The 72089-nt window shown below is 33.7% G+C and overlaps 3 protein-coding genes and 1 long non-coding RNA gene across 5 annotated transcripts in view; 3 read left to right on the top strand and 1 right to left on the bottom strand.

Moving 5' to 3' along the window:
* Positions 1–12398: 12398 nt before the first annotated feature.
* Positions 12399–13136, top strand: LOC116131577. Its single transcript, XR_004128262.1, has 3 exons — positions 12399–12438; positions 12643–12703; positions 12934–13136. It is a non-coding gene; the product is annotated as an uncharacterized LOC116131577 (long non-coding RNA).
* Positions 13137–40729: 27593 nt separating this feature from the next.
* Positions 40730–41259, bottom strand: LOC116131249. The gene has a single exon (XM_031416912.1). It carries the CDS (start codon positions 41197–41199, stop codon positions 40861–40863), a length of 339 nt encoding a protein of 112 aa, XP_031272772.1. The 5' UTR covers positions 41200–41259; the 3' UTR covers positions 40730–40860.
* Positions 41260–58590: 17331 nt separating this feature from the next.
* LOC116131818 lies at positions 58591–62754 on the top strand. 2 transcript variants are annotated; one of them, XM_031417494.1, is made up of 2 exons: positions 58591–59606; positions 62257–62754. In XM_031417494.1, the coding sequence occupies exons 1-2, from the start codon at positions 59288–59290 to the stop codon at positions 62259–62261; spliced, it is 324 nt and encodes a 107-aa protein (XP_031273354.1). In that variant the 5' UTR covers positions 58591–59287; the 3' UTR covers positions 62262–62754. The 2 variants fall into 2 exon arrangements, 1 of the variants encoding a protein (XP_031273354.1); XR_004128310.1 differs by lacking the exon at positions 58591–59606 and adding an exon at positions 61857–61891.
* An 8737-nt stretch (positions 62755–71491) lies between these two features.
* Positions 71492–72089, top strand: part of LOC116131417 — a 17788-nt gene continuing 17190 nt past the window's right edge. The window contains exon 1 of the mRNA XM_031417065.1: positions 71492–71721. Within this exon, the coding sequence (XP_031272925.1) occupies positions 71492–71721 (230 nt within the window). The remainder of the gene's footprint in view (positions 71722–72089) is intronic.

The following is a 72089-nucleotide window of genomic DNA, read 5'->3' as shown; positions in this document are numbered from 1 at the left end:
TGATTGTCTTATGTTTTATTTTTTAACTTTGTTTTAATTAGTTACTTAGGGGGAGTGTACTAATTAAGGAGGAGTATTTATGTTCTTGTTCATATCTCAGTTTTAGTACTCCATATTTTTTAATGAGATATTGATGTTTTACTGCTCTTTGGATGATTGATGACTTTTTAAGACAGGTTCATGTTAGATTTGTTTGTGCTATGTTCATAAGTTTGACAAAGGGGGAGATTGTAAGTCATTTGTCAACTTATGAACCTAGAGCGGTCACTCTCAATCCTCATATGATTATCTTACTTTGTTCTAGCATAATAAATTTTATATAAACTTCCAGTTTGATCACCTTGTGCTTAAGGTGACCACCTTCTCTTATGTTGATTATTTGCAGTTTCAGATGATCACCTCATATCTGACAGTTTTATTTGAGTTACACGTATTATGCTTCTAGAATGCATGAGCTATAATATTCTCTTTTGAGATATTAGTGTGTTCCATAACACTTGTCAAAATTATATTCAATACGCTGAAAGGTTGATATTCTCTTTGATAGGTGGCATCTTGATATTGGATTGAACTTTTATAAAGGTAAATTCAATAAAGGGATGCTTGCCACATGTCCTTGCAATGGCCAGCTGTTTTCCTATATAAACTCTTCTCCATTGTACTTTTTCCTAAGCTTCATATCTCTCTGAAAAGTTCACTGAATTTTCTCTGATTATTTTACTTTCTTTTTGTTAGGTTTCTATGCTTAGGTAAAACTTTAAAATACCTCTCTCAAAGTTCCCAAAACACGTCCATACTCATCTTGAGATGCTGAAGCATGTTGAGCTTCCTCCACTGAAATGCGTCTTCATTTCTAATCCTTGAGATTAGCTCAAGGGTAACCATGTTGGTTGTTTATTCTTGTAAGCTCACTATGGTTGTACATTGTTTAACCAAAGAGTAGAGATTGAAGCATTGCAAAACAGGGGCATTTTGGCAACTGAGGCTTATTCTCTGACTTTGTAATTGAACTATAAAGTAAACCTAGTGGATTAGTTTCATTCTAGACTTGGTCTCATGGATGTAGGCATTTTGCTGAACCATGTAAAAATCTTGCGTGTTTTACCTTATGTTCTTGTTATTGCTTTATGTTTATGTTTAATGAGCTCTTAAAATCAACAAGACAACAATTTCCACTTAAGTTTTAAATCACTTGGTAAATTTAAAACTTTCATTTAATATATATATATATCGATATATCGATATAGAGAGAGAGAGAGAGAGAGAGAGAGAGAGAGAGAGAGTTTTGGATTATTTTCAAATGCTAAATTAAATGGGTATGATAAAATATGAGGTGCGCTTGACTCCTTACCCAATAAGGCCTTGTTGAATGGAAGGATTTCCCTTTCTTATAAACCAGTAGGCTTAAGCGTGACTAGTCGGTGTGGGACTCCAACACTCCCCCTCACGGTCAAGCTCATATGTTGGGTCATGTCTATTGATAAAGGTAGTTGCTGGCTCAAACTCCTCACCCGCTGGTCAAGCACTCAACTTAACTGAACCTGGCTCTGATACTAAGATAGAATTTGAGGTGGGCATGACTCCTCACCCAATAAGGCCTTGTTGAATGGAAGGATTACCCCCTCTTATAAATTAGTAGGCTTGAGTGTGTCTAGTTGGTGTGGGACTCCAACCTGGCTCTGATACCATGATAGAATTTGAGGTAGGCCTAACTCCTCACCCAAAAAGGCCTTATTAGATGAGGAGTCAAACCCACCTCAAATTCTATCAGATATGAATTAGAAATTGTTTTATATTTGTTTTTTGGAGCATGAATTGGAAAGTTGGTGTATATTTTTTATTCGAACAAGTATTCAAAAGTTATTCGAATGCTTAATCGAACAATTTCAAATGGTGATTTTGTGTTCGTTCGAGTTTGAACATAATTTCAAACAACCCATTATGCTTATCGAACAATTTTCGAATGGGGGTGTTCATTCGTGTTCGGTTCGTTAATTTGCAGCCCTACCTATTTGAAGAAGCCATTACTGAACTTTAACTACTACGAGGAGATTGCAATAACACAATTTGAGAAAACAACCACAATTTAGGCTAGATCGCGGTAACAGTCAAAATTTTCAACTGGCCAAGTTTGGGATTTTTTTTTTTTTTTTTTTAAATACATATATTGTTTTGATTTTTAATTTAGTTGATTTTTTTTTTCAAAAATCTTGTGAAAATAAGTTGTACCTAATTGTAGGTTATTACGGTTCAAGTTAATAGTTAAAAATAAGTAGAGGGGATCTTTATTATAGTTTCTAAAGTTCTTGGGGTCAAGTAGCTTCCTAAGCTTTCGGGGAGTGTATACTGTATAGTAATTACCCTTCATGTTATATGATTTTATTAACATTGTCTTCTTGTCTCTTGTAATATGTATAGTCATTTGGCTTTCCTTATTTTACTTATCTGGTGTTCTTATTTTATTTTATTTATTTATTTGTTTTTTAAATATGCATTGTTTTAAGATTAACATTGATTATTGCATGACAAATGAGACCTTATATTTTTTTACAAAAAACGAGACTTTATATAATAATATAAATTTTTGATGCCGGTTTATAACACACTCTTGGTCAATGGTCCAATGCTATTCAATGACTTAGAATTTGTTACTTACCCGAAAAAAGACTTAGAATTTGTTATCTTGCCAGCAATGTTCTGAAAACCGGATCGGGAATCGACTCGGTCAGAGTTTCGGTTTCCGGTTTTCACGGTTAGACCGGTCCGACCGGTCGGTCCGACCGCTGACATCAGCGAAACACGATAAAAATTAAAAAAAAAATTAAAAATCCAGATTTTTATGTAACGAAAATCTAAAACCCGTCCAACCAACTCTACAATAATAATAATAAAACCATCCAAGTTTGATAGTTAATGACTTAATGTTTACAAATTCAATCCTCAAAGTCTAAAGTTTCAAACATCATCAAAGGCATTACAAAATAATATCACGACTGTAGTGTAGTAGACCAGCCACGGCAAGGAAGAAGCAGAGTAGCAGACGAGCGATGATTGAAGAGGTTGAAGACTTGAAGGCTGAAGCTGAAAATTGAAGGAGATTGCGAATGGAGGAGGACTGGACTGGAGCCTGAAGAGGTTATTGAAGAGGAGGAGATCGCGATGATTGAAGAGGTTGAAGACTTGAAGAGTGAAGACTTGAAGGCTGAAGCTGAAGCTTGAAGGAGATCCGAGATCGTGAATGGAGGAGGAGGACGGGACTGGAGAGTAGAGATCACGAATGGCAAAGGCAAACCAAAAAGAAAACTGAAAAAGCAAACCAAAAAGCAAACGCAAATTTCAATTTAGTAAAGTGGCAGACACTAATGCAAAAGAAATACAAAATGGATTAAAAAAATGGGGGTTTGACCGTTTGACTTTAACTTTTTAAATTTTTTTCACATTTTTAAATTTTACTTAGTGGACCGGATTTTGTTTCTAACCGGTTGCCCGTCGGTTTACTACAGTAAAACGGTCCAACCGCGGTTTAAAACGATCTAACTTAAAAATCCGGGTTTTTAATTTTTTTAAACAAAAAATCTTAGCGAAACCCGGTCGGACCGGTTCGCCCGCCCGGTCCGGTCCGGTTTTTCAGAACATTGCTTGCCAGTACAAATAGAGCTAATCACACATATTTTCCATGAGGTTTTAACATTTACAGGTTAATACAAACACCACGCTCCTTTAACTTCTATTAAGGTTTTTTCATCTAACCCCCTACAACATTAAGAATAAACATTTTGCCCCCTAATTAGCCACTCCGCCTTCAGTTTTTGGTGATAGTTAACTAAGAGCATGGCAAAAATAGACATTTTATGTTAAAGTACATCAAAGGTCTATTTAAAAAATAAAACAATTTATTAAAAACACGTGTTTACTTTAGCCATATTATTTTTTTATCCATGTAATTTAATTAAAAAAATTAATATGTTTTTTTTTTAAAAAGGCATACAATTTATTAAAACATGTACTGATATTTCTTTTTAACATTTATTTGTAAACTAAAAAAAAATTAAATTTTAAAGATTGATATATTTTTAAACTTTTTTGTAAACTAATAAATGCAAGATTATATATATATACTTTTTAAAAGACTTTTTTTTTTTTTTCAACTTGAAATATATAAATACACTCTTTAAAAGACTTTTTCCAAACACCACAACCAACACCCCCCCCCCCCCCAAAAAAAAAAAAAAAAAAATTGTTGTCAAAAACTTTTTATTTTTTATTTTTTATTTTTATTGTATCTTTTGCTATATATCAGTTCAAAAAATTTCTGCAAGTGTTTGAATAAATTATGTTATGTCTTGTTGGAAAATATAATAATAAAAGTTTAATCTTTTCTCATAAACTAATATATGAGAATTTTTAAAGTTTTTGAAATGTATGAAAATTTCTACTTCACTTTTCTTGTACAAATAATAAAACCTTTTTTCTTTTTATAAATTTATTAATAAAGCATATCTTTACGTTTACGTTTACATATCCTTATTAAACTCTATTCGAAGAAACGATACCAAATTAAACTTCGAAGTTGGTATGTAAAATTGCACAAATTTGTTTATCTGTTACCAATATCCTTAATTAATTGTTACTTAATTTGTCTTCCTAATCAATTTAATAATTATAATTTATCTATCATAATAGTATTACTTATACTACGTACGTACTATAATAAAAAATTAAAATACCACTATAGTATAATTATTTATACTGACATAAGAAAAATTGAAGTAAAAAATTTATTATACTAAAAGCAATTATGAAGTTTTCGGTGAACGACGTTTGAGTAAAGTTAAACCAACATGAAGTTTGCATAGATTCCTCCCTTCAATCTTCGGACTTGGATTAAACGCTAATATGAGTTATTCTTTACCATTATTCTGAAGTATGAATCCATTCTCACTCATTCCACAAGTCACACATGTTATTTATGAATTAAATTCCATCCCCGTCGAACAAGTTATTCTTTAGACATTTTACATTATATATTCAACTTACTTCTCTGAAGCCAGCATTGTCTCCTGCTTCTCTTCTATAAAAAAATAAATCTCCAAAGTCAATTCCTAAAAAATTGCATCCAAGATCAAGCGAAATAGAAATCCAAGTTCTTAACTGTGAAACTGAAAAACTAAAAGAGAGAAAATTGAAAAATGCGTGAATCTTTTCTTATTATTCTCAGAGAAATACATTTGTTTATATACAGAGGAAGAGAGAAGAAACTGATGTTAAGAGTAAAACTCAGCTAGACGATAAGCTAAAGAGTAAAGTTTTCTTCTTTTCTCAAAACGACGCCGTTCTCTCTTTTGTAGATTTGCAGTTTTACGAAACTGCCCTCTTTTCAGTCTGGCTAACATTAACAAGGTGCAACTTTTCTCACACTTTATTATTATTATTATTATTTTATATCTCTCTGTAAAGTGAGTTTGTACATTCGTAATTTTTATTATCATCTTGTATTGTGGAATTATTGGATCTCTTTTATTTGCACTTCTCTTTTTATTTCTAGTCCTCTTTATAGTAGTCTTTAATTAACTTTGGAATTATCAATTTATCCCTATCTACCAAACACATTTTTATAAAAAATTTGCATTCCTTGTTTAATATATATATGCCTCCCTGTTATATTGTTCATGTATATGCTTCAGATCTTTATTGATTTTAGTTATTTTGTTAAAGAGCTTCGACAATGAATCTTTTTTTGTTATTTGGCTGCAACTTATCCTCTTATTCATTAATATTTATTATCATCTTGTATCTTGGAATTATCAATTGGATCTATTTTATTTGCACTAGTACTTGTTTCTACTGTGCTAAGGTGGTTAACAATGCACTCCCTAAAATTCATAAAACTAACACTTGACACCCCACAAACTTTAAAAACTACAATGGAGACACCCTCCTGTTAGTTTTAGTCATGAACAAAATCAAAATTCGATTTAACCTAAAACAAAGAACTTAGCTGCAGAGTAGTTTTCTAGAGAAATGATTTTCATTACTTAAGAATAGTAAAACAGTACTACACTTATATACAAGATTATTAAGCTTAATCAACTTACTTACTAATTATCTTTTTAACTAACTTTTAGTAACTAATAACACCTTTGACTTTACAAAGCTGACTCAACAACATATTTGGCTTGACACTTGCTCATGTTGACTCCAAATTAGCCTTAGGAGCAAGATCATCTTTATACTCAACAGGCCCCTTTATGCTTAAGATTGATGAAGTTACGCCTAGCCTGTTCCTCAACTTACAAAAGCGATTAGCAAATAGTGGTTTTGTTAAACAATCTACAGTTTGAAATTCAGAAGACACAAATTGGACTTTTAGCTTATTGAATGCCATCGTCCCTCTAACATAGTGGACATCTATTTCAATATGTTTTGTCTTGCTGTCAAACACAGGATTAGAAGCTAATGCACATGTTCCCAAGTTATCACACCACACCACTGTTATTCTTGCTATTTTAATATGAAGTTCTTTAAATAGGTTATGTATCCAAGCTACCTCAGTTGAAACCTAAGCTAGAGCTCTATACTCAACTTTCGTAGATGACAAAGCTACCATCTTTTGCTTCTTTGAACTCTTGGATACGATTTCCAGCAAAATATACATAATAGCCAAAAGTTGATTTTTTGTCAAAGATATTTCCTGCCCAATATACACTTGCATAGCTCTCTACTACAAGAAGTTTAGTGCTTAATGAAAAATGTAAACCATGATTTAAAGTTAATCTATCTTAGCACTCTCTTAACAACTTGCCATTGATTTTTTGTGGGAGCTTGTAGGAATTGACTTAATTTGTTTACAACATATGACAAATCTGGCCTGGTCATTATCAAATATTGTAGAGCTCTTATTATGCTTCTGTACAACATAGGTTGCTAAAAAGTTTCACTGTCATGAGGAGCAAGTTTTTTTCCTACCACCATTGGTGTTGCAGAAGATTTGGAGTCAACCATTTGAGTCTTTTAGCAAATCAAATGTATACTTAGATTGTGTAAGAATTATCCCACTACTGTTCCCAATAGCTTCAAAGCCAATGAAATAATGTAGATATCCCAACTCTTTCAAAGCAAATTTAGTATTTAAGTCTAACACAATCTGACTTATTAGCTAAGTAACACTTCCCGTCAGTTTTATGTCATCAACATATACTAACACATATACTACTATTGTAGCTTCCTTATAGTAGAATAGACTAATGTCAAAAGTAGAGTTAAGAATCATCTTAAAAGGTGACATATCATTCAAAACATTAGTAGGCAATTTGAGATCTTCTCAAACCCATCATCATCAAGGGCTTTATAGATGGTAAAGAAAGCTTTCTTGTCTCTCTTTCTTGAATCCTTCAAAGTGTACTTTTGTGCTTGGGATATGAAAACCTCATCTTTAGGCTCCTTATAACCTTTCTTCATAATCTTCCACGTGTCTTGCAACCTGAGCAGCGCCTTCATCTTGATGCTCCACTTGTCATAGTTGCTTTGGTTGAGAACTGGAACTTGGACGGGAAATATCCCACTTGCCATCTTCAAGATCTTTATGGCTTTAATACCACTTTGTTGGAAAAGAAGCTTTTAGCTCAAGGCTAATTAGTAGGAATTTGGGAAGAGTAAGTGTTGTGGAAGAGGGGATTACTATTACTTCTCAAATTTGGCTAGTATGAAATGGCTAGGCGTCACTCCCTTTTATAGTTCTTAAAGGAGTCTTCTACACTGCAACTTCTAACGACCATCTAGTCTAATTAATAAATATCAGCTACTAGGGGTGTTCAAAAGCGGTTAACCGAACCGGTTAACCGCTTTTCTAAATCGAACCGGATTTTTGGTTTGGGAAAATTTCCAAACCGAAACCGAACTGATTTTAGGGAAAATCGGTTTTTTGGTTAACCGAAAAAACGGTTAACCGTTTTAAAAAAAGCGGTTAACCGGTTTTCCCTTTTTTTTTTTTTTAATTTTGTCCTAAATTAAATTGTAAATATAGACAATACATTGGGAACTAAGAAAAAAAAATTGGGTTGGGACTTTAGATGGAGTGAATTAGGGATTTATTTTAGTTTAGGTTATTATTTATTTATTTAATATATATATTTGAAAAACCGGTTTAGAAAATCGGTTTTCGGTTAACCGTTTCTAATTTCTCCCGAACCGAAAATTCGGTTTTTTGAAATTTTCAAACCGTAACCGAACCGTTTTTTCGGTTAGGTTTTTGCATTTTTTTGAACACCCCTATCAGCTACTACTTTCCACAATTAATAGTTACCTAACAACTTTCAAATAAATGAGATATTTTTACGAGATCTTTCTAATTACAAGACCTATTATTTGAGCTAAATACTTGGGCCAAATATGGGTTTTACATTAGGCTTAGGAAGAAATATTAAACTAGAAATCTATATGGGTTTAACCAATCAAGTTTAATATTCAACAGGAAACTGTAATCCAAAGCTGCCAAATTGAGACAAATTTTGTGATACATAGGCCAGTGGGAACTAATTTTGAGCACCACAAGTTTGAGAAGAATTTTGAGAGCCATGCTGAGAAGTATTATTCGTGGATATTTGATATGACATATCAAATCGATGACAGCATTGCAATGCTATATGTCCACTCTTGCCACAAACTTGACACATAACCTTGTTCTTTGTATAACCTTTGCCACGACCTTGTCCTCTACCAACACCAATATTGAAGTTTTGATTGAAACTAGGATTAAAACCAGAAAAATTACCAGATGGAAACTATTGTGACTGAAATTGAGGTTAGGAACCCTTATAAAACTCTTGAGGACCAACTATTGAAGAAGCATTAGGAGTATTAGAAGCTTACCTTCCTTGAAAATTCTTAGCTGAAGCCAAAAATGCAATGACCTCGTGTAACCTTGCATACACTGTAAGTTACTTCTCCAATCGCATCTCATGTTTGTGAAAGAAAAATTGAGCCAAGTAAACAAGAAATGATCCGCCTTTTTCCAGCTGAAATGGTTAGAATTAGGTTTCTTTATCACCTCTGGAGATTCCTCTGTCTTGATAGCTGAGAAAAGTAACGGACATGGCTTCGTTCTTGTAACAATTCCATCCAATACATAAGCTTATAGTGTTGGTAGAATCTGAGATCGCTTGTAATTGTAATTTTTATTAGTCAGTTTGACAGAGATTGTTAGGCTAGAGATGATAAAATTGAAGTCACTGTTGAAGAAGAATTAGGTTTAGCAGAAATTGAGAAACTTGGAGAATTGAAAGTTCGATTTTCCATTGACGCAAGTCTAAAGCTTTGATACCATGAACGAAATCAGAATTCGATTCAACCTAGAATAGATAACTTAGCTGAAGAAGAAAGGAAAATAGAGGAAGAAATCGGGAGAAAAATTAGATGCAGAGTAGTTTTCACACACACACATATAACAAATATGTATAAATAAACTGAAAAATATAAACAAAATAATTTTTTTTTTAAATTTTGAAAATGTATCTAATAAAATTGTTCTTATCTATTATTTTGATACAAAAAGAAATTTGGTTTTAACAATTTCTTTTGATTAAATAAAATTTCTGTTGAGGTTCCTTCCAAAAAAAAAAAAATTAGTTTTAATTTTACTCCACTTGCTTGAATACTTATCCGGGGGCAACTCCCTCTCTCTCTTTATTTATTCATTTTTTATGTTATTGAGTTAATTTAGAGCGCTTATACTATCTTTAATATTCAGTTCTCTATTATTTTTACTATCATCTTATAGTATAGCTGATACATAATCTTGTATAGTATAATGGAAGAATTCAGATTAATACAGTTCACTTTAATATCAACTAGATTTTTTCTCATGTTATTAAAGATATAATATCTTAGTTTTTATATTTTCTAAGATTGTAACAGAGCCCTGTTGCTTTTTTGTCTAGAATAGAATTCTTGAATCCTCTCAATTTTTATTCCCTGATCCTCAATCTCTTATGTGAAACTTTGTTTTCATCAGCCAAATTTTCATTCTTAGTTTAGAATTCTATTAATTGACACATTGTCTTGTTTATAGAAGTTGTGTTGTGTACATCATCTTCTCTAATCAAAGCATATTTTCTTTTGTTTTTTGGTTATGATTTTATCCTGAGTTCAACTTTGAAAGATGTAATTTTTATTCTATTTTCTATTCAATCAAACATCACTTTAAACTTAATTATTCACATACATATAACAACTGATCTAATCATTACATTTAATTATAACCAATTTTTTTTAAATATAGTTTTTCATCTGCATGCAGTTCCATTTCTATCTAGAAGATGATAGCCATGAAACCTTTTTCACAAGAAGTAATGGAACTTTGGAACGAATGGGAAATTCGGGTGATGGTTGTATTGAGCCTCTTCTTACAAGTCATCCTTGTCATATTTGGTTCCAGACGAAAATATACCAGAAATATTCAGATATTTCTACTTGTTTGGTCAGCATACTTGACAGCAGACTGGGTGGCAACATTTGCTCTGGGAAACCTTGCTCGCAACCAAGTGGATCATGATAGTATGTCTTTCCAATCAAACAATATGCTACAGGCATTGTGGGCGCCAATTCTTCTCTTGCACCTTGGTGGCCCAGACTATCACGGCGTACTCTTTAGAAGACAATGAGTTGTGGTTAAGGCACTTACTTGGACTTGTCATCCAAGTTCTACTAGCAATTTATGTCATGATACGGTCTTGGAACAACAATGCCGCCCTCAGATTTATAGCTATTCCAATGTTTATCACTGGAATTGTAAAGTATGGAGAGAGGAGTTTGGTGCTTTGGTTTTCAAGCGCTCAGAAACATAAAAATTCTTTGCGCTCATCTCTTGATCATGGACAGGACAACTCAAAGCAAAAGAACAATCGTCTTGTTGTGGCTGATATATTGTTCAAAAGATTTAGGTGTCTATTCACAGACCTAATTCTTGATCATCATGAACGAAAAAAGAGCTACTCCCTCATTCACGAAAAGTCAGCAGAAGATGTCTTCATATTGGTAGCGGTTGAGCTTGGATTCATGTATGATGTGCTCTACACCAAGGCAAGCATAATCTATTCCGGATTCGGCATCTTTCTTCGATGCTTCTGCTTCTTCTCCCATGTTTCTGTATCGGTTCTCTTCTTAATCATCATCTTCGTTATGGAAAAGCATGCCTATTCGCTGATCGACATCACCGTAACTTGTGTACTCCCAGCTGGGGCAATTTTTCTGGAGATTTATGCGTTCATCATACTTCTTTTTTCCGACCGGACGAAGCTTTGGCTGTGCAGAAATAATTTTATTTCCAAGGATACACCTGATGATTTACATGACAGCAACAAAAGGTGGTCTGGATCTGTGGGTCAATATAACCTATTCAGTTTTTGTCTCCAAGACATATCAACCAAAACTGCTGGAGTTCAGAAATTTTTCGGAGTTAAAGAAATGATAGATAAGTACCAATATTTGTCTTGGAATGATATCAAAATTGACTTGAAGGAATCGATCTTCAGCCAACTCGTAGAGAAAGCCAAAAGAATTGAAGGTGATCGTTTCGATATCAAGTTATGCAAAGAATTGTTGTCTCAGAGAGGTGATAATGTGCTTCAGAAAATGTACAGTCTTGGTGTATTGAATTGGAGCACAACTGAGGTAGAATTTGATCATAGCCTCCTTCTTTAGCACATTGCTACGAATCTTTGTGATTATGATGATAACATTGCTACGAATCATGATTCTATTATTGAAAAAGTTTCTCAACGCAATATTAGCAAATGCGTTTCAGATTACATGTTTTATCTTTCGGTTGTATGTCCAATCATGTTGCCCAAAGGGATTGGGGAGATCAGGTATAGAGAAACTTGTGCGGAGGCTATGGACTTATTTAAAGCAAAAAAGGTCAAAAACTTTGATCACATAAGTAAAGCTTGTGAGTCATTTCTTCAAAAGGAAACCGATGATTCAAGGGAAAAAACTAAGGGAATTAGAAGCCTATCATTGTTATTTCATGGATGTAAACTTGCTAAGCAATTGCAAGAATTGGAAGTCAAGCTTGGTTGGACCAAAGAAAAAAAATGGAAAATAATAAGTGAGGTATGGATAGAAATGTTGACTTATGCTGCAAGTCATTGTGGATGGAGACTGCATGGTCAACAACTTATGAATGGTGGAGAGTTACTCACTCACATATGTCTTCTTATGGCACATCTCGGTTTAAGTGAACAATATCAAATTCAAAAGCAAGAGATTCGATACTTTGAACCCTTCAACATATATCGTGAAAAGAGTTTTCTAGAAAGACTACTATAGCGGATTCGTAGCGAGGTTGAGATGTGGTGCAATCGCCATTTTCGCCATGGCCTTGTTTTAAGGCCGGGCTATAATGACTTTATACAAATGCGGTGGCTGAAACCTAGAAACTCGGTAACTCTACAGAATTATTATGATATGGTTTACTTTTTAAAAACATTTGTAATATCATAATTATTTTGTATTACGAATCAATTTAATTTCATTCTCTTGTACATATATTTCTAAATGTTACTATGGACTAAATGGAAACATATATTTTCCTGATGAATTAATTTGATTTGGTCATTTTTTAAGACGCTTTTGCTGTTTATGTAGGAACTAAATGTTGGCGTCTAATGAATGAGGAACCAACAGAAGATGAGGAGTCAAGTAAGTAGTAAGTAATCAGATGATCTAAAAACTTATACTAATTATTATTTGATAATAACTCAATATTGATATTTGGATCTAACACAAGTGATTGATGAAATGTGACTAGAATAACCAAATTATAGATGAGACTGGATGTGGTGAATGATTTGTTTCGCTTTTACGTATTTTTATTTATTTTAGCAATTACGTTTATTAGTTAGTAATATTTTGTATAAACTATCCTGTAAATTGCAGCCTGGAGATTTCAAGCTGGTGTTTCATGCATTGGGTGGATCTACATTTGTTCATATTATTCAAACTTGGACTGGATTTATAATTTAAGTCATATTTACACGTACATAAGAAGAAACTAAAGTTCAGATGAAATTAGCAAATTCATATATGAATTAAGATGACTGTAATAACCTTTTCAAGATGTTTGGAGAGGTACAATATATTATTATGTATATATTATCATTTTAATGTGAGTGCTTTGCAATGCAGTTTAAACAAAGAATTTTAACTACAGGAGAAAAAGAAATCATACAAAAGTAAAATCGAATATATACCATGCCATTCTAAAGCATCTTTAAAGAAGATAATCCCTTTAAATTAACTTTAGATTATGAATTAATAATATTTTATAATGACCATTCTGTTTGTTGAAGGATTTTTTTTTTTTTCTTAATATATGTTGTTATGTCATCTTCAATTACATGATTGGTGAGTTATTAGTGATATTATCTGTTTTGGGCCCACAAACTAGGTTACTAATTAACTTGTACGGTTTTGTCTTGAAAAAACATTTTTGGGTTTTTGAGGGTGTTTTTGTGCTATATAAGCGACCAAAGTCTTTATCTCTTAACCAATGTAAGAGTTTGACATCAACAACATAAATTAATAAAACAGAGGAAAAAAACAGTTCCATTTTTTTTTTTTTTTTAACAGAAGAGATTATTATAATATAAAACTTTTCAATCAGGATATATTTATGGCTTTGTTCTTCTAATTACATTTCGATTTCATTGTTTAACATAAGTTTATTATCAAGTTGATATAATTTAATATTTTCATTAAATATAATAGAAATTTAGTGGTCTATGCATGGTAATCAGCAAGTAATAATTTAGAACAACAACATTTATTAAGACATTAATATCTCCTCAAAATGAAACACCTCAATGCATAATACGTACAACGGCTATTAAATTTGAAATATCAAAAGGGAGAACGACACTTTCCCACCCAAGGTTTGGCGAAACGACCTTTTTCCATCCGATAAGTTTCAAAATGATACTTTCCCACCCTTCGTCAAGTTTTATTAGTATTTTCTGTTAATATTTAACTGAAAAGACGAAAATATCCTTAAATAGTTTATTTCTTAATTAGTTTATTATAAATTAAAATTTAGTTAAGTCAACGTTTTTACTCAATTATTTATCAGTTCAAGTGTAAAGAAATATTTTTGTTTTTCCTTTGTTTATTTAATTAATTAGGAATATTGATTTTCTATGTTAATTAATAAAAATGAAAAACATTATAAATTTAGTAGATTATTGAATAATAGTGATGGGGTATTGATGACATTATAGACCAATAAATAAATATTAATGTCATTTAACTTTAAACAATTGCATAACATTACTCTTAATTTTTTAGGTGGGAATTAATTATTTTTTCTTTTTTGACTTTTTAATATTTGACTTTTTGGCTAAATAAAAAATTTATAAAGTCAAATATTTAAGGGTATTTTCATTTTTTCAGTAAAATAATAATGAAAAACATAACAGAACCTAACGAAGTGAGAAAGTGTCATTTTAAAACTTGAAAGGTAAGACAGTGTGGTTTCGCCAAACCTTGGGTGGGAAAATGTCCTTCTCCCATATCAAAAATATTAAAATAGTTAACACCAATTCTCAACCGTTAATCCATTATAATCCATAGTTTAAGAGTTGATGAGGTGGAAATACAACAATCACCTTCAACTTTCATCTCATATCCGTTAGATTACAATAAATAAGTAACCATGAATTTGTATTCCAATTAGCATCTGGCTTCGCGAAACTGATTGGGATTAGCTTCTGGCTTTGGAAGCTATCAGGATTCGTTTTTGGCTTCGAGAAGCTGGTCGGGAATCCTCATATTTCAGCCGCCTACGCCCAAAAGCTGTTGACTCTTAGCTACGAGAACTTGGCTAAAGACCTTCAGGTTACAACCATATTGGTATCTTAAAAGCTTTCGGGATCCTAAGATTTTAGCTTCACGTACGTCTCGGAAGCTAGTCGTGAAGCTTCAGGAATTCATTGTCCGATGCTTGTTTCTAGCTTTACGTCCTCGAGAAGCTGGTCATGAAGCTTCAAGATTTGGCTTTACCTTGCTAGTTTTTAGCTTCACGTCCCAAGGAAGCTAGTCGTGAAGCTTCAGGAACTCATTGTGTGGTGCTTGTTTCCAGCTTCACGTCCTCAGGAACCTTGTTGTGAAGCTTCAACATTTCGCTATATCATGCCATTTTTCAACTTCACGTCCCTAGGAAGCTGGTCGTGAAGCTTCAAGATTTGTATGATGTCTCCATAAGCAGTTGCGGTTGTTCCTCAAACGACTGAAGCAAGCCATGGTTTGAACTTGTTTCCGTCTAATGTAAACTAAAAGGCGGAGAGTTACTCACTCATGTATGTCTTCTTATGGCACATCTCGATTTAAGTGAACAATATCAAATCCAAAAGGAAGAGGTTCAGTACTTCACCTCTAGAGGAGAAAAGCCATGGTCGATTTATCCCAGGCCGGGCTACAATGACTTTATAAAAAACAAGTGGCTGAAACCTAGAAACCCGGTAACTCTACAGAATTATTATGATATGATTTACTTTTAAAAAAAAATTGATAATATCATAATCATATCGTATTACGAATCAATTTAATTTCATTCTCTTGTACATATAGTTCTAAATGCTATTATGGACTAAATGTAACCATATATTTTCCTGATGAATTAATTTAATTTGGTCATTTTTTAAGACGCTTTTGCTGTTTATGTAGGAATTAAATGTTGACGTCTAATGAATGAGGAACCAACAGAAGATGAGGAGTCCGGTAACTAGTAAGTAACCAGATGATCTAAAAACTAATACTAATTATTATCTGATAATAACCCAATATTGATATTTGGATCTAACATAAGTAATTGATGAAATGTGACTAGAATAACCAATTTATAAAATGAGACTGGATGTGGTGAATGATTTGTTTCGGTCTTACAATTTTTTTTTTTTTTTTTTTAATTTGAGCAATTATGTTTATTAGTTAGTAATATTTTTTTTATAAACTATCCTGTAAATTGCAGCCTGGAGATCTCAAGCTGGTGTTTCATGCATTGGGTGGTTCTACATTTGTTCATATTTGAAAATAATGTGAAGCCAAAACGGGGTCGTTTCATTTAAGGCCATTACTGAAACTTAGCCATCAGATCAAGACAGATCCAAGGGCTGAGGATTACGAATGCAGACATATATAAAGAAAGCAACAGTGATGAAAACATAGAATACGTTTTTGTTAATCGGGTATTAGGGTTTGCAAAAGAGGAAAAAACTAGGGTTGTTTTTGCTGGGTCTTTCTGGGTGTAATCTGGGTTGATTGTGAGAGAGGGTTGCATTTCCTTCTAAAGGCTGGTATTTGTCCTCTGTTTTCTTGTAGATTATTGAGAGATTCTTGAGTGAATAGGCCTTGGTTGGGTGTTAATCTGTTTTTGGCAGATTTGTATGATTGCCTTCTTGTAATCGTTGAATATCTTCTTAGTGCTGTGAGTGTCCGTATTTCGGAGCTCAACATGGACGTAGTCTATCCAAGATTGGATAGACGAACCACGATAAAATTGTGCCTTGTGTTGTGTGTGTGATTCTTTGATCTTTAATCTTGTGTGTGGTTATTTGTATTGCGAATTTGCTTATCAGGCTTAGGTTATAATAGTGGTATTAGAGCTAAAGTTCTAAAGGGATTTAGGGTTAGAAATCGTTTGGTCTTCTTAACGAATTCTAAAATTAGGGTTTGTCAGATTTGGGGTTTTTTTTTTCGATTTCAAGATTCTAGATCGTTAGGACTTCAGATCTTGCTAAGTCTTGGGGTTAATTCGTGAGATTAAGTTACAAACACAAGGGATCAACGAAATTCGTACAAATTCTAAAATTAGCGTTTGTCAGATTTGGGGGTTTTCGAATTAAAGGCTTATAGGGCTTTAGGGTTTTCGAATTGTCCTTGAATTAGGTCGAATTGGTTAGTCTGAGTCACAAACACTAGCCAGGGGAGAAATCTGGGTATTTTCTAAGGGGCTGTAGTAGTCTTGTCACTTTATTCTTGTTTGTGTCTTGCCTTGTGTGATACAGTTTAAGGGTATTTAGGCTAGAACACCAGTAACTGCCTTAAAAACTGCCTGGCAGTAATTGGCAACTTCTGGTATAACAACGCCACGTACCCTTTGGCTGTTCTGCCCTGTTATTACAATACAATGAACACTACTCGTATGGAGATCTCCCAATATGATGGGAAGATCGATTTTAATACATGGAAAAAGAAGATGAAAGCCCTTCTTTCGCATAATAAAGTCGGGCTTGCCCTAGAAAAAGATGCCACCAAGTGGTCTGAAGAGAAACTGAAAAAGAAGGCTGAAGTGGATGAGGAGGCCTACAATCTAATCATAATGAATCTGTCCGATGCAGTCCTACGAAAGGTTGATGGCATGGAAACACCGCTCACACTCTGAGGTAAACTTGAATCCCTTTATTCCTTACAGTCTGCATCAAACTTAGCATTTCTTAAAGGAGCTTTATTTTCTTATAAAATGGATGTTACTAAGTCTGTAGAAGAAAACCTTGATGAGTTTCTTAAGATGACATTAGTATTGAAAAGAAAAGATCAGGAATTGGGAGAAACAAGTTTGGCAATGATATTGTTAAATTCACTGCCTGATGAGTACTTAGTGGTGAAGAATGCTTTACAATACACTAGGACAGTTCCCAGTGTTGACCTGATTATAGCAGGTCTTAAATCTAGAGAATTGGAGTTGAAAATACAGAAAAGGAATGGAAATAACCTATTTGTCAAAGGTAGATCAGATCCTGGACAATTAGGAAGGGATAGTAATAAGAATTTCCAGCAACAAATAAACCCTAGGGCTAAGAAAAAAAGGAAGAATAACAAGTCTAAGGGAGAAACTAGGAAGTGTTTCCACTGTAATAAACCTGGCCACCTTAAGAAGAACTGCTATAATTGGATAAAGAAACAAAAACCGCACAATACAGAGAGTAACTTAGCTAGCACTAGCACTGGCATTGAAGTTTCAGAAGCCCTCACTGTCTCAAACCATGCTAGCAGTAAGGAATGTGTTCTAGATTCGGGGTGCACCTTTCATATGAGTCCAAACATCCAATGGTTCCAGAACTTTAGGAAAGGAGAGTTAGAAACTGTCTTCAAGGGTAATAATCACTCTTGTAAGGTTCAAGGCATAGGAAACATAACCATTAGGTTAAATAATGGCAAAATCATAATGTTAACCAGAGTGAGGTATATACCTGACCTCAAAAGAAACTTGGTCTCCTTGGGAACTTTGGATGAAGCTGGATGTAGTTATAAGGCAGAAAAAGGATTCATAGTTGTGTATAAGAATAATGAAATATTACTTGAAGGAGTCAAACAAAATGGGCTGTACATTCTGTGTGGTCAACATTGTGCACTCACTGTAAAGTTTGCTTTATCATCTACTAATCTGACTACTGCAGAGAAATAGCATTTGAGACTGGGCCACATAGGCCAAAAAGGTATGACAGTGTTAAGCCAACATGGCTATTTTGGTAAGGAATCCATATCTGATTTAACTTTCTGTGAAGTTTGTGTGTTGGGAAAACAGCACAGAATGAGTTTCCAAAAGGGAACTCATCTGGCTGAAAAAGGGTTGGATTATGTTCATGCAGATCTTTGGGGTCTTGAAAAGGTTAGAACACATGGAGGGAATTGTTATTTCCTCTCCATTGTGGATGACTATAGCAGAAAGGTATGGGTGTACCTACTTAGGTCTAAAGATGAAGCCTTAACCAAGTTTAAAGACTGGAAAAACTTGGTTGAAAACCAAGTTAACAGGAAGGTAAAAACCCTTAGGACTGATAATGGCCTGGAATTCTGTAATCAGGAGTTTGACTCTTATTGTGTAGAAGAGGGAATCTTGAGGCATAGGACTGTTAGGGGAACCCCTCAGCAAAATGGAGTTGCTGAGAGAATGAACAGAACCCTTCTTGAAAGGGTTAGATGTCTCTTATTCACAGCTGGTCTACCAAAAACTTTTTGGGGGGAAGCATTAGGCACAGCAGCTTACCTTATAAATAGGAGCCCTTCTAGCTCAATAGACTTTAAGTGCCCTGAAGAGAAGTGGTCTGAAAGGAGACCATCTCTTGAACACCTAAGAGTCTTTGGATGTGCAGCATATGCACATACCAGAGATGGAAAGTTAGAACCAAGATCCCTCAAGTGTGTCTTCTTAGGATATCAAGAGGGAACAAAGGGCTATAGGCTGTGGGAAAGGGCTGCCCCAGGGGTTAGGGTAATTGTTAGTAGGGATGTGATTTTCAATGAAACAGTTTTTCCTTGCAAATCTGGTACTAACAGTGCAGGTAGCTCACAAGAAGAGTCTGAAACCTCAGGACAAACTGGGACAACTCAGTTTGAGGTGGAGCCTGAAACTAACCCTGATCAATACACCCAAATAAATGATCCTGACCCTGTTGAAGATCAACCACAACAAAATCAAGAGCAGGAGGGTGCAGATTACCCTACTGACAATGCTGAAGAGGATCAGCAGGATAACCTGGCCCAATATCAGTTAGCCAGGGACAGAGTCAGAAGGGAAATCAGACCCCCTGCAAGGTACAGCTATGCTGACCTGATTTATACAGCACTCCTAGCTGGGGCAGAAACACATCGATCAGAACCAAATACCTATGATGAAGCAATGAGTTCAAGGGATAGAAGAGATTGGTTGGCTGCTATGGAGGAAGAGATGGAGTCATTGCACTCAAACAAAACCTGGACACTGGTTCCAAAGCCAAAGAATCAGAAATTGGTTGAATGCAGATGGTTGTACAAACTGAAAGAAGGGATAAATGAGTCTGACCCACCAAGATTCAAAGCAAGGTTAGTGGCTAAGGGCTACACTCAAAGAGCAGGTATTGATTTCACTGAAATATTTTCTCCAGTAGTTAAATTTAAAACAATTAGACTCATGCTAGCAATTGTAGTTCAACATGATTTAGAGATAGAACAATTGGATGTTAAAACTGCTTTCTTGCATGGTGAGTTGGATGAGAAAATATTCATGAGTCAACCTGTAGGCTTTAAAGACAGAAAACTGCCTGATTATGTATGCTTGCTTAATAAATCTCTATATGGACTTAAACAGTCCCCTAGACAGTGGTACAAGAGATTTGATGCATTCATAATAGGAAATGGATTCACTAGAAGCATGTATGATAACTGTTTCTATTTTGCCTGTATGAATAACATGCCAATCTACCTTTTGCTATATGTAGATGACATGTTAATAATTAGCAAGTCCATGTCTCAAATTAATGCATTAAAGGCCAAATTGAATACTGAATTTGATATGAAGGACTTAGGGAAGGCAAAGAAAATACTAGGAATGATGATTGATAGAAATAGAAGTGCACATACACTTAAACTGCATCAGTCCTCATACTTACAAAAACTAGTGTTAAAATTTGGACTGAATGAATCCAAGGCAGTGACAATGCCCTTAGCAAACCATTTCATACTTAGTAAGTCACAGTCCCCAAAAACAGAGTCAGAAAGATTGAAAATGGAGAATGTCCCTTACTCTAATGCCATAGGTTCTGTAATGTATTCCATGATATCCACCAGACCTGATTTAGCATATGCAATATCACTATTAAGCAGATTCATGTCAAACCCTGGAAATGAACACTGGAATGCATTAAAATGGTTGATGAGATATATTAATGGTACTGTTCAAATTGGTTTAATGTTCTGTAAAAGATATGCATCACTTGATCTGGTGGGGTATGTAGATGCAGACTTTGCAGGTGATAGAGACTCTAGGAAGTCCACAACTGCCTATTACTTCACACTGGGAGGCAACTGTGTTAGTTGGAAAGCTCAGTTGCAACCTCTGGTTGCATTATCCACTACTGAAGCGGAGTACGTAGCAGTTTCAGATGCATTCAAGGAAGCAACATGGTTGCAAGGGATCTTGAAAGAAGCTGATCTGTTGAATGGCACAGCAACAGTCTACGCTGATAGTCAAAGTGCCATCCATTTGAGCAAGAACCCAGTGTATCACGAACGAACAAAACATGTGGATGTAAGGCATCACTTCGTCAAAGACCTGATTGCAAAGGGAGAGATAAATCTGTTGAAGGTACCTACTAAAGATAATCCAGCGGGACATGGGAACAAAAGTGGTGACCACAGCCAAGTTCAAGCACTGCTTGAACTTGCTTCACATCAAATAAACACTTTCCTTCAGAGCTGAGAAGAAATATGAGATAGCTTACTGCACTAAAAAGAAGTCCAATAAATGAAAGGAATAAAGTTGGCTTCAAGATGGAGACTGAAAATAATGTGAAGCCAAAACGGGGTCGTTTCATTTAAGGCCATTACTGAAACTTAGCCATCAGATCAAGACAGATCCAAGGGCTGAGGATTACGAATGCAGACATATATAAAGAAAGCAACAATGATGAAAACGTAGAATGCGTTTTTGTTAATCGGGTATTAGGGTTTGAAAAAGAAGAAAAAACTAGGGTTGTTTTTGCTGGGTCTTTCTGGGTGTAATCTGGGTTGATTGTGAGAGAGGGTTGCGTTTCCTTCTAGAGGCTGGTATTTGTCCTCTGTTTTCTTGCAGATTATTGAGAGATTCTTGAGTGAATAGGCCTTGGTTGGGTGTTAATCTGTTTTTGGCAGATTTGTATGATTGTCTTCTTGTAATCGTTGAATATCTTCTTAGTGCTGTGAGTGTCCTCAACATGGACGTAGTCTATCCAAGATTGGATAGACGAACTACAGTAAAATCGTGCCTAGTGTTGTGTGTGTGATTCTTTGATCTTTAATCTTGTGTGTGGTTATTTGTATTGCGAATTTGCTTGTCAGACTTAGGTTATAACAATATTATTCAAAATTGGACTGGATTTGTAATTTAAGTCATATTTACACGTACATAAGAAGAAACTAAAGAAGTTCAGATGAAATTAGCATATTCATATACGAATTAAGATGACTGGAACAACCTTTTCAAGATGTTTGGAGGTATACAATATATAATTATGTATATATTATCATTTTAATGTGGTGCTTTGCAATGCAGTTTAAACAAAGAATTTTAACTGAAGGAGAAAAAGAAATCATACAAAAACAAAATTAAATATATACAATGCCATTCTAAAGCATCATTAAAGAAGATAATCCCTTTAAATTAACTTTAGATTATGAATTAATAATGTTGTATAATAATGACCCTTCTTTTTGTTGAAGGATTATTTTTTTTTTTTTTTTTTTAATATATGTTGATATGCCATCTTTAGTCACATGGTAGGTGAGTTCTTAGAAGTATTGTCCATTTTGGACTCACAAACTAGGTTATTAATAGACTCACATGATTTTATCCTGAAAAAAATACCTCTGGGTTTTTAAGGGTGCTTTTGTGTTATATAAACGACTAAATGCTTCGTCTCCTTGTCAATGTGGAGGTTTGACATCAACAATATACATTAATAAAACTGAAGAAAAAAACAGTTCCTTTTATTTATTTATTTATTTACAGAAGAGATTAGTAAAATATATAACTTTTCAATCAGGATATATTTATGGCTTTGTTCTTCTAATTACATTTCGATTTCATTTGTTAATATATGTTTATCATCAAGTTGATACGATTTAATATTTGCATTAAATATAATAGAAATTTAGTGGTTTATGGTCAGCAAGTAATAATTTAGAAGAAAAACATTCATTACGACATCAATATCTCCTCAAAATGAAACTCCGCAATGCATATTACAAAGGCTATTAACAATCTTCTTCAAATATGAATTTGGTTTCATGACAAAATGTTATGGACAGATTCTATGTACTAATGGAGCAGTAAACGTCAATTAGAGAGCAAAAAATTAAACCCATTTTCCCCATTTTTTTTAATTTGAAATATCAAAAATATTAAAATAGTTAACACAAATTCTCAACCGTTAGTCCATTATAATCCAATAGTTTAAGAGCTGATGAGGTGGCAACGAAATAATCACCTTCAACTTTTATCTCATATCCGTTAGATTATAATAAATCAATGGCTATGAATTTGTATTCCAATTAGCATCTGGCTTCGCGAAACTGATTGGGATTAGCTTCTGGCTTTGGAAGCTATTAAGATTCGTTTTTCGGTTCGAGAAGCTGGTCAGGAATCCTCATATTTCAGTTGCTTACGCCCAAAAGTTGTTGACTCTTAGCTACGAAGAAGTTGGCTAAAGATCTTCAGGTTTCAACTATTGGTATCTTAAAAGCTTTCGGGATCCTAAGATTTCAGCTTCACGACGTCTCGGAAGCTAGTCGTGAAGCTTCAGGAATTCGTTGTTAGATGCTTGTTTCTAGCTTTACATCCTCAAGAAGCTGGTCATGAAGAGCTTCAAAATTTGGCTTTACCTTACTAGTTTTTAGCTTCACGTCCCAAGGAAGCTAGTCGCGAAGCTTCAGGAATTCATTGTGTGGTGCTTGTTTCCAGCTTCACGTCCTCGGGAACCTTGTTGTGAAGCTTCAACATTTGGCTATATCATGCCATTTTTCAACTTCACATCCCTAGGAAGCTGCCCGTGAAGCTTCAAGATTTAATTGTATTGTTTCTCCATAAGCAGCTGCAGTTGTTCCTCCAATGACTGAAGCAAGCCATGGTTTGAACTTGTTTCCATCTAATGTAAAATAAAAGGCAGTGCAGTGCACCCTCCTATTGTGAGTTGTCGAGGCCCTCCTCCTTGCACTAAATGTTTGAGCAAAAATTGTGATGCCAAAAAATTGAGATGATTCTTATTGCCTCTTTAATCACAATAGGTACAAATAATACGATTTGATGGAGATTTCGAGAGCATATAAGAAATAAACTAAATACAAATAGTAGCTAAAAGGCTTAGCACAGCAAATTTTGGCTTATTGGTTTAGTAGAATTGGAGACTTGTCCCTCTCTTCAACTTTATACCACCTTTTATAAAGAATCTTGACCATGTGTGGTGACACGACCCGCCTCGACCATCCTTACCCCATAAGCTCCAAACGCACCTATGAGACTCGGGTGGCCGAAACGTGCTATGTAGGAATCTAAAAACCTGTATTCTGAATACGTTTTTTATAAAAACATTCGCTTGGATTCGTTTTGAAAGCATAAACACATAAGATAGATATATATATATATATATACAATAACACTACGAACACCGAAATATTAGCACCAAATTTCTGTACCGGTCTACGTGTAACGCATCGGTCCATTTTTTTATAATTTTTTTCTAGTGAACGGCCGTCCATCAAATTTGGACGGTCGTTCACTCACATGGACGCTCGTCCATGTTATATGGATGGGCGTCCATATGCGAGAGACGGCCGTCCATATAATATGGATGCCCGTCCCTATTAGAGGTGGAAAAAATGGGCCGGGTTAGGCGGGCTAACCCTAACCCGGCCTGTAAAAAAGAGGGCTCAAACCGGCCCGCCTTAATGGCGGGCCGGGTTGAGCCCAACCCGCCAGCAACCCTCGGGCGGGCCGGGTTACACAATGGTAACCCGGCGGCCCGCCGGGTTGCTAATTTGTCCTCTTTGCAAGAGGCCCGCAACCCGGCGGGTTGCTGGCGGGTTGGCCCAAAAAAAAAAAAAAATTGTAAATATTTTTTATTTTTTTCAATTACACTTTTACCCTTTGAATCTAGCCGTTTTATAGCCGTTGGAGGGTCTTTTTCGTCATTTTCTTTCCATATTTTTTTCTAAAATGGGACCTAAACTCTCATATTTTTCTCACAACTCAATTCTCTCATTTTTCTCATATTCTCTATTCTAAATTCTAATCTCTATTCTCTCAACTCTCAAGTCTCAATTATTCATTTATTCTCTTAATATTTTTGTTATCAATTTGCTCTTATTCTTTTTTTTAGGTTTTGCAATTTTCAGTTCATATTTCCAATTTCCATATTCCAAATCTCTTTCTTTATTTTATTTCTTCTACATCTTTTTTTTTTCACCTACAGTCTACAATGGATAGATATTTCTCTCCCATCAATTTCAATGAGGAAGAAAACTATTCCTAGTCCTAGTCCCGCTGATTTTACTATGAATGCAGAATTCAAATAGTCCCGCTGTCCCAATCCCAGTCTCAGAATCCGATACACCTCAAAATATGCCGTCGATTCCAACAGCGCCCGTGGTTCTAGAAGTCGTCCTCGTAATCGTCGTCCTTGTCCAACTTCATCTCAACTGAGGCGGAATCATCAACTGCCGTCGAAAGCGAAAACAGACACACATCAGACGTTTGGGCGCATTTCGACAAGTTTTACGAGACAGAAAATGGCGTTCAAGTCAAAAAGCAAGATGAAATATTGTGCAAATGTTTATAAAGCGATCTCAGGTAATGTACTAGTACTTTAAAAAGCATGCTAATAACATATTATCAACATGGAAATAGAGAAAGCATCAAACTCAAATAACTAATATGGGTACTACTTGGCGTTATAATTCTGATGTATATAGGGAACAGTTTAGCTTTATATATTGCTGCATCTGATCAACCTATTAATATGCAGAAGATAAATATTTTGAAAGATTTGTTCAATTTCATTTTTTCCAGGATTTAAAGTTATTCTAAAACTGCAACTAGAAATGATTTAATAAAATTGTTTAAAAATGAAATTAGAATTAAAAAATAAATTTCATACTTGCATATAGTGTGGCTTTAACTGCTGATATTTGGAGTGGTAGAGCTAAACAAGATTATATTTGTGTGACTAGTCTTATTTTGATAATGAATTTAAATAAATAATCTTATTAGGATTTAGATTAATGGATGTGGATCATAGTGGTTTAGAAATCTATAATAAAATTATTGAAGTTTTAGAAGATATGATATTATTGATAAAGTGAAAGTTTAACTTTAGATAAGCAAGTTCTAATAGTAAAGCTATAGAATTTTTTCAAAATAATTATCTTTTATATAATAATTTGAAGTTTTTTCACCAACGTTGTGCATGTCATGTTATTAATTTAATTGTGAAAAGTGGTATGAAAACAATTAAAAATATTGATAGAATTAGGAATCTTTAGCTTGGATTACTAGTAGTAATAAAAAAATGCTGAATTTCAAGAAGCTTTTATAAAATCAAATAGTCTCCTAGAACTTTTGCATTAGATATGCCTGTAGATGGAATATACTTATTTAATGCTTGCCTCATGTTTACCTTATGCTAATATAATTAGTTATTTTGTCAAATAATAGAGGTCCTCATCATTTGGTAGAAAATGATTGGAAGATAGCTAAAGTATTTCATTCTTTTCCAATGTTTTTACCAAGCCACTTTACAACTTTCTGGTGTTATTATCCTACTAGTCCATTGGAATACATGCAATTATAAAAATTTCCGAGTTATTTACAAAAAACAAAGATGATGAAATTTTACATGCACCATAAAGGCAATGGAAAAAAAAATTTTGAAATATTGGAGACCCGTTCCTTTTCTTTATTGTTTAGTGCTATATTTGTCCTAGAGAATTAAATTAGCACTTTTAGAAAATGGTCTTGCCAATTTAAGTGAAAATTTACAAAACGAATCATATGTCAATCAAATAGGAGAGGTAAAAAATAGTCTTTTCGAAGTAATTTTCCAATATGAAAACAGTATGGGAACCCGCAGTCGCAAGAGGCGAAATATCCAAGAAACTGTAGCAGAAGAAACAAATGAAGACTTATTCCTTGGAATGCACTGAATAGGCAAAGGACCCGAGTCCGAAGCACAGCCTCCTCTTCAGAAGCACCACCCACCAACAACACAACAACAACTATATGCTGTCCTCCATGGAGTCGCAGAGTAATGAACTTCAACAATATTTGGCAACCCCCGAATGTTTTCACAGGTCACTTTGATCTCTTAGAGTATTGGAGAGCCAGAAATGTATTTTTCCGGTATTATCAAGACTTGCCTTGATTTTTTTTCACTGTTCCTGTCTCAACCGTCTCATCCGAACAAATATTTAGTGCAGTGGAAGGATTTAAATGAAAGAAGGACTAAACTTCTCCAAAAATGATTGAAGTCCTCACATGTCTTCGAGATTGGGAACGATCGCGCGCCGTCAAGATCAATACGAGGTTATCGACAATGCTTTAGTAGAATCATTTCAATTTTGTAATATAGATGATACAGATGAGGAGGTCCTAGTGAACCACCCCCAATTTAGTTGTTTTGTAAAATATATTTGTAAATTAATTGTCAATTATTGCACTCTTTTTTCTTTACCAAGTTTTTCTCCTATTGGGTTTTTCTTGGTAGTTTTTTAACGAGGGCAATATTGTTGTAATTTCTTATTTTATTTTTTGATAAATGAATAAGTCTAATTTTTCTTTATTACAATTTTATTGTATTAAAATTGAATTATATTTGAAATGTTAACAAAAAAAAAAATTGAATTGAATTGAATTATTGATATTTGAAAAGTTAACTAAAAACAATTATATTTATAATTATTTATTTGAAAAGTTAAATTAAAAAAACAAAAAACAAAACACAAAAAAAAAAAAAATCGGGCTAACCGGCCCGACCGTGCCTAACCCGGCGGGTTAAGGCTGGCGGGCCGGGCTGGGCCAGCCACTCTCCTAAATTGCGGGCCTAACCCGCCCGCCTTTGTTGGCGGCGGTTGAGCCCAGCCCGCCAAAGCATGTAACCCGCCGCGGCCGGCCGGCGTTACTTTTCCACCTTTAGTCCTATTAAAATAAAAATAAAAAATTTGTAAAAGCTTAGGGATGGCCGTCCATCTATTATGGACGGCCGTCCATTATTTTGGACGGGCGTCCATATGCGAGGGACAGCGTCCATTAATTTTGATGCGTCCATATGCAAAGGACGGCCGTCCATATATATAGACGCCTGTCCCTATTAAAATAAAATAAAAAAATTTGTAGGGACGGCCGTCCATCCATTATGGACGGCCTCCATTAATTTGGACGGGCATCACAAATATGGACGCTCATCCTTCACCTAAATATGAAAAAAAAATTCTTTGGGGACGCCCGTCCAGGTCGTCCCTTAATTTTGGACGGGCGTCCAAAATTTTTAGACGCCCTCCAAAATTAATCTTTTACAAATCTTAAAAAAAACGATTACAAATCTTCTTCTCTTCTTCTTCTTCGCTCCACTCATCCCTGTAACACCTCAAATCCACTAAAGGTTTTTTGGTTTTGTTATGCTGTAATTCAGTGGGAGGAACCCTAATTAAATCAGAAAACTTACCCCAATAGAAGAAACCCATAAGCGAAGAGCTCCAAATAGGTCTGCAAATAAACACTTTTTCTCTGAAATGAAAGCTGAATAAGAATCAAATTCAACGAATAAGATCAGAAAGAACAAAATCTCATAAGAATAAACGTCATCAAAATAATAAAAAATATATAAATATAAAGTTCACAACTTTCTCTTAATCTCTCTGTATCTTTCTTCTTCTTGTCTTTTGGCAATTATGGGCAAATGGGAAGACAAAGACTTTAAAGTTGTTCTTCTTAGTTGAAAATGTTTTAAACTTACAGTGAACTTCAGTCTGTCTCTTGTAGTCTGTTTCATCTATATTTTTGTTTTGTTTATGCTGTAATTCAGTGGGAGGATTAGGATTGCTGCAAAATGGATTTGAAGTGTTACAGGGATGGAGTGGAGCGAAGAAGAAGAGCGAAGAAAGTGTTCTTTTTTTTTTTTAAAGTATGGACGGGCGTCCATTAGGAATGGACGCCCGTCCAAACTTAAGGGACGGGCGTCCATTCCTAATGGACGACCATCCAAACATAAGGGACAGCCGTCCAAAATTTATGGATGATCGTCCCCAAATTTTTTTTTTTTTTATTTTCATATTTTGGTTAAGGACGGATGTCCCTTATTTGCGGACACCCGTCCAAAATTAAGGGACGGCCATCCATAACGGATGAACGGCCGTCCCTAATTTTTATAAAAAAAAAAATTATTTCATTTTACTTATGGACGGGCGTCCATTAAATGGGGACGCCCATCCCTGGTATATGGACCCCCGTCCATATATTATGGACGGGCGTCCATGTGAGTGAACGGCCGTCCAAATTTGATGGACGGCCGTTCACTCGAAAAAAATTATTAAAAAAATCAGAAGTGTGTTACACGTAGGCCGATACAATATTTCGGTGCAAAAATCTCGGTGTCCGTAGCATTATATATATATATATACCTTTGAAAATCTAAAAGCTAACTTGTATGTTCATAAAATCCAAAAACGGATGGTATCAGATATTCATATCTTTTATAATCAACACAGGAGATAAACATAAGGATAGAACATAATTCTGTAACAGGAATAGGCATGACATTTTTACACAGATGATGAGTCGATGACATGTGGCCCAACCTCAAGAGGAATCACTCCTCAGCACGACTCTTTCTGTAAAACCTGGGGAAAAGGGTCTAAAAAGGGGTGAGCTAAAATACTTAGTGAGTAGGGGATTGGGGAGAGTTTGCAAAATATTCTTCAAACAATAGTCATGGCATGCAATAGTTCTTATGAAATCCTGAAAACAACATAATTCTATGAACGTGTTATGGAAGTAACTAAATCATTCCTGTATACATGTATAACTCGTTTCTAAAATTGTTCTAAGTACTGTAATCTCATCATTTAAGTTGAAAACAAATCCTAATGTTTAAAACCCAACCCGGGGTGCAACCCGACAAATTTTTCGGGTCCTGGGTTGACCGGTTTAACCGATTTGATTGCTGGTCAAACTGGTTGACAAAAAATTTTAAAATTCAGCAAATACACCCCTAAAAATTACATGTAAGTCCCTATATGTTTGAACTTTATCAAACAAACCCTAAATGCAAATCGATCGGCAACCGATTGGCGGCGGCAGCGACACCCCAGATGCAACCCAATCGTCACCTGAGCCCATTTCCACTAAAATGCCAAATCTCACCGACGCTGGCGTGGGTATTCCAGGCTAGATCTCATCCACGTCGGCAACGACAACCCTCACCATCACCCAGGAATCACTCCCCTCCTCCTCCTGACCAAAACCCACCTCACCCCACCCCCATTAGCCTCTCCAATTGCCAGCGAAATCCCATCGTTGCCGCTGCCAGATTTGTTCGATTTCCAATCGATTTACTCACCGGAAATCAACGATGTCACCACCATTACATTCACCGACACTTTATCTTCAAAAGCCCTAAGGTTCCGATGGTCAATTGCTCGCCGATCATCCACCCAAATCCTAGGGTTTTGGGTGAATAGGAAAAGTATAAACCCGGCCCGTTGAAGCTTCTGGGTCCCGGTTCAACCAGCCGGGCCGGACCAGGTTTTAAAACAATGACAAATCCTGAATTATAACTCATCATTGAATGCTTAAAATTCTTTTTCTGGAAACTTAAAACATTACTGTAAGTGCTTATGCTTTTGGGAGTAATGTTTCCTATAAGTCATGCTGCAACCATCTATGTCATCACTCAAGCATGCATATGATTCTGAAAATAATAACTCTACTAGTCATGATGTGGACATCCAAACCATCAGTCAATGAACACTCATGATTCACAAAACAAAATCTGGTAACTAAATTTATAACTATTGTGATGATATAAAATTGAAAGCTGATTTTTCTGAAACTATGCACTGATAAATGATTTTGGAATACTGTAAACTTTATGCTGATAACTGAACTTTAAACTGAATACTATTGCTTTTACTGATACTGAAAATTATAAGCTGATATCTTATTCTGAAACTGTGGCTAATACTGAAAGCTCTCTTAATTATTCTAAAAATTCATATTGAGACTATCACTCATAGCAGATACTAAAAACTGAATGTGATTTTGAACATTCTAAAACTGATTCTGATGTTGATAACAGAAAACTCTCACCGCAGCTAGTACCCTCGGGGAAAACTGTCTTACCTGGTGGGCGTCTCCCACGCAGGCAGAGCAGGGGATGTACCTGTCATACCCGACAAGATCTATCATCGCGCGGGCATAGCCACTGAAACTGTCATACCTGGCGGACCACTCAACGTCCAGGCAAAGCCAATAAAATATGTCATATGCATGCGCGGAACCAAAATCTGAAATTGTCATACCCGATGGAATCCTGCATCACTTGGGCAGAGCCAAAAATCTGTATCTCTAAGGGACAGGTACTTTGCAAGGTGGTTTGTATTCATTACTATACTTATTCTTAACCCGATACATTATATTCTTCAAAACATAGGCCTTTATAAAATTATTAAAAGTTTATGAAATAATTTATGGTAGTGTATTATGGGCTAAAATGTAAGTAAAGACGTAATGAAATAAGAGTAATGCTATAGCTACCGAAGGTTGCGCATCGAATCTGTGCACCGAATGACGTGACAAAATCCTGATCGTTGATTCATTTTCAGTTAATACTAATCAACGGTCAGGATTTTGCCATATCATTCGATGCACAGATTCGGTGCGCAACTTTCGGTGACTGTATCATTTTCAATGAAATAAACATGAGCGAGCCAAAAGAAACTTTACACAATTATTAATTAAGTCTACAAGTCACGTGCCAGGCACTTCCACAAAGCTCGATGCATCATAGTTTTAAATACACCCTCAATATTCTTAAGCTTAACACTTAAACCCTAACATTATTATTTAAGGTTTGCACTCCATGTGAGTCTCAAGACATGAAAAGCACAGACTTGCATTTATTGCTTCAGACTCAATGCAACATACAAAAAGAATATCAATTTTCTATAGCCGTAATATTTGACTACTTGAACTTGTAGAAAATTACAGATTATTCAGTTTTCTATTGAACCCCATACACCAATTTAATTAAAACCAAAACGCAAGCCCTATATCCATCAATTAACACTACATATAACATGTCAAACTCTAATTTGATCACATATGCGGATAATATAATCAAAAAATATATATATATCAAAAAATAATGAATTACGTTATGCATTTGAAAATGTGTATCTCATGGAAATAAAAAGGGCCACCGAATATTTAAAAAACAGTACTCAAAACTCAACTTACTGTAGATGTAAAATTTCCTTCTCCCACTACACATTTTCTTCGCTTAACTATTTATCAACAATGTCAATTCATCTCCACCCGAATAGAACAACACTTCCAAGCATTTTGACAATTTCAAAACTTTGCCAAAATCAATATTTCAATACGTCAAAGGCAAGATCTACCAATAACCATATTTAAAACAAGCATAATTTCAAAAGCAATTGATATAGGGAACCATGATTTTGACATGCAAGACTTGAAACTCAATTTTCTTTGATAAAAGATTTTTATGTTTTATCCACTCATCAAATCAAGCTATAATTTCAATGGGGCATTCTAGACAAATATATGTTGATCCAGTAATATTTTCAAGTCATTTCAGAATCAATAACTATTTAAAACACAATTTTCTTTCAACTCATTTAAATCTGCCAACTGTTTCCAGAATTGAGGTTACTAACTTGTAAAATTCATAACAATTCAGCCCTTAATCTAAACCTCATGAAACTCTCCAGAATTAAACTACACACATATAGGATTCACCAGAATTTAAAAATCACTCAATTTAGATAAGTATAAGTGCATTATTTCAGTTCTGAAAAATGCATGCTCTACAGAAGACATGAAATTCCAGAATTTCATAGCAGAATTCAAAATTCATAAAAAAAATCCATACTTCGAATTTTGGGGTGAAATCAATTTTCAAACAATCTCTAATAAGTCTAAAACAAAATATCTGAAATTTAGCTTCATTTGCAAACCCGAAACATATATAAAATTTTCAGAAGTTCAGGCTGTCAGAATTTCACAGTATAACTTTTTATAACCAAAAACATGCTTTAATAACTCTTGGTTCTTTAGGATCAACATATATGCTCTACCCATATAAAACTATTGCATTAAATCTCTAATTTCAGTTAACCTTGAAATTAACCACAATAGTAGCCACCATATCCAACATACAATTTCCCATAATTTCTTTTCTATTCACAAACATTATGTATATGCATAAAATGCACACATGTATGCCAAGTTCAACATTTCTAATTCTGCCCATTTTATAACCTTTCTCCATCTACTCTTCAAATCAACAACATCCACAACTCATCTCTATTGTACAAACAATATTCCAAATAATCAATTTAAACATAATTTTTAAATGCTTGAAACAATAAAAATCAAGTAACTTGCAACTTGATAAATGCAAACTTTAGAAAAGGATTTAATGCATTTTCCACTCACTAAAATTTCCAGATTTCATCAAGACATGGTGCTAGAATCGAAACTGGACACGCAGCACTTCAAAGTCAGCTCAGCCGACACATGCAAGGCAGATTTAACAAGATATCACACCAAAATTTGGATCAAACACTATAATAGAAATCAACACTTTACATGCAAACAGGAATTGAGTTTTTAAAAGAGTTTTTGGCTGGTCCACTCACCATTCAGCTCAACCGAACTAAAANGTTACAGAAAACTTATTTATAGCATTTTGAGAATGTTACAGAAAACTAAATTGTAACATGTTAAGAAAGTTATAGAAAACTTATTTATAGCATTTTGAGAATGTTACAGAAAACTAAACTGTAACAGGTTAAGAATGTTACAGAAAACTTATTTATAGCATTTTGAGAATGTTACAGAAAACTAAATTGTAACATGTTAAGAAAGTTACAGAAAACTTATTTATAGCATTTTGAGAATGTTATAGAAAACAAAACTGTAACAGGTTAAGAATGTTACAGAAAACTTATTTATAGCATTTATGTAGTGTTACCAAAAATCATTCGTAACTATGAATAAGTTCTACAATATACTTAACAACAGCATTTTATGACAGTTACTGAAATGATTAGTAACATGCAAAAAGTGTTACGAATGTCTGCTTTTTAATAACATGGGCTGTCATAGCATCCTCATAAATGCTATGAATTACCTACGGTAACACTTTTTGCATGTTACCGTAGGCCATTTTTGTTGTGGTGAATTCAGATACTCATTTCATTTCAGTGAGATTGCTAAAAAATTTACAAGATTTATTCAGTGATATATCATTATCAGGATCATCGTGGTGGTCCAAATAAATGAACCAAGGGGTGGTTAGAGATTTTTCATGTCTCTAGTAATTTCGAATCAATTCCCTCAACTAACCACTACTAAGAACTAAAAGTGCAATATCTGCATAACACAAGACAAAACCAGCTAATAAAATCTTAGTGGGAAGAACTTAAGTTGGTAAAAATATGTTATAAAGAAGCAGTTGGAGAGTGGAGACTGAATACTACCAGAAATTTCTTTTTATTAACCCAATGAAACATTTATGAAAAATGGCTAATATTAGTATAGTTTCATGTAACCAAACACTTGTGAGGAGAGCAAGATTGCACAGCCAACAAACAGTCATTTCAGTAATAATTGTTGATCCACTGTTATATGAATCGATGCACCTATGTAGAAGCCATTAATGAAAATCATCAATTAACAACGACAAGTGTTGAGCTCATCAGAAGTTAGAACTACTGGCACCCAATTCAGCAAACTAAAAATTATCATCATATTGAATATCACAAATGAGACAATGCTAACCAAAACAACCCAATTCTTCTTCAACGCGTCATCTGACTCATCTTCAGCTACATACCAACTAGTGTAAAACTGGAAATACTATAAACATACATGCCGTTTCGGATGCCATGAAAAGGCAAATGACTGCAAAAACTTCTTGATTTCCAACTAAATGTTTCACTTATCAATTCTCTAAAACAGACTCAAGAAATTTCTACAAATATTGGTGCTCTTGCAGTCTTACTTGCTACTACTAGCCGTACCCAGAAGATTAAATAAAACATTGAAAGCGATATCGAAAGAATTCACTGATCTAAGTGAGCTCTAACCAATTCTTTTTCATGTGCTTAAATTAATTAACCTCATTAGCAATGTCATCACTATATTCTAATCACCATTATAATATGATTAACGGACACAAACACAAAGCCACTCAAAGAAAAACCAAACCAAGGCAAAATACATTTCAAATGTGTAGAAACGTACTGATGACTGACGATTAATCGAAGAGGGAGTTGAGAGAGAGGAGATGACTAGCCGACGAGGATGAGTGAGGGCGACCGACAACTGTGGTACTGGGAATGGGAAGACGGACTGGATTAATGAATCAGGTGACTGCCATACTGATGAGTGATGATTAATCGAAGAGGAAGTTGAGGTACGAAGAAGATGGCAAAGAGGGAGGTACTTAGTTGACTGATTAGAGATTGAGAGGCTTATGTTAAAGATTGAGACGCGAGAGAGATGACTGATGAGAGGCGCGGCGCGAGATAGAAGAGTTAGGGCATGTCACTTTTTACATTTTGCAAAAATGGGTGCCCGCAGGTTCACCCTTTTAACCTGTCAGTTATACGGGTTGGGCCGAGTACGGGTCCAAAAAAAAAGGGTTCAATTTATTAGACCCGTACCCTATATTTTTTACCCGGATACGGGCCGACCCGCGGGTCTGGACCCGTTTTGCTAGGTCTAGTTTTAGGCCCACAAACTGGGTTGCTGACAGGCCCGCATAGTTTTGTCCTGAAAAGGTGCCTCTAGGTTTTTTAGAGTGTCCTTGTGCTATATAAACAACCAAGGCCTTCGTCTCCTAGTCGATATAGGGGTTTGGCATCAACAGTATACATTAATAAACTGAGGAAAAAAAACAATTCCTTTCTTTGTTTATGTTTTTTTACAGAAGAGATTATTAAATATATAAATGTTCAATTAGGATATATATATATATGGTTTTGTTCTTCTAATTACATTTCGATTTCATTTGTTAACATAAGTTTATCATCAAGTTGATATTATTTAATATTTGCGTTAAATATAATAGAAATTTAGTGGTTTATGGTCAACAAGTAATGATTTAGAAGAAAAACATTTATTACAACATTAATATCTCCCCAAAATGAAACACCTCAATGCATATTACAAAGGCTATTAACAATCTTCTTTAAATATGAATTTGATTTCATGACAAAATGTTATCGACATATTCTATGTGCTAATGGAGCAGTAAAACGTCAATTAGAGAGCAAAAAATTAAACCCATTTTCCCTTTTTTTTTTTTTTTATTTGAAATATCAAAAATATTAAAATAGTTAACACAAATTCTCAACCGTTAGTCCATTATAATCCAATAGTTTAAGAGCTGATGAGGTGGCAACGAAATAATCACCTTCAACTTTTATCTCATATCCGTTAGATTATAATAAATCAATGGCTATGAATTTGTATTCCAATTAGCATCTGGCTTCGCGAAACTGATTGGGATTAGCTTCTGGCTTTGGAAGCTATTAAGATTCGTTTTTCGGTTCGAGAAGCTGGTCAGGAATCCTCATATTTCAGTTGCTTACGCCCAAAAGTTGTTGACTCTTAGCTACGAAGAAGTTGGCTAAAGATCTTCAGGTTTCAACTATTGGTATCTTAAAAGCTTTCGGGATCCTAAGATTTCAGCTTCACGACGTCTCGGAAGCTAGTCGTGAAGCTTCAGGAATTCGTTGTTAGATGCTTGTTTCTAGCTTTACATCCTCAAGAAGCTGGTCATGAAGAGCTTCAAAATTTGGCTTTACCTTACTAGTTTTTAGCTTCACGTCCCAAGGAAGCTAGTCGCGAAGCTTCAGGAATTCATTGTGTGGTGCTTGTTTCCAGCTTCACGTCCTCAGGAACCTTGTTGTGAAGCTTCAACATTTGGCTATATCATGCCATTTTTCAACTTCACATCCCTAGGAAGCTGCCCGTGAAGCTTCAAGATTTAATTGTATTGTTTCTCCATAAGCAGCTGCAGTTGTTCCTCCAATGACTGAAGCAAGCCATGGTTTGAACTTGTTTCCATCTAATGTAAACTAAAAGGCAGTGCAGTGCACCCACCTATTGTGAGTTGTCGAGGCCCTCCTCCTTGCACTAAATGTTTGAGCAAAAATTGTGATGCCAAAAAATTGAGATGATTCTTATTGCCTCTTTAATCACAATAGGTACAAATAATACGATTTGATGGAGATTACGAGAGTGTATAAGAAATAAACTAAATACAAATGATTGCTAAAGGCTTAGTAGGGCTAATTTTGGCTTATTGGTGTAGTGGAATTGGAGACTTGTCCCTCTCTTCAACTTTGTACTTCTTTTATAAAGAATCCTGACCATGCGTGGTTACTTGCACCTGAAGTTTAGGATCATAGTGCATTTACTTGATCATGGGGTATGTTGATAAAAGATGTTCCCTTTTTCCTCGGGGTTTAAACATGTATAGTTAACTCACTAATACAAATTTTATTTATAAGACAAATTTTGCCGTAAAATCTAATAATTTATCAATTATACCCTTGATGAAATAACAAATTGTACATTCATAATATATAACATTATACTATGCTAGACTATATAAAACTTAATAGTTTAGCATTTAACATTATAGTTTGATATTCTAATTAGAACATACTAGACTATACTAAACTTTATAGTCTAGTGCACAGCTATTTTTGTACTTGTTATTTTTTATTTAGGGCAATTAAATTAAGTTACGTAATTTTATTGTTAAATTTGTCCTTTGAACAAAATCTTCATATTTTAGAAACTAAAATTAGTAAAAATTACTATATACGAAAATATCTCTTTTTCTTTCCCACTTCCCTAAGAATAGGGGAGTGTCTAGGAATAGGGAAGTGGGGTGCAACTTGTAATTCAAACGGATCTAGGCTTTTGACTTTTGAGATTGACTCTTTTGTCTTTGTTGGGCCATCTTAATGTACCATGAGCTTCTCTTATTTGTCTTTAATTTGGGCCTTTAAGACTACTATTTTTCGTCCAACACAAAGTATAACTAAAATTATTTTTTCATATGAACATTTGATGTGTGAATATTGAAATTTGCATTAAAAACTAAAACAAAATTGGTAACAGTTCATATTCTATTAAATAAAAATCTTTATTATGGGAGAAGTCTTATTAGAAACATAAAAAAATATATTAATATTTATTTTAATTCTATTAAAATTTAAATGACGTCTTGATTTAGGAGACACCTAAAGTAATTGCCTTATGTGCCTCTCTTTAGCCGACCTGGATTCTATGCTACGTAATCATAATTAACATCTATGGTAGAGATTCTTTTCAAAAGATATCATATCAAGTTCTCTTACAATTTTAGTGAAAATTTTCTTAGATTAATATATTTTAATGATTTTAAATTAGAAATAATTTAAATAGATTGAAGTAAATAATATGTCAAACATACAGGATTACCACATTAATTTATAAAGAATAGTTTGTATAATTAATTTGTAAGTGTAACATTATTCATTTTCGTAACCCATCAAAAAATTAGATTGGTTTGGTTTGTGAAGTGTACGAGAGTCTTTTAATTAATTAGTGTGATATATAATAAATTTATTGATTTTTGCCAATAAACTGCAATATATAAATGCTACCATAATTATTGATGTATTAATAAAATAAGATGATTGATTTTATTTTAGCTGTTAGGTGGTTGTAGTTCGATCTTTAACTAGAAAAGGAAGGTCATGGACTTGTCCATAAGAAAAGTCATAAAACTTTGGGATGGATACGAAGCTCATCTGATGATTCTACGCTAAGCTTTTGTCTTCAGATCACCCTCATCGTATTTGGTTCCCGGAGAAAATATTCAGAAAGAATTTGGATTAATCTTCTTGTTTGGTCAGCATACTTGGCTGCGGGCTTGAGGCAACAGTTGCCCTAGGCATCCTTTCGCGCAGCCTAGGTGATTCAGATCAAAATTCGTTAAAATCAAATAACGAACTCAAAGCATTTTGGTGGCCCAGATACTATCACGGCTTACTCCTTAGAAGATAATGAGTTGTGCTTGAGGCCTTTGCTTGGGCTGGTTGTCCAAGTTGGAGTGGTGTTTTACATCTTCTTTCAATACTGGAAAACAATGTATTGACGTTTATAGCGATTCCAATGATTATCACCGGAATTATCAAGTATGGAGAGAGAACTTTGGTGTTCAGGTCTTCAAGCGCCAAATAACTTAAAGACTCCTTGCGTCCAGCTCCTGACCCTGTTCCAGATTATGCTACAATCATAGGAGAAGAGCACAAATTTGCAAAATAGAATCCAAAGTAATCGGCAATTGTAGATGTATCACGTCAAATGCCAAAGGAAAATGATCTTGTTGAAGCTCATTTTCTGTTCAAGAGATTTATGAAAGAGAAGATACCTACTCCACCATTCATAAGAAGTCCGCAAAAGAAGCCTTCAAATTGATAGCAATTGAGCTTGGATTCAAGTACGATGTGCTCTACTCCAAGGCCACCATTATTTATTCCGAATTCGGTATCTTTCTTCGTTGTGTTTGACTCTGCCCACATTTATCTTTATCAGTTGTCTTCCAAACCATAATTGATCGGTCTGTCTATCCACTGATCGACGGCTCAATAACTTATGCACTCATACTTGGGGCTATTGCTCTAGAGGCTTATGCATTCATCGTACTTCTTTTCTCTGATTGGACGAAACTTTGTTTGATCAATCATGTTATGTCTGATGATGCATGTTGGAATGATTTACTTTCGAACAATAATGAGAGATGGTCAGAATCCATGGGTCAATACCACCTTTTAAGTTTTTGCTTAAACGACATATCAACAGAATTTATTTACTTTCAGAAGTTACTTGGCATCAAAGAAAGGTACCGGTACTTGACATGGGAAGATGTGAATGATGATTTACAAAAAATGATCTTCGAGCAACTGCTTGAGAACAGTAGCGAAATGGGTCAGAGGTTTAATGTCACGCGATGCAGACACTTGTTGGTCCAAATGATCTTTCATTTTCGGTTTATAAAAGAAGTATATATTTATTATACATTGAGATAATAATAATTAACTATATATAATAAAAATATCTAGGACAACCCGTTAAGTTTTTGTCTTGCAGAATGCAGACTTAGCAACCAAAACTGTTAAAACTTCAGAATTATTTGGCATCGAAGAATTATCAAGGAATCACCAATATTTTGTAATATCTGGTTTCTCAGCATTTGTCAGCACCAATAAATTAAGCCCACATTTATTTCCTTCTTCTCTTTCCCTCTCACCGGGACAGCGCCAATTACAAGAAGCAAGAATCCATCCTTACTATTTTTAAAAACAGAAGTTTCTGCTGACATTGAGAAATAAATAACTAGATTTTTGTACACTTTGTTTTTACTCTGTAATTAATCACCCAGAAGCTTTAGACAAGGGTCTTGTAAATAAAACAAACTTCTTTATCGTACGTTCTTTATATATATTCTCATACATAATATGAAAAGCTTAAAGTACAGACCTTGGAAAACTTTGATTAATGGATAAATTAGCCTACAAGATTTAAATTAATAACTTCTGCATTAAGGATACTTACTCATGTTTACTTCAATTAAACCCTCTATCAAAGAAATTAATGTGACACTGATAAAAGAACTCGAAATATTCATGGCGGCTAGCACTGTAGTGTTTGCTTCTCCTACAAAGAGAAAACTCTGAAATAAATCATGATATGTGCTTTATGAAACAGAAGCTTTATGACCACCTTTACCACACCCAACAAATGATTTACTATCTACACTTTGCGAAGGTTTGTTTCATTGGCATTTTAGGATTTTGAGACGAGTGGCATTGCATCAAATTAAATAAGGAAAAATTCCCTACTTTATAATTTCATTAATCTCTAAATAACCTGCAGACAAAAGAGATAAGAGTCCTCAATTTTCCTACAAATTCCACACAAATAGTTGTAATTTCATTAATCTCTAAATCAATTATTAGTTAACTAAACTTCCTATAAAGCTCTATTAGATTTCTTCAATGCATCGACCTTCGTTTCTTCTCCAATGGCATCGGTTTCGTGGTCATATAAATACCTACAAGTGATCGATATCTCTTCTTCTTCGGCCGATAAATCTCTTCTTCTTCCTTCCCAAATATCTCTTCAATCTTCGCCCAAGTAATCTCATTCTGTCTTCGCATATACTCTCCATCACCCAACTTCTTCTTCTTTGTTTCCTTATCATTGCTCTTGTACTCGCAGCTGTTGCAATCTTCATCGCTTAGTTGCATGAGCTGCTCGGCCGCCGCAGCCATATCCGAGTCCGATAAAAGCTTCTTCTGGGGTGGTCGACACAAACATTCAGATTCCGCCATTGAAATTGGAGAAGATAATTATAAAAATTCAGACTCAAACCCTCTGCATCCAATTCAAGTTCTCTCTTTTCTTTCTTGTTTCTTGGCCGCTCTTCTCCCTTTCTCTTTATCTAGTTTTCTCAGGCGTAGAACGCGTTTTGAGGGTACGTGTTGTATGAGTTTGAAGAAAAAGAAGAAGCTGCAACGTTGGTGCAATGAAGACGGCTAGAAGATGAGTAATAAAATATTATCTTACTGATTCTCTACTTCCGGTTCGATCTTATTATCCAACTGAAATTGATTTCAATCCTTCCGATCTTCTGACCATTTCATCTTCACTTTTGTTAACCTAATCTTTGCCCTCCATCAACGGTCTAAGTTAATTTCAATTTATTTCTACTTTTCTTGCAATTGAGATTTCTTAATTAGGAAGATTAATATATTGTGATAAAGACTTGGGTGGGTCCCATCTTGAATAATAAGTAAAGGAAGTGGTTTGAGCCGTTGGATGTGAGTTGTTATTTGATTGGATGAGTGAGATTGATTGTCCGATAAAATGGTCAAACTTGGAAATAAATTTGATTGTGCTCATTTGTTCTATGCAGCCACAACTTTTGGCTTTATATGTGGGAAATTTGGTCAAGTCTAAAGACAGAGAGAGAGAGAGAGAGAGAATATATATATATATATATATATATGAGTAGATATTAACAGAAAAAATCAGCTTGACCAAGGAATTTAACGATTGGTAAAGCTTGGTCAACAAGTCTGTTTTAATTAAAAATGCCGTTAATAACTTTTTCTATATACAGTTTTATAAATAAATGTCTTCTATTTTGCAATAAAATGAATTTGTTTTTGAGCTAATAGATTTATAAATAAAGCTCTTTTTTTTCTTTTTTTTTTTTAATAATCAGTGTGTCTGGGTCAGTTTACGTTTACTAAAGATCAAATAACCTTTTGGGACTCTAAAACTACCGGCCAGATAAGAGTTCCGGTGATTACCTCTATTAATAATTAAGGAGGAACTCGAACTCAGAACCTCTTAAATAATACACTCAAGAGTCTTTATCGAATTACTCGACCACCCAGAGATAATTTAAATAAACAAAGCTCTTCCCTTTATTAATGCTTTCTATAATAGTATAACCACACATGGAATATGCAGACCATTAGTAAATTGTTAAACAAAAAAAGCTAAACAATATTGATAGAGGTGATTTATGATGCCGGTTAAATGCAATTCACACTCAAACTGAGACACAACAGCATGAATGAAAGAAACATATAATTGAAATTGCACGGAAATGAAATTCGATCTTTGACTAGTCAATAAATAAGTAATACAATTGATCTTTTATGGTCAGTCAAAAAGGTGGGAGCTAGAATAGACTTGAAAAAAAGAGTCAACTTGTCAAATTGAGTATGGTTTTGGATGACAGCAATTTACGCTCACAATTTCTCAGCTTCCTTTTACTATTTCACTTTCATTTAAGGACACATTTCACAGAAATTTCACACCATCACAATTTTCCGACTATACTTAACAACAATATTGGTGTCAAAATAATCATATTTTAACACTCTCTCTATTCCAAGTTCCAACGATTTGTTTTGACAATGGATGCGGTGTTTGGCTGAGATCTAACAAAGAAAATTCAGGTGGCCGCATTTCCTTTATCATATCGCAGTCAAACTAGACCTCTGTTTCAATTAAAATTTATATAGATAGATCGATCGTTAAAAAATAACAATCATTTTAATATAGATTTTATTGTCTTTATGCTTCCGGTCACTAGTTACCGACGGTCGTAACTAATTATTAATATAGTTTATAAAATTATATTATAATTTAAGCTTATTACTATAGCCTAGAATATTAAATAATCAATATAAGGTTATACTAGTAAATATAAATATAAAAGTTAATTTAGATATCATTAATTTTAAAAAACAAACACATTAAATATATCTTAAGACTATTGATTATTATGTGACACTAAAATCCATTTAAGTGTCAAGTGATAAAACAAACACAACCTAGTGTCTATAAATTGGAGTCCTGAGGAAATTTATAACACAATGGAAAAGAAAGAGGAATGGAAAGTAATTGATGTATTGATCCTCTAGAATTAAAATTAATTTATAGCTTACTTGAACTTGTTTGGATTGAATATAAAAAAGAGAATTTGTATTAATTACTGAGAATTCTATCAAGGAAAAAATTTGATCCCATCTAGCTAAAAGCCTAAAATTATATGCTTTTATAGTCATATCGATCTTAGAGATAAAATTTTAAAGAGTAATGCTAGATTTACAACCCAATCTTACAATTTTCTTTCACAATCTCCAACGTGGTAGCTCGTTATTGATCAGTTCGTAAAATGTTTTCTACCTGTTTGTATAAGTCTCATCTACCCATTAATCAGCTAACAAATGATAAGTTATCACATCAAAGATTGTGAGAGAAGGTTGTGGACATAGTATTATTGAATTTTAAAAATCCTGAACACAATTGTTAAATTCCCGTTCACACAAAACGTCTGAGACATGTTTTCTCCCTTGCTAGGCTGGACTCTTTAGTGGGCATCTCCTTTAATTTTCTATTTTTTGGGCCTTCCTTCTGGGCTTGCTAAATAACTTTACCCTATATCTAAGTTTACCCATATTGGTCCAAACCCACTAAGCTCAAAATTCACCACAAATTATGTTCTTACATAGGGGTAGGTGTAAATCAAGAAAATATTTAAAAAACACAAGAGTGAAAATATCCCATTAATGGTGCTTGGTAATGCAGTTTAAGTTAAGCAGAGCATAAGTATAACTAAAGGAGAAAAATAAATTAATTTCCATAAAGAGGAATCAAATAAAATTGTACTCCCTCCGTTTCCTTTTAATTGTCGTTTTAAGACTTTCTAAACTTTTCAAAATTAAAGTCGTTCTGCCTTTATCTGTCTGCACCTTTCATCATGCCTTCTTCACTTTTTATCATCCCTCTCTCTTTCCATTCCATCTTATCATTTCTTTACTTTTTGCCTCTGTCCTCTTTAATTTTTATCTTTATCTTATCTCTTCCTTATTTCCATTGCCACCTCTTCTTTCTCTAATCTGTCTCTGCTTCCATCTTTTCTCTCTTTTTCTTGTCTTCCTTTTATACGTTCCTCTCTCCACTTATTTGAAGCCCCCTATCGCTTCAATCTCCACCTCACTTCCTCTTTCTTGAGCCCTAGAAGATCAGCCTTGAACTCGTGAGCTTTTGGGTTTCCTCCCGCCCACGGGTTTACAAAGCTGAAGTTTCTTGAGGGAGTTGGAGGAGAGTGACGATACAGATGATGGGAAAGGAAAGTCCTTGAATGATTACAGACAGCACAGAAAAGAGGATTTTCTATGCGTGTGGCGAGCGTTTTAGCGATGGCGTTGAGGAGAAGTGTAGAGAGTGGACTAGTCTGCAGTAGATTTGAGTTGAGAAATTTGTGATTTTTTTTTCTTATCAAAATCATTGTCAAAATCAATTTTGTGATGTTGTTGCATTATGTCAAATTTGCGTTTGTGGCTGAATTTTTGTGACTTTTGCCTATGTTTTGTTTTAGCCTATGCTCGGGGCCTTTGATGTTGAGAAGGGCATGTGGCTGACCCAAGGGTGTGTGCTTTGCAATAGTTTTGCTGTGGTGAGTCTTGGTTTTTCTGCTAGTTGGGATTGAAGCTTTTGTTGGATTCCTTAAGGTGGCTGGAATTTTGACACTTTTTGGCTGCAAACCTTTATGTACAGACGTGTGTAGTTAATTTCTGCCTAGATGGTTTGCTTTTTTTATTGCTGGCCTTTTTTGTCCATGTACAGACTATAAATGAAAATTCATTAGCTTATCCCTCTTTGCTTATCCATTATGAAGGTTTAGCAAATTCATTCAATGTATTTGAATAATAGGAAATGCATATTTGATGTAGAAGTTTCAATGCAACCACAAACAAACAAAGATGTTTCAAGGAAACTTCTTGGATGGGAACTGTGATTAAGGAAAACCTTGGGTGGGAAAAAGCCGTTTTACTCTATCAATAATAGTGTAAAGAAGAAAAATCCATCCACTACAATTATTAAAATGCAAGTAATTAAAAGATAAAGTTGATTCTAGACAAAACCCTTCTCAAAGATCTTTTAAAAAATACTGGCTGTAGTCATTAAGAGACAAATGAATCTTATTCTGTGTTTAGAGTAGTTTTAAATGCATTAGAAAAGACAGATGTATTAACATTTACTAATGGGTTAGTAAACCATTTCTGTGGATAAGCATAGACTTTTCAAGTGCAAATATGTGATAGCTGGACCAAACTCCTTTTACCACCGGGGGGGGGGGGGGGGGGGGGGGGGGGGGGGGGGGGGGGGGGGGGGGGGGGGTGGGGGGGGGTGTGTGATGAAGCTTGATTTGTGCTTTTACTTTCAGTCTTTTGCTGTCAAGAATGGGGCTCTTTTGGTCGTTGTTCCTCTTCATATTCTTTGCTGAAAACAGGTTTATTCAAGTGGGAAAAAAGTTGTCTAATAAAAACCAAACGACATGTTAGTTTGGTGTTTTTGTTTTGTTTTGTTTGATTTAACACAAGTTACTTCTTATCTCTTTACCCACACTATTGATTGTCTATGCTTTCATTACAAATGATCTGCAACATAATTTTTACAGCTTACCATAAGAAGAATTCGTCAGGCAGATACCATTGTTGGATATACAACAATATATTCAAGGAACAATGATGTTCATGAATTTCCTCTTAGCAAATGCCAACCACCTTTATTTGGAGTGCCATTGGGTCCTATGTAACACTCTACAGTCTCCCACTTGTTTCCTCTGTTATCTGCTTCAGATAATCCTAAATAGCTTTGCATTTTATACCCAAATTTAAAAAAATCAACAGATCAATGTCTAAGTACACTCAAAGCAGCCACTCCATCCCATTGTACCAGGGATTGTGCATTAGACTGACTGAACATTTGACAGTTTACAGAAATGCCAACATACCATAACTAATATGATTGTGAAATAAGATTCTAGATTGAGATTATGCATGCAGATAAAATAAAATGTTGTTTTTTTTTATACCTGACGCCTAGTAGAAAAGAAACTATTTTCCAATGTTATAAACTTGAACAACTTTTATTAAGAACTTCATACTGTAATGCCATATGTGATGCAGTAGGTCATGCCAAAAATAAAATCGATCATTCAAGGGGAAGATTTCACATTAGATTCAGACAATCTATTCAAAAGACCTGAAACATTTTGAAAATATAAAGTATGTCAGATTTCAATTTCAAGATATAAATTTTAAAATTCATCCAAACCATCTCCTCTCCCCGTATTTTCTGATTTGGGAATTAAATCACCATCATTCTCACCTTCTAGTCCCTGCTCCATTGATTTTCTCTTCTTAGGTTTCTTCTTGGCAGGTTGTTCTTCATAGGACCTGCAGAAAAAATTAGATTTGTATATGGTTGTTTACTTCATTATCTAAATATCATTGACTCCGTTTAAGGTAAAGCTGATTTTCTATATGTGCATCTTTTGGTAGGCAGAGTGACACAAGAAAGTGTAGTACAACTTGGCACCTTGTTATATATTACCATAATAAAAGCTTATATCACAAAATAGAACAAGTTCTTTTCTTGTATGTTGGTAGAATTCTTTCTAACAGCAAAAAAAAAAAAAAAAAAAAAAAAACACAAACACTCCTAAAAGACAATATCTTATCAGAACCCATATGAACATCATGGACAAAACAAAATAGTCTTCAATACTAGATAGGTCAATTGTAACACTTTGACATTGAGCAATTGCTTCTCCATTAACCGCGGGGTCAACATCTAACTGCCTAGGAAGGCAATTTTGTCTCTCCAAACTATGTTTTTTCATTGGCGGAACCTTATATTGTTCGAACCTCTGCTTTCAAATGAAACATACGACTGTAAAGTTAAAAACGTATGATTCAATTTTGTTGGCAAGTATTCCAAATGACTTCTGACAGCCTCTATGACGCATCTATAGAGTTGGGTGCCTGTTGGTATGTAGTCCCGGTATCGCATTAAAAAAACCAAGGTCTAGAACTCATATCTGGAGAATTCGGTGGTTACAGTCAAACTATCTCGAAGCCATCCTTAGTAGCATTACTTTGAAAATACTCATCATCCAACCAATATGAGGTTTCGCATTGTCTTGTTGGATAAATATTGGACTTCCTGCATCAATTCTTGGCCACTTATCTCGGATAGCCGGCAAGAGTTTCTCAATTTGTAAGATAGTTAAATTTCCTTTTGATAGAATTGATTGTTTTAGTCTCCATGGTTCCGACAGAACATTTTTACTACTCCTCCTTGCAGGTTCTTATTTATGAAAGGAAATATCCCGATTTTTCCAGAAAATAATTCATTCCCTGATTCATCAAACCTGGGCGTGTCACTGCAGCCAGAAACATGACTTTAGTAATAAAAGTCTTACTCTTACATGTGCGTAAAGGCTCGTCTTCGTCAGGCAGAAGGTATAACTTCTCTGACTGCTTTGTCATGTAGAACCACTTCTCATCACACTGAATAATATTTTCCATGGTTACAAACCTCAAACAACGGGGGTTGTTGCCATGTTCAATCATCGATAAACAAAAGCGATTCTAGCTTTCATGTTTTCCACATTAATAAAGGTTTTATAGCATTTGAATGACGACGTATGGAGCCCTCTTTTAATCGCCAAACAATGTTGTCACTGACAAATTTGTGACAGCAGATAAAGACCTCAGTGACGTCCTCTTCGCAATGGAATATTTCGAAATTGACTGACGTCAATTCAAGACGCTTGCGCCCACAATTGAGTGCCTTTCTGCTAGATACATTAGTGCTAGAATCCAAAACTTCATTTTCTTTCCCGTTGCCAAATGCGTTGGACTGTACGCTACTAACTGAAATAATTGAGCCACTCAGATGTAGTGTTTTTCTTCAATTGTCCATTAACACTTCGCTTCAATAGAGTTCAAATTGCTTGTCTTTGTTCATTTGTAAGGTTTTTTCGACTCACATGTGTATTAACTTTCGGTTGTGTCATCAACTTCATCCGTAGCTTCTATTGGAAGAATATTTAAATCAATTTCTCCAAGTACACCTCTACTATTACATTGTTCGGCCAGGGTGACTGATTGAATAGAATCAAGAGACAAAAAATGACTGCGGGACGAAAAAAAATTAAAGAACCGGAGCAGCTTAAAAGAAAAGAAACAGATGAAGTTGGTGGGAGAAACAAATGAATAAGACAAAATGGTTAAAAATGTTATTTAAATAGGCGGGAATGTTTCCCACTTTCAAAGTATCTCCCACCCTGCAAAATCAGGGAAAAAAATGGTGGGAGAGAGAATTTTACTTTTTTATTAAAATTTGTGCCCACACCCAAAACGTCAATTAAAAGAAAACGGAGGGAGTATATGCTTATATATAATATTTTATAAGCATACTGGGACCTCAATTATTAGCATGGTCCGGCTTTTTTTTAAATCATCTAATTACAAGAATGAATGCTTTGGCAATAAAGTCGAAATTAACAATGCCAAATGTTACTGTACTTCCATTATAAGGCTTGTTATTGGATTATTTTTCACTAACAAAGACGTTAAAGAGTAGTCATCCGTTCATAAAATAATCCCTGTGGATGTTTATAATTAAAGAATAGTTGGCTATTTTTTAATGGTAGCTACGGACTCTTTATAGTGTTATAAATTTGCATTTGCATATAATTTCTTGTCACAAACATAAACTGTCTAGCTAGAAATGCATGATTCACGTGATAGATAAAAAAATCTTGGAGCTTGATATCGATGAAACCATAAAATGAAGTTATTCTTTCAGGAGGCTATTATATTAAGAGATATAGGAGAACTTGTGCTGTCTCATTCCACACTTAATTCAGTGCTTTGTTCACGACTCCATTTCAAATCATTATTGTTTCTCTCCTTGATTTTGTCCGTAAAACGGTAAAAGAGCCTCCAGATACAAATTCTGGCATCTCAAATCAGTATAACTTTTTATTTACATTCATATATTCATTTTATGAAACATGAAGTTGTATGAAAGGGTTTTTGCACAAATAGTATTATTCGACCACTATCATTGTAACAAACTTGCTTAATTATATGATGCTATTAGACTAGTTTAGAATAAGTATTTAGGGTGCACAGTACTAGACTAGACTAATTTTATGGGATTGGACTAAAATGAATAACTATAGATTGAATTAGATTGGACAAGAATCATAATAGGATATTATGTTTGATCAAGTATTTCATTGGACAAAACTATCTATATGATTAAACATTTCAAAGTTTACTAATTAATTAATTTGAATAAAAATTAACTAAATACTTGAATTTTAACTTAACTATAAAATTATTTTTATTTATTATAAAAATGTTAAAAAAATTATATTTATTTTATTAAATTATTATTATATATTTGTAATATTCAATACTAATTATAATAAAATATTGGAATATATTTAAAACTGCAAACATTATTTGCATGAGGCTCTAGAAAAAGAAGATCCGTCAGGGGCCACGGGTTTCTTTTTGTGTTCATTGTTTGGACTAAAAAGAATTCAGTCCCAACTTCAAATAATCCAAAGTTGTTCTAAACATGGGATTAAAGGCACTAATTTATTAAGTTATAATATATGATTCCATCCTCTTCGTAGAAGTTATTCTTTAGGCATTTTACGTTATTTATTTAATTTAATTATCGACAAGCAGTCAGTTTTGTCTTTTGCATTTTCTTTAAAGGGTCAATTCTTAATTAACGTATTGACTAAATCAAACTTCCAGGTTTGGCATCCAAACTTCTTAGCTAGGCACACCCTTTTTTATTATTATTATTATTATTCACTGAGCACACACAAACACACACATATGATAAATTTCTCTTGTAGACATAGTTTTTCTAAAAACAAGACTTTTTGAACTCTTGTTAACAACAATTAACTCTTATTAGTAAAAATTAAATTATCACATATAAAATTTTGTTTTTTAGTAGTAGAAAAGTATAAAACTTTCAAGATTTTGCCTTTTAATAATGAGAGTTTAAGTCTAGATTTTAGTTTCACATCTGAAAATTTTCATATAGATATAATCAGGAGTCCTTTTTTCCTCATTGTATGTATATATAGTACATCTCTCTTGCAAATATTTTGGTTTTTTAACATCCAAACTTGAATTCTCACTAGCTAGCAAGAGTTTAATTTGTGAAGTGAAACAGAGTTAACCTCATGCGAGAATTTAAATCTGAATTTTAAGTTGTATTCATATAGAATTATACATATAATAAACTTGCATTTACAATAAATAAATATAAAGATCTCAAATATAGAGACTAATTTTTTTTTTTTTTTTTCAATTTTGTTTGGCAAGTATTGCGCTCATAATTTACACACATTTAGTCTCCGTCAGGAAATCTATGCGTAGATGCATGTTTGTTCTTTAGAACTATGCAAAAGTCTACAGTGATGATAAAATGGATCATCAAAAGTCACAGTATAGTTTATCAGCATTGTTTTATTTGTAATTTTTTCTAAAAAGATTTTAAGTTGGCTGCAGTTGTATCGTCGGAAAGAAGAGATGGCTTTGCAATCTTTTACAGAACATATGATCAAACTTTGGGATGGATGGGAAATTCGACTGTTGGTTTTATTGAGTCTTTTTGTACAAATCATCCTCATCATATTCGGTTCTGAAAGAAAATATACTAGAAGAACTTGGATCAATCTCCTTGTTCGGTTAGCATACTTGACAGCAGACATGTTGGCAACAGTAGCTCTCGGTTTTCTAGCTCGCAGCCGAAGAGATTCTGCAGCTGATAATGTTTTAAAGCTCCAAGCATTTTGGGCACCTTTCCTTCTGCTGCACCTTGGTGGCCCCGATACTATCACAGCTTACGCCTTAAATGATAATGAGTTTTGGCTAAGACACTTTCTTCAGTTTGTGTTCCAAGTTGGAGTAGCATTTTATGTCTTTATACCATCTTGGAGAAACAAAGATGCTTTCAGATTTATAGCCATTCCAGTGTTTATTGCCGGAATAATTAAGCATGGGGAGAGAATTTTGGTGCTCTACTCTTCAAGCGCCAAGCAATTTAAAGATTCCTTGCGTTCACCTCATGATTTTTCCAATGATCCTCTAAAGCTAGAGAATCATGAGAAAAAAGAAGTCAATAGATCCTTCAAACCTAGAGGAAAAAAAAGAAGAGTATGAAAAGAAGTCAACTGAAGAGGTAAATAATTACCTCATTGAAGCTGTATCCTTGTTCAAAAAATTCAGGTGTCTCTATGCTGATTTAATTCTCGATCATGATGAAAGAAAAGAAAGTTACTCTCTTCTCAGCAAGAAGTCAGCAAAAGAAGCCTTCAAATTGGTAGCAACTGAGCTTGGATTCATGTATGATGTGCTCTACACAAAGACAACCACAATTTATTCCATGCTCGGTATCATTCTTCGTTGCATCTGTCTGGTCTCCCATATTTTTGTATCAATTATCTTCTTAATCATTATTGATAAGTCTTCCTATTCACCAAGTGACATCTCCATAACTTATGTACTATTAGTTGGAGCTATCTTTCTGGAGGTTTAAGCATTCATCGTGCTTCTTTTCTCTGACTGGACAAAATATTAGTTGACCAAGCGTAATGATATGTCCATTAATACATGTTCTATTGGTTTACTCTCCAACGACAACAGAAGGTGGTCAGGATCCATTGGTCAGTACAATCTATTAAATTTTTCTCTTTTTGAGTACAAATTTTTCGAAACTTCCTCGATGATGGAAGAGACTATGAAGCGATTTGGAATCAAAGAACTGATAGAGAAGTGCAGATATTTGAGTTGGAAAGAAGTGGATGATGGCCTGCTAGAAATGATCTTCAAACAGTTTCTTGAGAAAACCAAAGACATTAAAGAGGATCCTTTTGATAACAAGAAATTGAAAGAATTGTTAGGTTGGAGAGGTGATTATGTGCCAAGCAAAAGCAACTGTGTTAATGAATCTCATGGGAGTACAATTGAGATGGAGTTTGATTACAGTCTTCTTCTTTGGCACATCACTACTGATCTTTGTTGTTACGATGATATCCGTAACCTGAAAGAGGGTCAAAATCAGCAAAAGGTTATCAGATTATGTGTTATATCTTGTAATCATATGTCCAACCATGTTGCCCAAAGGGATTGGTGAGATAAGATATAAAGATACATGCCGAGAAACCATGAGATTTTTCAGAAATATAAAATTTGATTCATCCCTTGATATAAACTATGATTCATCCTATAAAAGCACAGTTTGCAAGGCTTTTCTTGAGAAATTTGGACAAAAGGATGGCAATGGTAGTCTGTCAGTGCTATTTCATGCATGTACGCTTGCCAAGCAATTGCAGGAATTGAACGTCTTGGGAGATGACAGTGGGAGGAATCATAAGTGGGAGATAATAAGCGAGGTGTGGATTGAAGTGATGGGATATGCTGCAAGTCATTGTGGATGGAAAGAGCATGGAGAAAAACTTGTGAATGGTGGAGAGTTACTCGCTCACGTGTGTCTTCTTATGGCACATCTTAGTTTAAGTGAACAATAGAAAATCTAATAGCAACCAATTGGCCAGCATTGGAGAACTAAGCTTTTTGAAGGATTACAATGGTTCGCTTTCTTTACTATCGTGTTAATCTTGGGTGCCCCAATAATGTTCGTAGGGACAGCGTCCTTGCTTATTTATAGGTCTCTCTCTCTCATTTAAATTATATGAAAAAATTTCATGATCTCACTTTCTGCATTCTGTTTCCATGTTCAATGCAGGTCTTTACGAAAGAGATTGCAGAAATGGTTTCCATAAACAAATATTATTCTAGTAATGTCCTTAATCTTACAATCTTGGTAGGATTCAATTGTCCTATTTTTCGCCTATTCATTGCCAGAAAAATTTCATCCTTCAATTTTTTTGAAGTCCGTTTTGGATATTGTTTACTTATCTAGTGTTCTATATGTATAATCCTACAATTATTAATTCTGTTAAAAGTAAAATATGAAATCAATTACACGGCTATTTCTAGTTATAATAATTCATAAATATTCATACACCAACTACTTGATCGTAGTAACTGTGGTATGTAGCATATTTATATAGTTTTTATTTAATAAATTATGACTTTAGATTTTTAATATTTATTTTATTGACTTTTAAATTTTCACGAAATTGTTCTATGATAGTGATATCGAGGGATAAAGCAGCAGAGAAGAGTTGAAGTTAGTCCATGCTGCAGCTCCAGCCCCAGTAGTTTTAGTTTGTTAATGTCAGATTTTAAGCTAAATTAACTTTAAGTGAAGTTTGTGAATGATGATTATCACCATATCTTTCATTTGGATTGCGTCCGTTAAGTTATGAGATTTTGTGTTTTTTCTCTCTCTTTTTCGTATCAGATTCTCCTTCAGTATTGTTTTTTTATGTCTGATAAGTTTTATAGGAAATATAAGGGATATTATATTCCTAATAGGGCTCAAATTTTCATTCCCAATATAATCCATATTTCAATTTACAATTATATTTTTCTTTAAATTAATATTCTTAAAGAAATACAAGTTCACATAGAAACGTGTAGAAAATCGAGTCATAATAGTCCAACACTTATACCTAAGAAACCAAGTTGTTAAGGTTCCACTGTGTTTGAAACATGAATATAATGAAGAGAGCATTTAAAATTATTAGTCTACTATTATTTGTATTTGTTAAAGTGATTTCCAATGCATCACTGATCAACTGATTAAGTATGAATGAATTGGGCAGATGAGGACATTCAAACAAAACAATAATAATAGGGGGTAAATTATTATTTCAAATACTAATTGAGAAAAATTGCTATTCAAGGGGAGGAAAATTTCTTGAACTCTTGGTTAAAAACAAGCTGATTCATCTATCCATGCTCAAGTCTGGGCTTTGTCATGGGCCTTTCCGAGTGGTGCTATTAGCACACTACGTATTAACTAAACAACCCGCACCTCCTTTTTCAAGTAAGGTTAAATAAGAAGGCAAACAACATTTAATCAGTATGGGGGACTTTTAGCACTTCATTGTTCCATAAAACAAATCTCTCCTTTAGTTTTATCAATCACAATTTCAAATATCTTGGCTCTAAAGAGATTTTCATTTCTACCTGGGATACCAAAATAAATAAATAAATATTTTTGTGATAGAGAATATGTTTGTTGATAGTTTTGTAGAAGTGTAAGAAAAAAAGAAAGAAAATTATACTAAAGAATAGTTTTTTTATTTAAATCACTTTAGTTTTTATAGGATGAATACAAATTGTAAAGTTACAATTTTACCCTTACTTAAAATAGAAGTGGGGGCTTTTTAGTTAAAAAGTGGGGTTCCAAGAGTAATGTTATACGTACAAACTAATTATACAAACTATTCCTTACAAATTGGTTTAATAACTATGCATGTTTGACATGTCATCTATTCTAATTGTTTAAATTATCTCTAATTTAAATTCATTCAATCACATTAAAACACATCATTTTGTGTGGATGAGTTTGTGTGAGGAGTTTATATATATGGTATTATTCGGGTTCCAATAGCACTACTTCTCTAAATATTCACTTTCATTATGCATAATTTGATATAATGCAAGGTATATACATTACACTTACAAAGACTATGCAAAGTCCTTCATAGAAAGTGGCATGTCAAAATATGATTGGATGAGTTAATATAAAAATTATTCGCTATCATTTAACATAAATTGTTTCGAGTGTGGAAACCTAAATTAACAATAGTTAATTCTTATTAGTAAATTCCACCTAAAAGATTTTAACTTCATTGCATTAATTGTTTCCACCTGAACGCCTCTTGGCATTGGGGTTGCTAACCAAACTACTAAATTTGATACAACACATGGTAAATAGTGATGAAAGAGGATAATTTTTGTAACATTAATTAATATACGAGAAACATTACATTTAATTGATGAAAGATCAAAACTGTGCGAGAAAAGCAACCTCTTGAATATTGACTTCAAATTCAATATTACTCCTAAAAAGAGTGGGAATTTTTGTTGACATAAAGAAACAAGAAATCAATGAATTTCTTAATTTTGAGATTTTTATCATTTTGAATTTATTTTGACACTATAGCGATAATGTCGGGTATTATACGCAGAATGAGTGATTATCTATCAATTTGAATAGAAGAGTTTGTATGTATAAAAACTAATAAAACGTAAATTAACTTTCATTGATTATTAGTATTATATTCTTTATTTGTTGATTTGAAACTTTTCTTTATATGTTTCTTTCTAACTATGGTCATATTTTCTTTTAAGTTACAATTCCTTCCATTCATCTTATTGTCAAAAGATAATTTCATTTGTAACTTACAATTAATGCAAATGAATTAACCCAGATATTCTAGAAGCATAGAAATTCTTGATATATAACTTTATTTACGGATTCTATTATCAAAACCCATTTAAAAAGTTAAAAAGAAAGAAAATCAAGCTCTCTAGTAGAGATTGCAATCTCGAATGATACAAAACAAATCTAAGTATGTATTTTGAATAATTCATTGATAGACGGACCAAATTCATATTTGAAGATGATTTGTTAACTGCCTTTGCTCAATTTTAAATAGATTATTACAAAATATGTTCAGAGTAAAGCCAATTTCTTAATTTATTACATTTTAATAATGAACGTACTCGATTACTTCCATTAGGTTTGTTGTAATAAACTCACGTAATGATATATAACTAAAATATTAAATTAATATGAAATATATGTTAACAAATGAAATGCAAAGTTATTGACATAGAGTACTTATAGAGGAAAAGTAAAGTTACGTGGCAAAAATCACAAAATATTTCAAAAACAATAGTGAAAGGATTCTACATTGTTAGCAACGTTAATGCATAATCAAAAGTTAGGAAGGGTTATCCTGTTATTAATGGTGCTTTGTAATGCAGTTTAAGTTAAGCAAAGCATAACTAAAGAAATTAATTTCCATAATCAAATAATATTTTATAGCCTGGTCCTGCTTTTTTCTTTTAATTATATATTAATATTTTGATTTTATTCTTACTTTAGCCACAGATATTTAGTTACTTTTGGAATTTTTGTCTAGGTAGTATCTCATACTTGACTATCTCTCTCACTGCAAGAATGAATGCTTTGGCAATAAACCTGCTTACCTCCATTGCGTTAATTTGACGAAGGATAAAATCAAGTATAGATCACGCTATCCCATTCTAACCCTTTTTTTTTTTTTTTTTTTTTTTTCCTTTTTTTTATAATTCTTTTTTTTTCAGTTCACGGTAAGTATTTATAAGCCCATTCCAACTTTTTCTTTTTCTTCTTTTTGAATAATACTTTTCTTGTCAGTTTAGGAGAAGAAAAATATAATTCCATTCCCATGGATGAAGTTATTCTGTAGGCATGCTGCATTATTTAATTCTCTGCACCTGCATGCATGCAGTTCGTTTAATTGGTCTCTTACTTCTTCAAAGTCAGTTCTTAAAATATTGAAATACATCAACTTTTTGGTTCCACAGGCAATAACATCACCCTCATCTAATCTACTTGCAGTAGCATCCCAAGTACTTGAGGTACAACTGTTTTTATTTTTTTATTTTTTTTATTTTTTTAATTAAGTAAGCTAGTATTAAAATAATAATCATAAAAAAAAAAAAAAAAAAAAATTTGTCCATATGGCTAGCAACCATCGTTGTAGTTTATTCTGTACGTGAAATTGGTTAGTTTAATTGGTCTCTTACTTATTCTTCAAAGTCACGTTATAATTTTGGATTACCTTGAAATTTAAATGAATTATTTATTAATTTTTATTTATTTTGTTTATGAGTAATAAAGGTCAAAACGGATCAAATTACATTTTAAATGGACTGTACGTGATGTTGGGGGAACATTGTTCTCTTGTCAAATTTTGTGCAGCTCCCCAAACATTCACTCTAAAATCAAACATTCACTCTATTAGCCTAGTTTTCCTTTTTTGTTTTTTTTTTAATCTTTTTGAATAATTGTTCTCTTGCCAGTTTAGGATATGTGTTTAGGGTGTACGTGTTTGGCGCACAATGCTACCCTAGATAATTTTATGGGATTGGATTAAAATAATGAATAGCTATAGGTTGAATTATATTTAAAACTGCAAACATCATTTGAATAGATCCGTGGGGGGCCACGGGTTTCTTTTTGTATTTATTGTTTGGACTAAAAAGAATTTAGTCCCCAACTTCATATAATCCAAAGTTGTTCCAAACATGGGATTAAAAGCCCTAATTTATTAAGTTATAATATATGATTCCATCCTCCTAGCAGAAGTTATTTTTTAGGCATTTTACGTTATTTATTTAATTTAATTATCCGCAAGCTTGTCTTTTGCTTTTTCTTTAAAGCCAGATATTAATGTAATGACTAAATCAAACTTTCTGGTTTGGCATCCCAAGTTCTCAGCTAGGTTCAAAACACAGACATATAACAAATTTCTCTTGTAGACATCCTAATTTTTCTGAAAACCAGACTTTTTGAACTCTATTGAACAACAGTTAACTCTTAATTATTAGCAAAAATTAAATCATCACATATAAAGCTTTAACCACTGGGTTTGTTGACTTGTAGTGTGTTCAAGGACCAAACTTGAATCTTCACTAGTACGTGAAATAGAGTTAACCTCGTGAAAGAATTTAAATCTGAATTTTAAGTTGTACACATATAGAATTATATATATAATAAACATGCACTTGCAATAAAATAGATATAAAGATCTGAAATATAGAAACCATTTTTCTTTTTCAATTTTGTTTAACAAGTATTGCGCTCATAATTATAGCCAAAAGAATAATTTACACACATTTAGTCTCCGTGAGGAAACCTACGTATAGATGCACGTTTGTCTGTAGAACTATGCAAAAGTCTACAGTGATGATACAATGAATCATCACAAGTCTAGTATAGTTTATCAGCATTACTTCATTTGTAATTTTTTCTTAAAAGATTTTATGTTGCCTACAGTCGTATCGTCGGAAAGAAGAGATGGCTTTGCAATATTCTTTTACAGAACATATGATCAAACTTTGGGATGAATGGGAAATTCGAGTTTTGGTTTTACTAAGCCTTTTTGTACAAATCATCCTCATCATATTCGGTTCTAAAAGAAAATATACTAGAAGAATGTGGATCAATCTCCTTGTATGGTTAGCATACTTAACAGCAGACATGTTAGCAACAATAGCTCTCGGTTGTCTAGCCCGCAGCCGAAGAGATTCTGCAGCTGATAGTGTTTTAAAGCTCCAAGCATTTTGGGCACCTTTCCTTCTGCTGCAGCTTGGTGGCCACGATCCTATCACAGCTTACGCCTTAAATGATAACGAGTTTTGGCTAAGACACTCTCTTCAGTTTGTGTTCCAAGTAATGGTAGCATTTTATGTCTTTATACCATCCTGGAAAAACAAAGATGCCGTCAGATTTATAGCCATTCCAGTGTTTATCGCTGGAATAATTAAGTATGGAGAGAGAATATTGGTGCTTAACTCTTCAAGCTCCAAGCAATTTAAAGATTCCTTGCGTTCACCTCGTGATTTTTCTCATGATCCTCTAAACCTAGAGAATCATGAGAAAAAAGAAGAGTATGAAAAGAAGTCAACTGAAGAGGTAAATAATTACTTCATCGAAGCTGTTTCCTTGTTCAAAAAATTCAGGTGTCTCTATGCCGATTTAATTCTCGATCATGATGAAAGAAAAGAAAGTTACTCTCTTCTCAGTGAGAAGTCAGCCAAACAAGCCTTCAAATTGGTAGCAATTGAGCTTGGATTCATGTATGATGTCCTCTAAACAAAGACAACCACAATTTATTCCGTGTTCGGTATCATTCTCCGTTGCATCTGTCTGCTCTCCCATATTTTTGTATCAGTTATCTTCTTAATCTTTATTGACAAGTCTTCGTATTCATCAAGTGACATCTCCATAACTTATGTACTACTAGTTGGAGCATCCATTGAAATAAGTACAGTTTGCAAGGCTTTACTTAAAGAATCAGCACGGGATCTTAACAGTATGGATAAAGGAAATTCTCTGTCGGTATTAGTTGATGGATGTAAGCTCGCCAAGCAATTGCAGACTTTGAACAGAGGTGATGGTGGGAGGAATAGTAAATGGGAGGTGATAAGTGAAGTGTGGCTGGAAATGTTGGGACATGCTGCAAGTCATTGTGTATGGAAAGAGCATGGAGAACAACTTATGAACGGTGGAGAGTTACTTGCTTCTAGGAGGATTACAGTCTTTGAAGTCTTTGATCTCTATGATATTTTTTGTGATTTTCCAGATATTTTTCGTGATTTTCCAGATATTTGCCGTGATTTTCGCAATTTGTGTGGTAAGTCTCTCTCTCTCTCTCTCTCTATTTATCGCTATCTCTGTCTGTCTCTTTGTATTTATGATTCTCTCTCTCTCTCTCTCTCTCTGTATTTATCGCTCTATCTCTGGCGCTCTCTCTGTAATTAACACCTTCTACATGTCCAATGTCTTGCATATCTTGCGTGGTGGGCCACCTCTGGTAATGATTTATCATTTATGCTATGTTATCATTGGGTTTTGGTAGATGATATTTGTTGAATTATTTTATTATATGTCACTCTCTCTCTCTCTCTCTCTCTCTCTCTCTCTCTTTCTGTGTGCGTATTTATCACTTTCCACATGTCCAATGTAGTGGCATATTGTGCGTGGTGTTTGGCTTCCTCTGCCCCTCCGAACCGCTGCTTCTGCTGCGGAAACTACTGTTGCAGCCGCTGTCTTCATTATGCACTTTAAAGAAAAATCCCTTACTCTGGGTGCTATCTTTATTATCCGTAAGCTATAATTTTATTATATATTTTGTGAGTTTGCATCTAGTTACAAGATTTGAAATGATTAAATACCATTTATAATGAGTTGTAGTATGCATTGAATGATTAGACGAACAAATTCGTTAAACTAAAATCGATTGTTATATTATAAGTTTTATAAGATATTAAAGTCATTGAGATCGATTTTTCTGGTATTATAGTTAATATTCTTTTAAATCTCATAGTCTTAGAGACACCATTGACTGTCTAATGATAGTTTTAATTGTTTTTTCAGAAGGCACCTTTAATTTATTGATTATTTTTAATTTGGTAACATCCATTGTTATTGAGGGGTTACAATGATATTGTATGAAATCAAATGTACTAGTGTTTAATTATGTTTTATGTTCTTTTGGTGGAGATATATTACTTTGGATTTTATCTAAGTAATAAAGTGAGAATTGGTCTACTAGGGAGACTTAATTCATTAGAATCGTTCGAAAAAAATGTTAAAATCAAACCGATAACTGGAATGAAAAACCGATTTTTTTTTTAAATCAGTTCATTTTTATTTAGAAAAATATAAAAACTAAATTTTCGGTTTAATTACTGATTTAGGGTTATTTTATAATTGGTTAACCAAAACCGAACTAATTTTCAATTAAAATTTTAAAAAGTAAAAACCTAAATCCCATAATCCAAATCCAATTCTATTTCTCTTTTTCTTTTCTTTGTTCTTCACTTCACTCTTCATCTTCAGTACACGTTTCTCCTCTCATTTCTCACGTTCACTTTCACTTTCTCCTCTCATTTCATCGTCAATCCTCTGCTTCTCCGTCTTCCGTCACTCTCATTTCTCTTTGGTGTGTGCAGATTTTTGTCCTCTCATTCTCATTCCGCTTTTCTCTACAGATTTTTGCCCCCTCTTCTCATTTCTCTCTTCTCTTCTCCTCTCATTCTTTTGAGTTCTTATAACTATTTTTGTGCAGATTTTTCTACTTTTTTTCTTTCTCTTGTCAATTTGGAAAATTTGCTTAACCTTGTGTGAAGTTTTATTTTTTCGTGTTTAAATAACCTTGTGTGAAGTTCTTATGTTGCAAGAAAATTGATTGTTGATTTTGAGATTGATATCGTCTTATTTTCTGAGAGTAGTAGCAAGGAAAAAGAAACTTTATAAACAAAGCAAGAATCACAGATTTTCTCCTCTGGTTTCTTTTACGTGAAGAAGGGATTGGTTTTGGGAAACCCGTTAACCGGAAAAGCGGTTAACTGCAAAACCAGTTTTCCTTAAAATAGGTTCCGTTTCGATTCAGGCATTTCCGTAAACTGAAAAACTGGTTTGGTTTAGAAAAGGGAAATCTAGACCGGTTAACCGGTTTTGAACATCCCTGTAAGTGATTGTCTTATTCCCGTTTAACAAACATTCTTCTTTAATTTTGAGGCTATGATTTAAAAAAATATAAGAAATATTTATTATGGGAAAAATATTTTATTGAATTTTTGTTTTAAAAAATAATTGTTTAATCTAGGGAATGTTAGCCTAGATTTTATGGGGCCAGAGTTGATCTTGGTCAATTTTCTAACAAAAACCGTTAAGTAAAAGATTAGTGGTTTATACGTCGAGGGAGAGGACTATGTCCGGTTATGTAAAAGATTAGTGGTTTATTCGTCCGGAGAGGACCATGTCAGGTATAAGGCAAGAGTGATGATAACTACACCTATTTGAGTGTCCATATATTTGATGTTGGAAAAAGCTATACCAACCGCAAGGCAACTTACAGAGTTCGTCAACTTGAAGAACTATCTGGAGGAAGTCGTCAACGAATCCGATTGGACGGTTTGTGAACTATTTTTTTTGTTTCTTAAAGTTTTTTATGATTCCACTAATTTATTAAATGATATTTATTATCCTATTATTAATGTAGCATTAGATGTTTTACTTCGAATTTTTACAACTTTTGTTACATATAGATATAATGAAGATTTACGCGACATTTTTGTTCCAATGGAAAAAAAAAAATACCAGATATATTGGTTGATATTTCATTCTTATATGGATAAGGTCTTATTGTAGATCCTAGATTTATATTAAGCGTATTTAATTTTACGATTGCTAAGATAGGTCATAATTTACAATATGACTATAGTTCTTATTTAATAAACTTTAACAGAAAATTGGATAGCCTTTTTTCTTTGTATCAGACTAGGCACATTGGAGCATCCAGCGCCAGCAAAGACGAACAGCAAGACCCTGATGAAGACCAAGGATGACAAGGAACGAGCAACTGGAGGTTTGTGGAATGCAGCAATGGTGGTGGTGTAAGTAGTAGTTCATACAGACAACTTGGACCAAATGAGCTGCATCAATACCTACAAATAGACATATCCTACATGACCACGAAGGAGAAGCGTAAGATGAATGTGCTTTAATGATGGTACCACAATGCAAGTCAATTCCCTATAGTAGCCCAAATGGCATGTGACATTTTATCTGTGCCAGTTTCGACAATTGCATCCGAGTAAGTATTCTCAATTAATGGTCACATTGTTGAAAAGAGAACATGTTTTTTAACCAATAAGATGGTTAAAGTCATAACATGTTTACGAGATTGGACTCATGTGGACAGAAGAAATCAGCAGCACCCTGAAGATCTCGAACTACTCAACCTCTTCAAAAACATAAATATGTAGGATGTAAATATTATTGATGATGTAAATTAATAATTTAATAAAATCAAATTTATTTAATTTTTTATTTGTGAAGTGTGATTGTGTGAATATTATATTTATGTTAAACCTTAAAATTGAATTATTATTATCTCCTTAAAGTTTAAATTAAAAACATTCCAAATTTATAACCAATTAAGAATTAAGTCATTATTCATTAACATTTAATCATTCATTTATATTTAATTATTAATTAATTAATTAATTAAAAAATTTACAAATTACCCCTAAAAATTACATTAAAGCCCCTATGTAATTTTGATTAATCCCTAGATAGATAAAAAAATATAGAGGCTAAATAAAATTATTTAGACCCATGGGACTGGTCCCTAGACCAGTCCTATGGGCTTAGGACCCGTCTGATCCATAATATTTTTCATGGGCTATTGGTCCTAGACCCATGAAAGACTGATCCTAACTAGGCCTAGACCCAGGACCTGTCGGGTTCGGTCCGGCCCATCTTTACATGAATATAACTAAGAGAGCATTTATAATTATTAGTCTACTTTTATTTGTATAATATAATTGTTTGACTTTGTTAAAGTGATTTCCAATGCATCACTGATCAACTAAACGGGCCCCACTTCCTTTTAAAGTAAGGTTAAATTTGTAAAAAGGCAAACAACATTTAATCAATATGGGGGACATTGAGCACTTCATTGTTTCATAAAACAAATCTCCCCTTTGTTTTGTCAATTACAATTTGCGACCTTCATCCCCAATCCTGTCTTTGCCATGCTCCTCCTCTTCAATCTCCAACCGCACTGGTAAAATAATTCTTAAACTCCGTCAATACATCTGTTGTTCCTTCCTTCTAATTTTCATGAATTATTATTAAATAATTAATTTGTGTCGTACTTTTCATAATTTATATGATGTGATTTACAAAAATTTCAAATATCTTGGCTCTAAAGATATTTGCATTTCTATCTGTGATATCAAAATAAATAAATAAATATTTTTGTGATAGAGAATATGTTTGCTGATAGTTTTGTGATAGAGAATATAGCTTTTTAATTTAAGTCAGTATAGTTTTTATAGGATGAATACAAATTGTGAAGTTACAATTTTACCCTTACTTAAAATAGAAGTGGGGGCTTTTTAGTTAAAAAGTGGGGTTCGTAATGCTACTGGTAGTGACTAATTATACAAAATATTTGTTACAAATTGATTTAATAATTATGCATGTTTGACATATCATCTATTTCAATTATTTAAATTATCTATAATTTAAATTCATTCAATCACATTAAAATGCATCGGTTTGTGTGAGTGAATTTGTATAAGAAGTTTATACATATGGTATTATTCAGGGTTCCAATAAGACTGCTCTTCTAAATATTCACCTGCATAGGGCATATAAATTTCATGATGGATTGTGAAAAATTGTAATAAACCTCATTAGTGAAAAATTTACTAATAATTAACTCATACTAGTAAATTCCACCAATTCAAACAAAGAAGGAATTAGAAACGTTCCGCCTAAAATATTTTAAATTCACTTGCATTAGTTGTTTTCCCCTAAACCTCTCTTGGTACATTGGGCTTGCTAACCAATCAGCAAAATTCGATACAACACAAGGTAAATAGTGATGAAAGTGGATAATTTTTATAACATTAATTAATATACGAGAAATATTACATTTAATTGATGAAAGATCAAAACTGTCCTAAGAAAAGCAACCTCTTGAATATTGACTTCAACTTCAGTATGTGCTCCATGAAGGTAATCTACCAAGAAATATTATTTCTGAAAAGAGTTTGGGAATTTTTTTTGACATAAAGAAACAAGAAATCAATGAATTTCTAAAACGCTTAATTTTGAGATTTTGATAATTTTGAATTTATTTTGACACTATAGCAATATTGTCGGGTATTATATGTAGGATGAGTTTGAGTGATTTTAATCAATTTGAATAAAATAGAATGTATGTATAAAAACTAATAAAACATGAACCTTTATTGATTATTAGTATTATATTCTTTATTTGTTGATTCGAAACTTTTCATCCTAACTATGGTCTCTTAACTTACAATTCTTTCCATTCATCTTCTTGTCAAAAGATAATTTCATTTGTAACTATCAATTAATGCAGATAAATTAATCTAGATATTTTAGAAGCATAAAAATTCTTGATATATAAATTTATTTACGGACTTTATTATCAAAACCCAACATTTAAAAAGTAAAAAAAGAAAGAAAACCAAGCTCTTTAGTAGACATTCCAGTCTCGAATGATAAAAAACAAATCTAAGTATGTATTTCAATAATTGATTGATAGATGAACCAAATTCATATTGAAGATGATTGTTAACTGCCTTTGCTCAATGTTAAATAGATTTTTATAAAATATGTTAAGAGTAAATCCAATTTCTTAATTTATTACATTTAAATAATGAACCTACTCGATCACTTCCAGTAGGTTTGTTGTATTATACCAATATAAACTCACGTAATGATAGTTAAAATATTAAATTAATATGAAATATATGTTAACAAATGAAATGTAATATAAAATTTGATCCTTTTTCATGATTTAAAAAAAAAAAACCTTTTTCTTTTTTAAATTTTATTAACAAAGAGTACTTAGAGAGGAAAAGTATAGTTACGAGGCAAAAATCAACAAAATATTTCAAAAACAAGAGTGAAAGGATTCTACAATGTTAATAACATTAGTGCATAATCAAAAGTTAAGAAGGGTTATCCTATTAATGGTGCTTTGTAATGCAGTGTAAGTTAAGCAAAGCATGGCTAAAGGAGAAAAAGAAATTAATTTCCATAAAGAGGAATCAAATAAAATTGTATATGCTTACATATCAACACCCTCACCACCCCACACACCACCCCCACCCACCCCCCCCCCCCCCCCCCCACCCCCCCCCCCCCCCCCCCCCCCCCCCCCCCCCCCCCCCCACTTTGTTTAACTTTCCAATCCTATTTTATTCTACTATCCTATCATAAAAAATGAAAAAAAATGTTTATTTTAATATTGTTCAAAATCCAATTCTATTTTATTCAACTCAAAACATTTAACAAATATATTTCTTAATAAAAGTTTATAAATTAACAAAAACACTCCCACCCACCCAAGTAACAGTCACCTGCCAGCAACCACTGCCGGCCGCTTGCGCCAATCTGTCTGTTTTCGGCCAGATTCACCTAGATCTAACTGAAAACGGCCAAAGCGGCACACAACTAACCATATCCAACTAGTCATATGCCATATCGACAACTTTTGCCCACCATTCGATGGTGGTGGCCAGCTTACAGCAATTAGTTAGGTTGATGGGGCTGATTTTATTAATTTATAAACTTTTATTGTAAAGGGGTGTATTTAGCTAAATTAACAAATATAGAGGATTAAAATAATCTAGATGGGGTTGATTTTATTAATTTATAAACTTTTATTGTAAAGGGGTGTGTTTAGCTAAATTAACAAAGATAGAGGATTAAAATCATCTAAATATTTTTAGAAAATATTTTTCAAAAATATAACAAACATATTCTCAAAATATTATATTTGATTAAATCATATGATACTAATCGAAGCCACACGGATTACTAGACCTTAGAGATGCTGTCAGAAACTCATGGAGTTTATGCATGTGGGAAACTATGATAGCCGACCTAAACGGAACCAATCAACACAACGATCGGTCGAAATGATGGTCAAGGCCCTTTTCTTATCCCACGCACATGTACACCCACACAACTTCTAACATCATCTAAAAGGGCTAGTGAATATTAAACAACAACATAAATGGAGAACATGAAAATAAATGAAGAACATGTACAGAAATGAAGAACAAGAACATAAATGAAAACATAAATATTAAACATGTTAAAAAACATAAATTAAAAGCATATATGGGATCTTTTGCTATCTATAACATTATCAGAGTATTACATCACCCTTGAGGTTGAGGGAAACTTAGAAATATGAAAGAAACATGGAAGAAGTATAGTAAAGATATGCAGAGAAAGTATGGAAGTGTAGAGAAAATATGGAAAATAAGAGTGAGAAAAATAAACAAAAGTGTTTACAAAGTTTACAACAAAGTTCCTCCTCCTCCCCAAGAAGGTAAAAGCTTTTTTTTTATAGAAAAAAAGGATACAACCACTCATAAAGGAGACATTAAATACAAGACTAACCTTTTTGACTTTTGGGTTTTTTTTTTTTTTTTTTTTAAACATTAAATAGCCTACAATTCTTGACAAAACATAATCTTATAATACTTGACTTTTTACAAAGGATATGGGAGATATTACATTGAAAAGGCAAATTACCATTTAGTCCACTCCTATTTTACATAAAAGACACAACTATATATTTTAAGACATGCAGATCTTTAATCGTCTGACAAGTTGGTAACGTGCCACGAGTCTTCATCCTGGAAGTCGAGACAACCCATTGATTGAATCCAATCAGCAGGGATTTGTTGGGGAGATGTATCTGGATAAGTATCCGAAAAAATGTCTAGAATCTGAGATGTTTGCTTTGCAGATGTACTGGGTGCATGCATGTATTGTTGTCGCCTGGATTTATGGAGATAGTAATTACGAGACTGCTGAAGCTCTTCTTCCTGCACAGTATCTGGCTGTGAGTCTGGGTACCACCATTCTGGATAGGTTGAATCAGTATCGAATTGAGCATTGATGGAATGTATGCATGTCTGTTTGGCTTGGAGTAATTTCTCAGTGTAGTTTGGAGGAAAGAGTTCCCACAGAGCATCATCGTGAAAAGATGACCATAATGCATCTGGAATGATTTGATTTTTTTCAAAAAGGAGTTTTTGAATTGATCTAGTTTCAACAGGATGATCAAACATATTATGGACAAGGTCATATGGATAAGACCGATGAAATGTGACTTGATGCTGAGAAAAATATAGGCCATCAGATCTGATAGAGTGATGTCTGTTAAAAAACATTATAGACCATGCCATTTTGGTAGACATAGGACCTTTGTATCGGGCAAGTTGGTGAGCAAACACAGATTTCCATTTGTCGAGGGTTTTGAACCATCGGGTTATGCCCGCCTCTTGGTCAGAAAGGCTGCCCCAGTCCGGCCCGCCAACCCTAACCTGGCGGGTTATGATGCGGGCTGGGCCGGGTTAGCCCACAATTTTTTCTTTTGTATAATTGTTTTTAGTTAACTTTGCAAATATCAATAATTCAATTCAATTCAATTTTTTTTAACATTTCAAATATTAATTCAATTTTAATACAATAATATTGTAATATAAGAAAAATTAGATTTATTCATTTATTCATTTATCAAAAAATCAAATAAGAAATTACAATAATTATTGCGTCATTAAAAACCTTACCAAGAAAAACCCAATGGGACAAAAACTTGGTAAGGAAAAAAGAGTGCAATAATTGACAATTAATTTACAAGTTACAATTTACAAAATAACTAATTTGGGGGTTGACTAGGACCTTCCTCATCCATATCATCTATACTACAAAATTGAAATGATTCTATTAAAGTATTGTCGACAATCTCGTATTGATCCTGATGACGCAACTGTTCCCAATCTCGAAGACATGTGAGAACTTCAATCATTTTTTGTGAAAGTTTAGTCTTCCTTTCATTTAAAATTCTTCCACTTGCACTAAATGTTTGTTCAGATTAGACGGTTGAGACAGGAATAGTGAAAACATCCTAGGCAAGTCTTGATAATACCGGAAAAATACATTTTCTAGTTTTCCAATATTCTAAGAGATCAAAGTTAGCTCTTTATTATGGATCTGCTAGTAACACTTCGGGGGTTCCCAAATATTGGTGAAGCTCATTACTCTATAACTGCATGGAGGACAGTACATTCATTGTTGGTGCTTCTGAAGAGGAGGTTGTGCTTCGGGTTCATGTCCTCTTCAGCCTATTAAGTGCACTGCAGGAGTCAAAGTCTTCATTTGTTTTTTCTGATGCAACTTCCCCAGGTATTTCACCTCTTTGTTGGTTCTCATACCTGTTTTCATATTGCAAATATACCTTTGCAAGACACTCTCTTACCTTTCCTATTTGATTGGTATATGCTTCGTTTTGTAAATTTTTAGTTAATGTGTCTAAACAATTTTCTAAACCTACTATATTAATTCTAGGATCAAATATAGCACCTAAACAATAAAGAAAAGGAATGGGTTTCAATATTTAAAAAAAAAAAATTTCCATTGCCTTTATTGGTCCCCCTAAAATTTCATTGTTTCTGTTTTTTCTAAATAAATTTGAAATTTTTATAATGTATGTATTACCAATGGACTAGTAGAATAATATACACCAGAAAGTTGTAAAGTAGATTGGTAAAAAAATTTAAGAAAATAATGAAATTTTTTAGCTATATGCCAATCATTTTCTACCAAATAATAAGGACATCTATTATTTACTACAAAATAACTAATTAAATTTGCATAAGGTAAACATGAATCAAGCATTAAATAAGTACTATTCCATCTAATAGCCATGTCTAATGCAAAAGTTCTAGGAGACATATTTGATTTTATATAAGCATTTTGAAATTGAGTATTTTTTTATTACTACTAGTAATCCAAGCTAAATAATCCATAATTCTATCAATATTATCTCTAATTGTTTTCATACCACTTTTCACAATTAAATTAATAATGTGACATGCACAACGTTGGTGAAAAAACTTCAAATTGTCATAAAAATGATAATTAATTTTAAAAAAATATATAGCTGTACTATTAGTACTTGCATTATCTAAAGTTAAATTTATCACTTTATTAATAACATTATAGTCTTCTAAAACTTCAACAATTTTATTATAAATTTGTTGACAACTATGATCCACATCCATTAATCTACACCCCAATAAAGATTTATTTAATTTGCATTCGTTATCAAATAATGACTAGTCACACAAATATAATCTTGTTTAACTCTACTACTCTAAATATCGGCAGTTAGAGCCACATTAACATGACAAATATGTATTTTATTTTTTAATTCTAATTTCATTTTTCCAAACAATTTTATTAAATCATTTCTAGTTGCAGTTTTAAAATAACTTTTAAATCTTGGAAAAAAATGAATTTTTAATAAATCTTTCAAAATATTTATCTTTAGCCATATTAATAAGTTGATCAGTTGCAGCAATATATAAAGTTAATTATTCCCTACATACATCAGAATTATAACGCCAAGTAGTACCCATATTAGTTATTTGAGTTTGATTGGTTTCTCTATTTCCATGTTGAGTAATATGTTTATTAGCATGCCTTTTTAAAGTACTAGTACCATTACCTGAATCAGCTTTATAAATATTTCCACAATACTTACATCTTGCTTTCTTCACTTGAACTCCATTTTCTATCTCGTAAAACTTATCGAAATGCACCCAAACGTCTAATGTGCACCTGTTGTCGGTTTCGACAGCAATTGATGAACCCGCTTCTGCTTGAGATGAAGTTGGACGAAGATGACGATTACGAGGATGACTTCTAGAGCCACCGGGAGCTATAGTAGCATAGGGAGGAATTAGGAGAATATTATAAGGTGTATCGAATTCTGAGATTGGGAAAGCGACATTATTTGAATTTACTGTAGTTATGTTAGCAAATTCAGGGGGACTAGGATAGTTGTTTCCTTCATCATCGAAAAAGATGGGATGGAAATATCTATCCATTGTAGTTAAAAAAAAAAAAAAATTAATATAGAAGAAATAAAAAAATAAAGAAGGAGAATTGGAATTTGGAAATATGAATTGAAAATTGCAAAACCTGAAAAAAATTAAAATGAGAGCAAATTGACAACAAAGAGAATAATTGAGATATCAATAGAGATTAGAGAAAATGAGAGAATTTGGGATGTGAGAAAATATGAGAGTTTAGGGTCTATTTATAGAAAAAAATGGGAAAAGAAAATGACAAAAAAGACCCCTCCAATTGCTATAAAACGACTATATTTTAAGGGTAAAAGAGGTATTTGCAAAAAAAAAAATATATATATTTTTTTAAATTTTTTTCATCCAACCCGTAGGTAAACCCGGCAGGTTGAAAACTCCCAACCCAATGGGTTGGTGAGTTTTTTTTTTTTTTTTTTTTTTTTTTTTTTTTTTTTTAAAGTAACCCACCGAGTTGCCATATAAAAACCCAGCCCACCCGGCGGGATACATGTAAGTCGAGTTCAAACCGGCCTACCTTTTAGGCAGTCTGGATTGAACCCTCCTTAATGCGGGCCGGGTTAGGGTTGACCCGTCTAACCTGGTCCATTTGTTCCACCTCTAAGGCCGAGCTTGAGTGGCTTGTGGAGGAGATGGCGGCCTTCGGGATCAAGGAAAGGGAATTCCTTGACAAAATTAAGGCGAGGTAGGCTGCTCGGGCAAAGGCTAAAGCCAAAGCGGTCGAGGTTGAGAAGAGTTTGGCACAACAATAAGGTGCCAACAATAAGCTGCACTCCGAGCTCACCTCGGCTCAAAAACTGCCTCAGATTGTGAGGCAAAATTCAAACAGGTCTCCCTTGATCTTGCCTAAGAGGTAAAAGATCAATAAAAGGCTGAGGCTGAAACTGAGCAGCTTAGGCTTGAAGTCGGTGAGCTGAACGAGGCCATCACAAACCGAGCTTGGGAGATGTCGGTCTTCGTAGTGTAGAAGTTTTGGAAAGCTCGTCCCTCGATCGACTTCTCATTTCTTCCGCAAGCTTATCAAAAGGAGGTCGATAGGATGAGGACCAAGGCTTAAGGGATGGCCTATGTTTACTCGGACAACTCTGAGCGCAACGGTGTGGGTGAGGAGGAAGTCAAGGAGGGAGAAGAGGATACAGGCATTAATCAGGAGGTCAAAGATTCGGCTCCCCTGGCTACGCTCGCACCTATTGCTGTCGACCTTCTCCGATCAAGGCTCCGAAGGATGTCTAGACTCCTAACCCTGAAAAGGCTGCCAAGACTCTTGCCGTCGAGAGTCCCTCTACCCAGGTTGGTGATGATCTCCTTAATCCTATTGACAATGATGCTGCTCCTCCAATTGCCTAGATTATTATTATTTTTTTTTTAGTTTAGTTTCTAACCAAATTTTACAATCAATGAAAGATATTTTTTTTAATATATCTGTCAAACAATTTTTTATTTCTACAGAGTCATTTCTAATTGGACTTATCATAAAAAATTTGAATTTGCTCCAAGCCTTGCGTAGCTCACTTCTTGAGAAATTTTTCAAATATGCGCGAGGAAATCTTTTGCAACAACTCTGACTTTAGACTTATTGTCTGTCTCGAGTTTTGGTCACTGGTTTATGACCGATTTCCTCCGATGTGTTTTACTTGAATTTTTCCAAGTGTAACTTT

Source organism: Pistacia vera, unplaced genomic scaffold (genome assembly GCF_008641045.1).
Source record: "Pistacia vera cultivar Batoury unplaced genomic scaffold, PisVer_v2 Contig107, whole genome shotgun sequence".
Classification (NCBI taxonomy): Eukaryota; Viridiplantae; Streptophyta; class Magnoliopsida; order Sapindales; family Anacardiaceae; genus Pistacia; species Pistacia vera.
Note: the sequence above shows the minus strand (reverse complement) of the source record. Positions and strands in the feature narration are given on the sequence as shown.

Excerpts from the sequence above, each read along its gene's own strand:
- LOC116131249 (XM_031416912.1), bottom strand. The coding sequence starts at position 41,199 with ATGGCGGAATCTGAATGTTTGTGTCGACCACCCCAGAAGAAGCTTTTA.
- LOC116131818 (XM_031417494.1), top strand. The coding sequence starts at position 59,288 with ATGGATAAAGGAAATTCTCTGTCGGTATTAGTTGATGGATGTAAGCTC.